At 42.4% G+C, this 71862-nt stretch overlaps 3 protein-coding genes across 7 annotated transcripts in view; 1 reads left to right on the plus strand and 2 right to left on the minus strand.

Moving 5' to 3' along the window:
- On the minus strand, window positions 9772-40678 carry LY96 (lymphocyte antigen 96). Of its 2 annotated transcripts, XM_021088438.1 has the most exons (6): window positions 40393-40678; window positions 30856-30945; window positions 29300-29428; window positions 18640-18692; window positions 16042-16150; window positions 9772-9790 (listed from the first exon to the last, which is right to left on the minus strand). In XM_021088438.1, exons 1-5 carry the CDS (start codon window positions 40502-40504, stop codon window positions 16052-16054), a joined length of 483 nt encoding a protein of 160 aa, XP_020944097.1. In that variant the 5' UTR covers window positions 40505-40678; the 3' UTR covers window positions 9772-9790; window positions 16042-16051.
- On the minus strand, window positions 48571-56007 carry TMEM70 (transmembrane protein 70). Of its 2 annotated transcripts, none has more exons than XM_005663024.3 (3): window positions 55699-56007; window positions 54099-54204; window positions 48571-49544 (listed from the first exon to the last, which is right to left on the minus strand). In XM_005663024.3, exons 1-3 carry the CDS (start codon window positions 55870-55872, stop codon window positions 49087-49089), a joined length of 738 nt encoding a protein of 245 aa, XP_005663081.2. In that variant the 5' UTR covers window positions 55873-56007; the 3' UTR covers window positions 48571-49086. The 2 variants fall into 2 exon arrangements, with proteins under 2 accessions (XP_005663081.2, XP_001927531.2); XM_001927496.4 differs by having other exon boundaries at window positions 48797-49544; window positions 55687-56006.
- The window catches only part of ELOC (elongin C), an 18290-nt gene continuing 7496 nt past the window's right edge, over window positions 61069-71862 (plus strand). The window contains exon 1 of one of the 3 annotated variants that reach the window (XM_001927321.6): window positions 61069-61294. The gene's annotated coding sequence lies outside the window, so the exon portion shown is untranslated. Of the gene's footprint in view, window positions 61295-61352; window positions 61471-61983; window positions 62003-71862 lie in introns of those variants that run through there. The other 2 variants (XM_003355032.4, XM_021089190.1) reach the window with 2 other exon arrangements.

Genomic DNA, 71862 nt, shown 5'->3' on the forward strand with positions numbered 1-71862 from the left:
AGCTCCTCCTCCAGGTTTAATTTGCTAGAGAGGCGCACAGAAATCCGGGAACCAGTCTACTTACTAGATCACCGGTTTATTATGCAGGATAGTAAAAGACGTGGATGAACAGCCAGATGAAGAGAAGCATAAGGCGAGCTCCTCAGTGCAGAGCTTCTGGCCCCATGGAGTTTGGGTCACCAGGGTGCGGATGGGTTCTACTTCACCAACCTGGATGCTCTAGAAAGCCCTTCCTTTGGCATTTTTTATGGAGGCTTGATTACACAAGCATGATTGATCAAACCATTGGCCATTGGCCAGCCCAGAGATTCAACTTCTGCCCCCTCCACTCCCCAGAGGGGAGGGGGTGGGACTGAAAGTTCCCCCCCTCCAATCACATGGTTGATTCCCCTGGCAACCAACCCTCAACCTTAGGTCCTTCCTAAAGGAACCTCATTGACATAAGCTCAGGTGTGGTTAAAGGGGCTTGTTACCAATATTAAGATCTCTTTATTGCTCTTAACATTTAGGACATTCCAAGAGTTTCTGTGCCAGAAACAAGAGGAAAACCAAATAATAGATTTTGCATTATAAATCATATCACACCAAGCTTCCAGATTCTAAACAGAGAAAGTACCTTTTAACTCTTTGCTTCTCAACTCTTGTGGAAAGTTCAGGTTTGAGAATTAGCATTTAGGTAGAACTGTGTGAAAGCCCTAATTCAAGCATTAGAATTTACTCCTCATCAAGCAAATGCCTGAGATGCTGCCTAACTGGGATCTTATTGCTATGACTAAAAACTGCTGAGTTTTTGTTGTTGTGTGTTTGTTTGTTTGTTTGTTTGTTTTTAGGGCAGCATTCATGGTGTAGGGTATATGGAAGTTCCCAGGCTAGGGGTGGAATTGGAGCTGCAGCTTCTAGCCTATACCACAGCCACAGCAGGCCAGATCCAAGCCTCATCTGTGACCTACACAGCAGCTCACAGCAACGCCAGGTCCCTAACACACTGAGTGAGGCCAGGGATCGAACCTGCGTCCTCGTGGATACTAGTGGGATTCGTTACCGCTGACCTACAACAGGGAATTCCTAAAATCTGCTGTGTCAAGCTGTTAGTGTACATCAAAGGATATTGTTAGAATGAGTCATATCAAATCCCAAAGCAAGAAGTGAAATGTATGTAATCTCAAAAATCAAAAAATTTTAAACAGTGCAATAACTACTTTGCTTACCAGATTATCAAAATACAGCTTTTTAAATAGATAATGAATTAAGGCAACCACAAGTGGTTCAGTCTGGCTGGAGCGTCCACCATGAGACTGGAAATAGCAAGACGGAGCCAGAGATCCAATCTATTCATTTATGCATGAATATTCACTATATAATGAATACTTATTAAGGTCTTACTATATATCAGGCAAGGGGATAGATGAAGGGGATACAATGGTGAGCAAAAATAGATATGGTCCCTGCTCTTGTAGAGATTACCACTGTCTAGTGGGATGGATAGACATCAATCAAACGATGGCACTAATTAATGTGTCATTGGATCCTGGGTTGAGTGTTGTGCCAAAGAGACCACTAGGTGTCCCCATATCCATTCGCTCTGGCAGCCAAAGCAAAGGCTACTTTTCCCAGCTCCTTTACAGCTAGGTGTGGCCACCTCATGACCCAGTTCTCAGTGAGAAGCGAGCAAAAGTAATCATTGCAACTCCTGAGTCATGCACTTAAAAGGAGTGAGAATGCTTCCCCTTTTCTTCCCTTCCACCTGCTGGAATGGGGAATGGTGGTGAATCATCTTAGAGCAGGCTGGCCGGCAACATCCTAGAGATGTCAACACAACAAGAGAGAAGGATCCGGAGCTCCCGACATCACAGAGCCTCCAGACAAGTCCTGGGCTACTTAGGCACACACTTCATTGTGAGTAAAAAATAAACTTCTGTCATATTAAGATCACCAGTGTCTCTGCAGCTAATACGTGTTTTAAACAGAAGAGTGTTCTCCGAGGAGACACAGGAGAGGGTCATGACTTATGCAGGGAGGGAGGAGGGCTCAGTTGAAGAATTGAGGTGAGAGCTTGCATTGAGGCATGGGCGAATTTAACCAGGCTGGAGAATGGGGCGGAGTGAGTAGGAGTGGCCTAGGGAGGCTAAAAAAACTGAAAGAAGACTACTGTAGCTGTTGAGCCTAGAAGAATATATAAAAATAATGATGGGGAGTTCCCGCCATGGTGCTATGGGTTAAGAACCTGACTATAGCAGCTCAGTTGCCAAAGAGGAAGTAGTTTAATCCTTGGCCAGGTGCAGTGGGTTAACAGATCTGGCATTGCCGCAGCTGCGATGTAGACTGCACCTGTGACTTGGATTCAATCCCTGGCCCAGGGTTGGGATTGAATTTTATGGCCGCAAATACAGCCATAAAATTAAAAAAAAAAAAAAAAAAAAAAAAAAAAGAATGATGGAAGTTGACACTGGATTTCAAGGGTATGAAAGCTGTATCAGAGATGTGGATCTTTAGCCTAAGAATATCAGGAAGCCATTAAAATGTTCTAAGCAGGAGCATAAAATGGTCAGATTTGTATTTCAAACATACTGCTTCAATTGGGATTAGGGTTAGGCTTGGTGTTTGGATTATATTGAATAGTCGAGAAAGAAACTGAACCCTGAGCTGGACCCTCTGGGATCCTCCTAGGAGCAAGCCTTTCCGTGTCCTCTGTTCCTTGTGTGTAGGAAATAGGCTTCCTTCAGGCTCCTTGACCTTCCCTGAGTTCCAAAGAGCAGATTCAAAGAGTTGCTAATCAGGGAAGGGAGGGGAGGCAGAGACCAGGGAGGAGCACTCAAGAGACAGGAGTGCAGGAATTCCCTGGTGGCCTGGTGGTTAGGGATCCAGCATTGTCACTGCTGTGGCTCAGGTCACTGCCATGGCAAGGATTCCATCCCTGGCTGGAGAATTTCCAGTAGTGCAGCCTTGGGGCAGGGTCCCAGTTCCTCCTCAAGGAATATACATAACAATACCTTTGAGTTCTTCTGCAGGAACTGAAGCTCCCACCCAGGTGGAGGATGGCAACTCTAGAACAAGATTCCTGGAGCACCGCCCTGTTACCTTAGCACCAACCAATCAGAAGGAAGCCACACATCAGGCAGCCCTCACCCCAAATTTTCCCTATAAATACCTTCCCCACAGCCATCAGGGAGTTCAGGGGTTTTGAGCACAAGCCACCCACTCTCCTTGCTTGGCCTCGCAATGACCCTTTCTCTGCCCCAAACTTCAACACATCTGATTGTTTGGCCTCCCTGTGCATGAGGTTCATGGACCTGTGTTTGGTAACAGAATGGTGGTAATTTTGCCTATGTTGTAGCCCCAGTGAGCGTTTCTTTAGAAAAGGAACTATCCAGTGAAGAAAGTAGAAAACAGTAACTATCCAATGAAGAAACTAGAAAACAGTAACTACACTTCTTTCTCTTCTTTTTTTTTTTTTTTCTTTTTGAGGCAAGCACTGTTATTTTTTTCCATTTTAGGGAGGAGCTATTGGCTAAGACCATACACTCCCAAACACCCACTAGTGCTTATATATTGTGGCTTAAACTAAATCTAGATGTATTAGTTGTAATTTACCCTTGTCTTCTTTACAAGGCTAAAGAGGCATGGCCAAGCCTACCCCTCACACTGTGCTTCTTGCCCCATGACTTATGAATGAGCAAGAGGCTGACCAGGAGCATTTCTCCAGCAGAAACAGGTAGAAAGACCCAGCATAGAGTGACTGAAGGATGGAAGAAGATCTCAAAGGGTCAAATTGCTTGTCTCATGTTGAAAGTTGGGCAAAAGCATAGTGCGCGGTAACACAATCTTTGTGCAAAGGACACAAGAGAAAAGCTATTCTGCTACCCGAGTCTGGTAACAGAGGACTGGTGCATCAATTCTGCCAGTACTGGTCAAATCTGGCTTTGCATCTTGGCTCAGCCACTAACTGACTTATGCCTCAGTTTCCATATAGCTGATGGAGTTCCCATGGTGGCTCAATGGTTAACGAATCTGACTAGGAACCATGAGTTTGACGGTTCAATCCCTGGCCTCGCTCAGTGGGTTAAGGATTCAGCGTTGCCATGAACTGTGGTGTAGATCGCAGATGGGGCTCGGATCTGGCATTGCTGTGGCTCTGGTGTAGACTGGCAGCAACAGATCCAATTAGACCCTAGCCTGGGAACCTCCATATGCCACAGGTGCGGCCCTAAAAAGACAGACAAATAAATAAATAAATTAAATTAAATAAAATATAGCTGGTAACATTGACCTGTTCAGGTAGGGTTCAAGATGAACATCCCTATGTGTGTTAAGTGCCAGTGTCAGAAATGCAGTCATCTCTCCATAAATGATGGCTATGAGGATGGTAATGATAACCAAGATAATGCAATCAACCCATGTGTGGAGTCAGATCCAAGTTCAGGTAATTTACTTTAATTAATTTCTTTTTTCCTTTTTGGCCACCCTGTGGCATATGGAGGTCCTAGACCAGGGATCTGATCCAAGCCACAGCTGTGACCTAAGCCATAGCTGCAACAACATCAGATCCTTAACCTACTAGGCCAGGCTGGGGATCAAACCTGCATTCCAGCGCCCCTAAGATGCTAATATCCCACTGTACCACAGCGGGAACTCTAAGTTCAGGCTTTTTTTTTTTTCCCAAAACATTTAAAAATTTTATTTTTTTATTTTTATGTATTTATTTTGGTCTTTTGTCTTTTTAGGGCTGCATTCACGGAACATGGAGGTTCCCATACTAGGGGTCTAATCGGAGCCACAGCAACACCAGATCCAAGCCGTGTTTGCAACCTACAGCACAGCTCATGGTAACGCCAGATCCCCGACCCACTGATCAAGGTCAGGAATTGAACCTGCACCCTAACGGACAACCAGTTGGTTTTATTACCGCTGAGCCATGAAAGGAACTTCGTAAAACACTTAGTTTCCTCACCTAGAAAATGAAGACAATAAAATCTACCTCTTGGAGGTTTTGTGAGAATTAAATGAGATATTACTTTGTATAGTGTTTAGCACTATATTCTACATCTGTGCTATATTCTATACTATAGATTCTCTAGGGAAATGGGTAACTAAACTGTGATATATGCTAAAATACTAATTTTTGCAGCCATCAAAAATAATGAGGTTGATCTATACGTTCTGACTTGGAAGTATTTCCCAGATTCAAATTTAAAAACAATATAAAGGGAGTTCCCTGGTGGCCTAGAGGTTAAGGACTTAGTATTGTCACTGTTGCACTTCTGGTCACTACTGTGGCTCAGGTTCAATCCCAGGCCCAAGAACTTCTACATGCCATAAGCATAGCCAAAAAATAAAAATTTTAAAAATGAAAATAATATATAGTAATTTCATATTTTAAATCTTCATGTTTATATACATGTGTATAAAAATAGCATGGGAGTTCCTGTCATAGTGCAGTGGAAACTAATCCAACTAGGAACCATGAGGTTGCGGGTTCAATCCCTGGCCTCACTCAGTGAGTTAAAAGATCCTGCTTTGCGTGAGCGGTGGTGTGGGTTGCAAACGGCTCAGATCCCATGTTGCTGTGGTTCTGGTGTAGGCCAGCAGCTGTGGCTCCAATTAGACCCCTAACCTGGGGACCTCCACATGCCATGGGTGTGGCCCTAAAAAAGGGAAAAAAATAGCTTGAATAGTGTGCTAAACATATGAAACCAAAGTCTGAAAAGTCACATACTAAACTGTAAAAATGGTTTTGGGGAAGCAGTGTAGAGAAAGAAATGAAAAGAGAAAATCTACTCGCTGCTCCTTGCACTTATGGCCTGTGTGAAATTGTTACAATAAGATGCATTGTTTTGTGATTAAGAAGCCAAAAGGGAATTCCCACTGTGGCACAGCAGAAAGGAATCTGACTAATATCCATGAGGATGCAGGTTCGATCCCTGGCCTCGCTCAGTGGGTGGGGGACCCGGCGTTGCTGTGAGCTGTGGGGTAGGTCGCAGACACAGCTCTGATCTCATATTACTGTGGCTGTGGCGTAGGCTGGCAGCTTTAGCTCCAATTAGACCCCAGCCTGGGAACTTCCTTATGTTGCAGGTGTAGGCCTAAAAATAAATAAAATAAATAAAAAGCCAACAGGAGTTCCTCTGTGGCTCAATAGGTTAAGGACATGGTGTTGTCACTGCTGCGGCTCAGGTTGCTGCTGTGGCACAGGTTTGATTCCTGTCCTGGGAACTTCTGCATGCCTTGGATATAGCCAAAAAAAATGAGGAGCCAACAAAGATTTGTTTTTAATATAAAAAGAAATTCTAATTTTAAAAAGAAAAATAAATTTTAACTGCAGAATCGCTTGCCAGAACCTTCCACCTGTTGTTTTTGGAAACTTAACAACGCCCTATGAGCAACAACTTTAAATTAAATATAGCAAATAGGTCTTCTAAAACCTTCCAGTTGTGCTCACCCTAAAGTAATACTGGAAAAGGTTTATATTAACACAGATCTGCAGGAGGACTTGTGAGGTTGACCTGAATCTTCTGACCTCAAGGGATGGACCTTGGATAGAATAACCACCTGCTAGATCTGTCCTGGCTTTTATTAATCTGGGTCTTTCGGCTCATTTGAAAGAGAGCCAACCCAGCTCTCTCCGTGAGGCACAGAAATCCATGCAAATCTCTTAACCTCAGCTGCCCCGGGCCACACAAGTAACCGAGAGGAAATCAATGGTGAGGAAAAGGCTACTTCCACAAATCTTGGAGTTTTCCGTAATACACTTATGATGCTGCCATAAGCTAATCAAATTCAAATAATTGCTATTCTCAGGATTTCCTTGAATTACATTTGTAGATCAAGAAGCAGCTTGTAAAAACAGTTATATTTATTCACTGGAGAAGAGATGGAAATTTGGAATTTCCTAATTCCTTTTAAAATAACTTCGGAAAGCTAGCCCAACACAATAGCTACACATTACTTCATAACTTCACACATGACATTTACTCTCCCATGGGCAACATAACCACTCTTATAAAGCTCAAATGAGGAATTCATCATAAAGTGAAACCAATTATTTGAAGGGGGCAGGGGAGAAGATTAGTAGGAAAAATATGAGATCATAAAATAGTTCAGGTGCAGGAAAAATTCATCTTCATACACTTTCCTTTTTCTTAATAGTGGGACATATGGGATGAATTGAAATCTGAGATCAACTAAGCCAGTTAGGAGAGGATAAAATACAGTGAAGAAATCCAAAGAGCTATCATGCTGAAAACCCTAAAATGACTCCAAGAGAAAGAATGAAAAGTCAATATCTGGGAGTTCCCGTCGCGACTCAGGGGAAATGAATCTGACTAGCACCCATGAGGATGCAGGTTCGATCCCTGGCCTCTCTCAGATCCAGCATTGCTGGGAGCCCTAGTCTTGGAACCTCCATATGCTGTGGGTGAGGCCCTAAAAAGACCAAAAAAAAAAAAAAAAGTCAATATCTAAGCAATATTTTTACAAGTCAGTTACTCTTTATAAGCAAGGAAAGAACAATAATAAGTAAGAATTAAAATGAGTGATGTCTGCCAACTTTATAAATTGTCTTTTAAATGGTTTTGTTAATGGAAAGGTGCAATCTGGGTTACAGATATACTGAAGAGCCATTTGGACCATTCAGACCAGAGCCAGCTAGATGGCTCCTGGTTCCTCCAGGTGACACATCAGCCTTGATGAGAGAAAAATAAGCTCATATCTGACTTGAGTCACTATTTTATGGGGTCTTTGTCCCAGGAGCCAAAATTGCATCCCAACTAATACTGATGAGGTCTGATTATACTGAAAAAACTGAGGGTGTTCTTTTCATCAGTGAAACAGAGGATTGTGCTGCCAGACCAGGGCACTCTCGCCAAGACATTACCACCCAATCAAGGGGACATTTCTCTCCAAAGTCATCACCCACACTGCAAGAAAGGCATGTAAATGAGCTGTCAGTGAAATTTGGGTGGCTCCCTAGCATTTACAAATGAAACTGAAAGACAGCTAATGAGAAATTATATATATATATATATGTATATGTATAAACACAAGCACAAACATGTGTGTATATGTATGTGTGTGTGTGTGTGTGTGTGTGTGTGTATCCCCTCACTAATCTGTTAAAATTATCTCCTCCACCAAATTGTCCTATTTATGTTTGGGGCATCATGATTCTCCCTTGTCACACGAGCTTGAAAACTCAGTTATATTTGAATTCTTCTCCTTATGTCCTGTAATGAGCAGTTGCTACATATGTTAGGACTGTGTTTGGTTGCATGTTAGAGGAACATACTAAGGTGGCTTAAGTAGGTTGAGGTAAATCTTTCCTCAAAACCAGAAGGCAAGAGTGAGCAGTCTAGAGCTGTTATGACGTCCAACTCCATAAAAATATCAGAAGCTCAGGCTCCTAATTTTCAGCTCCTCAATCTTAGCATGGGACTTTCATAGCGTTTGAAAGCTGGTGCCTCCTATCTGACACCCTTCCGTGTTTGTCTTAGCCTAGGAGACAATGAGTGGGCCAAGATAGAAGTGCTCCAGCTTTATTGGCCTTATAATCCCAGGGCATAGGATAATAAAAGTTCCTGCACTCAGAGAGTACATTTTAATCACAGAATCGGACAATAAAGAAATAAACAGGGAGTTCACGTTGTAGTTCAGTGGTAATGAATCCAACGAGTATGCATGAGGACATGCCTTAAGGATCAGGTGTTGCCGTGAGCTGCGGTGTGGGTCACAGACACGACTCGGATCCTGAGTTGCTGTGGCTGCGGCATAGGCCGGCAGCTCTAACTCTGATTCAAGCTCTAGCCTTGGAACTTCCATATGCCGTGGGTGCGGCCCTGAAAAGACAAAAAAAAAAAAAGAAAAGGAAAAAGAAAAAAGAAACAAATGTATATTGTGTAAGCTAGAGAAGGTGGCAGAAAGTAATGAGCTCTATTTTATATAGATGGGTCAGGGAAGAACTCTCTGAAGAAGTTATATTGGAGCAGAAAATTGAATGAAAAGAACGAATAAATTAGTACATGTCTGGAAGACATTCCATGCTCTGGGAGGGAAGATTCCAAAGATCTGGGATAAGAACGTGTTAAACATTTTGGAGGAGGAGGGAGGAGATTGTGTGGCCAGAACCAAATGAAAGAAGCCTAGAGAAAGAGGCCATGGAGTTAAAGGATGGACTGTGAAGACCAGAAGATGTCAGGTGTTAGGGGCCAGATAGAAGGGTTTCATTCCAAGGATGATTAGATGGGCTGTGAAGGTTTGGAAAGTGAGAGACAAGAGTAGAAGAGTAGGTGTCAGTTAAGAGGGTGACTACAGTGGTCTAGGAGAGAGGATGTGATGGACGTGGTGAGATAAACATGGTGGTCAAGAAGCAGGGCTCACACTCAGAGCTGGGGGTCAGGAGTAGGACCACCCGCCAAGCAGCGCTGTCTCCTGTCTCACCTCCAACAACTCTCTCTCACCTTCTACCTCCCAGTTATACCTGAAAAGGAGATGAGAAACCTCAGCCTGGCTTCCCAATGTGGTGCAGCTTGTTAAGGATCTAGTATTGCCATAGCTATGGCATAGGTCAATCTGTGAATTGAATCATAGCTATGGCTCAGATTCAATCCCTGCCCTGGGAACTTTCATATGCCATGGGTGCGGCCAAAAAAAAGAAAAAAAAAAAAAAGAAAGAAAGAAAGAAATATAAGCCCGGAGCCAATCTGTTATCTATTAGGACTTGACCGGAGCTCTGCCACTTACCAGGTATACAAACTTGAAGAAGTGACTTTGATTTTCTGTGCTTCTCTATCTCCTTCATCTGTGAAGTGGGGATAATATTAATATCTATCTCTTAGATCGCCATGAGGCTTAAAATGCTTTTATGCTTGCAATATATCTAGAAAAGTGCCTGCCATCTGGCATGATGAGCATCAGTACCTGTTAGCAAGTCATACTGTTAGATTTTCTCAACATCTTGAACGTGCTGTGTCTCTCTCACCTCTATTTTATTTATTTTTATTTATTTATTATTTTTTGTCTTTTTGCCTTTTCTAGGGCCGCTCCCTCGGCATATGGAGGTTCCCAGGCTAGGGGTTGAATCGGAGCCATAGCCACCGGCCTACGCCAGAGCCACAGCAACACGGGATCCAAGCCGCGTCTGCACCCTACACCACAGCTCACGGCAATGCCGGATCTTTAACCCACTGAGCAAGGCCGGGATCAAACCCGCAACCTCATGGTTCCTAGTGGGATTCATTAACCACTGAGCCACAACGGAAACTCCTCTCACCTCTAAATGCTGGCACCTGCTCTTTCCTATGCCTGGAATATAGCACTTTGTTTAATTCCTAGTCCCCCCCAGTGCTCAGCCCCCATGTTCCTACCTCCTGCATCTGATCCTCTAGACTAGATTGAATTCTCCTCTTGTCTCTTGCCCCACCCCCATATATTCCCCTCCAACAAGGACGCCCCCATCCTATTTTACAATAATCACTTGTTTTGTTGTTTGATTTCCCTACTAGATCAAAAAATCTATGAAGGGAGGAACTATTCTTGTTTATCATGCACAACCCTGTACCTTCAAGGCCTAGCACAGTGCTGGGAAAACAACAGTCATTAAATAAATGCTAAAAAACTCTATTCACCTAGCAAACTTCTAATATTAGCAAAAGTTCCCAAAGCAGAGAATGTCGTAACCAAGCACTCAGGGCCACATTATGACTTTCTTGGGTCCTGGTGCTTTTGCTTTCATGGGCTACGTTCCACATTTTTTAAAAAATGCATATATTGGAGTTCCCATGGTGGCACAGTGGAAATGAATTCGACTAGGAACCATGAGGTTGCTGGTTCGATCCCTCACCTCGCTCAGTGGGTTAAGGATCCAGCATTGCCGTGATCTGTGGTATAGGTCACAGACTTGACTCGGATCTGGCGATGCTGTGGCTCTGGCATAGGCAGGCAGCAACAGCTCTGATTAGACCCCTAGCCTGGAAACCTCCATATGCCGCAGCTGCGGCCCTAAAAAGACAGACAAGACAAAAAAAAAAAAAAAAAAAGCACATATTGAAAAGTACATTTTATACCTGCCTTAGCATAAACATGAATATAACCCAGAGTACAGTCAGTATTATTGTTCATTGTTATATTCATTTTTTAAATTCTGATTTTAAGAAAAATTAAAACATTTTTGAGGGCCCTAAGCCCTGTGTCCATTAGACCTAATAAATAAGTTGGCCCCACAAGTATCAGCAATGGAAGTGTTAAAAGCCATGGAAAAAACAATAATACATAGCTTTGGAGAACAGAGTGGTGGTTAGCAGAGGGGAGGGGTTGGCGGAGGGTGAAATGGTAAAGGGGACCAACCACATGGAGAGAGATGGAAACTGAATCTTTAGGGGTGAGCAGGCTGCAGGGTTTCCAGAAGTAGAAATATAATGTTGTACACATGAAATATATAACATAAATGTCGCTTCGATTTTTAAAACTTAATTTAAAAATCAAAGTTTTTAAAAAAGCAATGTTGGCATTATTTTGCAGCATAGCCAGTTAAGGATCTGGCATTGTCACTACAGCAGTTTGGGTCACTGCTGTGGCACAGGTTCAATCACTGTCATAGAACTTCCACATGCTATAGGCACGGCCAAAAAAAAAAAAAAAAAAGACAATGGAAAAAGTCAGAAGGGAATAAAGGATCAAAGGAGGGCTAGAATCTGAAATTAGCCTGACTTCTGGGATGAGTCAGACAATGTAACTGTAAATCAACCATAAGGCTTTCAGCAGCAAGTAAGAAAGTCCTGAACTCCAACACACTAAACCAATAACAAAACCATCCAAGGTATGGCAGGGTCTGGCTTAGTTGATTCAATGACTCAGCAGTGTCTGCAGTTTCGGCTTCTAATTCTCCATGTTTCCGTCCACAGCACTGGCTTCATCCCAAGTCTATTTCCCCTTACGGTCACCAGATGATGCTCAGCAGGAATGGAGGCGACATCCTCCTTACTTACATCCTGTGAGACAGCCAAGGAAGTGTGGTTCTTCCCTGCAGCCTGAGCCAACTTCAGTCATGTGCCCAAATGGACCAGTCATTCCCCAGAGAGTACCCCACACTGGCTGATCCGGCAAATCAGGACCCATCCTTGGAGCTAAGGCTGCAGCATACACCAGAACATCAGGGAAGAGGAAATGTCTGATAACCCATTCCACAGCTCCTGAACCCCTTCAGGAGTTACAGAATGAGCTATCAACATGAGGTATGTAAAAAATAGTTACATCAAGTACATACAGTATTTACATCAAGTAGTAAAAAGTATTTACATCAGGTATTTAAAAAGGTCCAGCAACCTTTTATCCAAGGGAGGATCTTTAAGGAGAAGATCTGTGGACCTGTTTTTAGACAAAATTGTCTTGTGATCCCCACCTCCAAACCCCTTTGCTTAAGGGATGAAATGGATGTAGGTAAGAATCTGCCCCCCTACCTCAAACCTTAGTGAGTGGGGATGGCCGGGGCATCCAGAGAGCTTAACATATGACTCCCACATTTGGGTGGCATGTGGTTGGAATTGACCGTTGCAAAAATCAGAGGACTGTCATTATCATATCACAGACCTCCACATTGCAAAATCCAAAGGTCAATACTCCGTCTTCATCCTATTTAACAGATCAGCAGATGAAAATCATTGAGTGTTTCTTCGCCTGACTTCCAATAGGCCAGCATTCCAGGTTTTCCTCCTACCTCCACAGCCACTCCCTCTCCTTTGCTGGCTCCTGCTAAGCCTCTCACCCCTAATGAGGGAGAACCCCAGGGCTCAATCCTTGGACCCCTTATTTCTTCTTTACTGACACTCCTGTCTACATGCTGCCAACTTCCCAGTGTTGATCTCCAGCCCAGAACTCTCTTCTGAACTTCAAATTCAGTTCTCCACTGCCCTTGCAAAATCTCCACTTGGATGTCGAATAGATTCTCAACACGTCTAAAACCAAGTTCTTGACTTTCTCCCCTAAAACTTGCTCTTCCATGACTTCCCATCTCAAGTAATGACAACTGCATCCTTCCATTTGCTCAAGCAAAAAAGTTGGAATCATCCCTCACTCCTCTGTCTCATAGCCTACACCCAACCCATTGACAAAAGTATTTTTAAAGTTGTCCCTACTTTCGGAATATATCCAGCATAGATCACTCCTCACCACTTCCTCCATCATCTTTTATCTGGATTGCTCAAAAGCCTCCCAACTGCCTCCTTCCTTCCCTACCTAGATGATCACAAACTGTCCCCAGTTTTTTCCCACGTTTAAGTGGATGGCTGCCTGAATAAGCCTTTTCTCAATGTGAGCTTATGTCCTGGGAGCTTTCCATCTCATTCAGAGCAACAGCCAAAGTCCTGACAGCCTATCCAACTTGAAAGCATGTGCCTACCCACCCCCAATGACCCCACCGCTCTGACTCATCTCCTCTTACTCACTCCATTTAAACAGCTCCCTGTTCGTCCTCAAACACACCAGACACACTCCAACTGCTGAGTGTTGACATCAGCTATTCTCTCAACTACACTGCCTTTACCAAAGAAAGCCACATGGCTGGCTCCCTCACACATCTCATCTTCTCAGCAGCAGCTTTCCTGACCACCCTATCTGAAAGTGCAACCATGACCAGCTCTCCCCCTGGTCTCTACCCTGTTAGGTTTGCGGAGGGAAGAACGGGCAAGGCCTAGTTGGTAAAGCAAAAGAGATTTATGAAGGCATCAGAGGAGGATGGGCTGAGCTCAAGATGGTGCCGGCTCTGACTGTGAGGAGGTGCTGAGCTTATAAAGGCTCTGCGGGGGAATCTGGGGAGGAAGTTCATGGTGGAAACGTGTGACAGGAATGATGAAAGAGGAGGGGAAGGTCAAGGGAGGAGTAGGTGGTCGAGTCCCATGACAGAGGGCAGTGAATCCTTGTAGGTGGTTAATCTATGCTCCACATTCCAGGAAAGTGCTGGGTTGTACCCTTGTTGGCAGCAGGCCTCCAAGATCAACAGTCACATTTAGGGAGGGGGTGGGTCTGTATCCATCCTCCTGGGAACTTATCATAGCCCTTCCCTGCTTTATCGTTTTTCAAAGCACATACACAGCATGCTTGCTTCTTAAAAAGTCTGTCATTTAGTTGTCAGTCTCTTCCCACAAAAATATCAACTCCATGAGGACAGGGATATTTCTTGCCTGGGTGGCTAAATGCTGTGTGCCCACCATCTAGAGCAGGATCTAACATATAGCAGGTGCTCAATAAGTATTAAGTGATGATCACATGAATATTTCTTGCTGTGGTTAATGTATTATTTGAATATTTTATAAGAAGAAAATATTCGTTTATCCATTCAAGAAACATGGATGCAGAGCAAATTCACGCCTCAGTACTAGGCTAGGTACTAGGTCAAAACTGTTAAGCAAAACTGAGCTGACTACGCTGCCTGGGCTCATGGAGCTCAGTCTGGTGATGGGTGATCCATATAATGACAAAATGAGTGCTAAGTACTGAAAGAAAGAGACCCAGGCCTACGGGAGTATGTCACAAAGAAAGCTGGCCCTGCTTGGGTGAGGTTAAAGGCGGGTGGGTGAGGGAAGGGATATGAGGACAAGAAAGCCACGGAGACCGGAAGTCTGGCTCCGTGTTATATAGTTTCTACAGGGTTTTACTCAGGCCTGCCTCTGCCCAGTATCAAAAGTGTAAGAAGTGTGCTGCATGCTACCTAATGATAATTCCCTGAGAAAGTAGCACCTGAGCCAGGGAAGAGCCACACTTGTTACAAAGATGAAGGGATAAGGGTCAGGAAGCGAGGAGGCGTGGAGCCGAGGCAGAGGGGACCGTGTGGACGAAGGTTTTGGAGGAGGGTCCAGAACACGGAGAGCAAGGGGAGGGATGGGAGAAGGAGCTGGAGAAGGAAAGGGGGGCAGACCCTCCATAAGATTCCAACTTTATCATGAAAGGAATCAAAAGCCACAAGAAGGGCCTTATTTGTTCTTGTTTTGTTTTGTTTCATTTGCACTCTGACAAGATCAAATGCATATTTTGAAAGTATTATTGAAACTGCCTTTGTAGAGATGCCTTTACCTGAGGCACCTGGCCAGGTGCAGGAAGATGAGTCAGGAGGCTGTGGAGTCATCCAGGGGAGCAATGCCGGCAGCCTGCCCCAGAGGCAGGGCCTGGAGAGTGATGTCGACCAAGTGAAGAGATTGTATTCCCTGTGTGTTATGGGCTGCAGTATGTACTGTCAAAATTCACAGGTGGAAACACTAACCCTGAGTACCTCCAAATGTGACTGGATTTGGAGACAGGTTCTTTTTGTTGTTGTTGTCTTTTTAGGTTCACACCTGAGGCATATGGAGGTTCCCGGGCTGGGGGTCAAATCGGAGCTATGGCTGCCAGCCTACACCACAGCCACAGCAATGTGGGATCCAAGTTGCATCTGCGACCTACACCACAGTTCAGGACAACTCCGGATCCTTAACCCACTGAGCGAGGCCAGGGATCGAACCTGTGTCCTCATGGGTGCCAGTCAGATTCGTTTCCACTGAGCCACAACGGGAACTCCGAGACAGGGTCTTTAAAGAGGTAATTAAGGTCAAATAATGCCACCCAGGTGAGCCCTAAACCAACATGACTGGTGCCCTTAGATGAGGAGGTTAGGACACATGCACAGAGGGAGGATGGCATGAAGACAGTGGGAGAAGGTGGCCATCTACACACCAAGGAAAGAGGCCTCAAGGAATCAAATCTACTGACACTCTGATCTTGGATTTCTAGCCTCCAGACCTGTGAAAGATAAATTTGTTGTCTAGGCAACTGGTCTGTGATATTTGCTATGTGCAAAAAAAAAAAATGAAGAATAAAAACTTTGAGCTGTGTAGCGCTGGGAATAATGTCCGGTCACTTATGATGGAGCATGATAATGTGAGAAAAAAGAACGTATACATGTATGTGTACCTGGGTCACCATGCTGTACAGTAGAACATTGACAGAACACTGTAAACCAGCTACAATGGAATAAAAATCATATGTAAAAAAAGAATAAAACCTTTGAAAAATAAAAGCACATACTTGATTTATTCTAATTTAAACTGGAGTAATGTATGATGGTGAAGTTCAGGCAAAACAGCATTTCTTCACTATTCCCAGAGATGGCTTCTACAACACAATGGTATTGTCCCTGAAACAAGTAATAAGAAATACAATACAGGAGTTCCCGTCGTGGCGCAGTGGTTAACGAATCCGACTAGGAACCATGAGGTTGCGGGTTCGGTCCCTGCCCTTGCTCAATGGGTTAACGATCCGGCGTTGCCGTGAGCTGTGGTGTAGGTCACAGACGTGGCTCGGATCCCGCGTTGCTGTGGCTCTGGCGTAGGCCAGTGGCTAGAGCTCCGATTCAACCCCTAGCCTGGGAACCTCCATATGCCGCGGGAGCGGCCCAAGAAATAGCAACAACAACAACAAAAGACAAAAAGACAAAAGACTAAAAAAAAAAAAAAAAAAAAAAAAAAAAAAAAAGAAATACAATACAAAATGTTAGATGCTTTCCTTTTGTAAGTCTTTTTTTTTTTTTTATTTTTTTTATTTTTGTTTTGTTTTGTTTTTTAGGGCCGCACTCGCGGCATATAGTGGTTCCCAGGCTAGGGTTGAATTGGAGCTGTTGCCGCCAGCCTACACCAGAGCCACAGCAACGCTAATTTTTCTTTTTTTTTTTTTTTTCTTTCTTTTTTTCTTTTTTTGTCTTTTTGCTATTTCTTGGGCCGCTCCCGTGGCATATGGAGGTTCCCAGGCTAGGGGTCTAATCGGAGCTGTGGCCACTGGCCTACGCCAGAGCCACAGCAACGCGGGATCCAAGCCACGTCTGCAACCTACACCACAGCTCACGGCAACGCCGGATCATTAACCCACTGAGCAGGGGCAGGGACCGAACCCGCAACCTCATGGTTCCTAGTCGGATTCGTTAACCACTGCGCCACGACAGGAACTCCTGTAAGTCTTTTATAAGAATTTTGTCCTACTAGGAGGAAGCCATTTAAACTGAATTGGCTATGGAGTTCCCACTGTGGTGCAGTGGGCTAAGAATCCGACTGCATGGGTTTGGGTCACTTCGGAGGTGCAGGTTCGACTCCCAGGCCAGTGCAGTGGGTTAAAAGGATCCAGCATTGCCACAGCTATGGCATAAACTTGGATTCAGTCCCTAGTCCAGGAACTTCCATATGCTGGGGTGCTGCCATAAAAAAATTTAAAAATTAAAAAAAAATTGAATTATCATTTTCTCAGTTTTCTAATGAGATGAAATGTTGTATGCTCTAAAATTCAGCGAGCATGAAACTTATTTAGGTCCCAATTTTTTTTTCTTTTTGGCCACACCTGCAGCATATGGGAGCTCCCAGGCCAGGGACTGAATCCCAGCCACAGCTATGACCTACACCACAGCTTCAGCAGCACCAGGTCCTTAACCCACTGTGTCATAGCAGGAACTCCCATGAGAGGATTTTTCAATTTTTTGAAACTAGCTTATGAGATTTTCTTTCTTTCTTTCTTTCTTTCTTTCTTTCTTTCTTTCTTTCTTTCCTTTATTTTAGGGCCACACCTGCAGCATATGGAGGTTCCCAGGCTAGGAGTCGAACTGAAGCTACAGTTGCTGGCCTACACCACAGCCACAGTGACATGGGATCCAAGCTGCATCTGCAGTCTACACCACAGCTCGTGGCAATGCCAGATCCCCCACCCACTGAGCAAGGCCAGGGATAGAACCCGCATCCTCATGGATACTAGTCGGATTTGCTTCCCCTACACCACAGTGGGAACTCATAGATTTTTCAAATACTAGATATAATCTGTGACAAAATAGATAAAGAATATGCATTATTAATGTTTATTTTAAAATAGTCCCCAAAAGTGAAATGTGTAAAATTTCATTGCTAGATATCTAGAATTACACATATCTAAAATTATATCATTATCATTCATGGTGGCAGTTACTTAGTTAAACACAGTGTTATATAATGTCTTTCACCCAAAGATCATTCAACATTTAACCAACTGAGCATTTGCATTACTTTTTTTTTTGGCCATGCCCACCACATATGAAAGTTCCCACAAGAGAACTCCAATTTTGCATTAATGTATGTTGGAAGAAAAAAATAAAATAAAAAAGGGTTTTTTTGGCGTTCCCATTGACTCAGCAGATTAAGAACCCAACTAGTATCCATGAGGATGGGGGTTTGATCCCTGACCTTGATCAGTGGGTTAAGGATCGGCGTTGCCATGAGCTGCGGTGTAGCTCAAAGATTGTGGCTTGGATCTAGCATTGCTGTGGCTGCGGTGTAGGTCACAGACACGGTTTGGATCCTATGTTGCTGTGGTTGTGGCTTAGGCTGGCAGCTGTAGTTCAGATTTGACAGTAGCCTGGGAACTTTCATATGCTGCAGGTGTGGCCCTAAGAGGAAAAAAAGGGGGGGGGGCTTTCTTTTGTACAAGTTTTCTATTTTTCCGTATTTTACAGAAAGGAAAAATAGCAAAATATCCAAAGCCAAAAGAATCAAAAAAAATTTATATCTTAATCTTGAATCAATATTTTTAGAAGTTGTGAATTGCTTGTTTCAAATTCTTAGCACATCTGTTACTGCCAAAGGTTAAGAAAGTACAAAATGACTTGAACAATACCGGAGAAAATCGTATTCCCTGGAAGGAGAATGGTATTGTTGTATTCACAGTCTCTGCAACAAAAACACAAAGTACAAAAAAATTATTAGCCAACGTTAGGGGAATTTTTTTTCTTTTTTCTTTTACTTTTGGTAGCATGGAATGAACCCTTTATAATTTTACTGCCAGCAGAAGCAATCCCAAGCAAAATTGAAGAGAAATAATGAATCTTATACCCTGGTCACCATTCTCCTGTGGCTTCTTCAGCCAGCCCTTCTCAGCACAAGGTTACATCTCATCCTTTCATGGATACAAACTTGCAAGGCCCCCTGAATTCAATAATGAATGAATGATGAACAAGCTAGTGCAAAAGGTAGAGGAGAGATTGAGGAGGCAGCCAAGATAGCAAAGCTCCTTCCAATCCCCCCACAGAGAAGCCTAGGGAGATAGTCACTGTTGAAAGGCACGGCCGTGGGCCTGGCCCTGCAGAAGCGGTGGAGCACAGAGTCAAGTGCAGAACAAAACCACACTCCACTGATCCAGTCAGAAACAACAAAGGCATGAACTTACAGGGTCAGGGATACAAAGAAATGTTTTCCATCTCTAGTAAAAGCAACAGAGACCAAAATCATTTTTAAAGGTATATAAATAGTCAAATGCCAAACTAGAATGGTTATTGTTCTCCAGACTGGCTAAAGATGATCCTAGCAAATGATCAGACTGTGTCTGTATGCATACCTTCTTTTCTCACAAATATGCATTTCCTTATTTCCTGCTGGGTACATTCTTATTAGGAGCGCCAATACACTGACATGTTCATTCTTGACCTTAGTAAAGTGATCATATGCTCATGATCTTAGGATCTTTTGATAGGGACAGAGTAAAGGGCCAAAGTAGGTGATTAAAGAGTTAATCCCACTAGAGGACTGTAAGTAGAAAAGAAAATGGGAGACCCCTGTGAGCTGAGGCTCACTCAAGAGAGCAGACTTGCTTGGAGTTTCCATTGTGGCTCACCAGGCTACGAACCCAACTAGTATCCATGAGGATGTGGGTTGGACCCCTGGCCTTGCTCAGTGGGTCGGGGATCCGGCATTGCCGTGAGCTGTGGTGTAGGGTCGCAGATGAGGTTCAGATTCCAAGTAGCTGTGGCTGTGGTGTAGGCAAGTAGCTGTAGCTCCGATTCAACTCTTAGCCTAGGGACTTCCATATGCCTCAGGTTTGGCCCTAAAAAGCAAAAAAAAAAAAAAAAAAAAAAAAAAAAAAAAAAAAAAAAAAGAAAGAAAGAAAGAAAGAAAGCAGGCTTGCTTAGCAACAAAACCAAGCAACAGAAGCGTAAGACATGTTCTGAGCCATAAAACAATGGTGGAATAAGACCCACATCATGCCTAGCGAGGTTAATAAGTTAATGATCCCTAGGACATACCAAAGGCAAAAAATATAAGAAAAGGTGACATTATACTAAAATCTGAGATGATGTACCATATTTTAGTATATGTTACCGCCCTTTTGCTCATTTCCATTGTGCAATGACGGTCCCAGTTTGACCATGTAGGGACAAGAAAACTCCCTGCCTGACATGAAGGAGGAGCTGATGAGGGATGAGGAAGAAGGGGGTCTTCTCCTCCTCCCCACTTTTCCTTTAATAAAAAAACTGTAACTCACTAAGTTCTCAGGGCACAGCACTCCCCACCCACCTGCTTGTATTTTTCCCAAGCATCCTACCTAATAAACTCCTTCCTTACCTGTCACTCTGCCTCTTGTTGAATTCTTTCTGCACCAAGAAGAACCTACACTTTACTAAAACCTAAGATGTGTTCTGTCAGGTTCACTTTCATTCAAAGCTAATCCAATTCAAACTTAACAGTTCAACAAATATTTCCTGAAAGCTTACTAAATGTACCAGAGGCTGGGGAGACAAGGTTTGGTAGAACATCCTTTCCCTGGGCATATAGACATGCAAAAAACAAAACAAAACAAAAATTCCAAATAAAATGTGCAATGAAAAGATACAGTAAAGATAAGGACAATGGAGTTTCCATAGTGGCGCAGTGGAAACGAATCCGACCAGGAACCATGAGGTTACAGGTTCGATCCCTGGCCTTGCTCAGTGGGTTAAGGATCCAGCGTTGCCGTGAGCTGTGGTGTAGGTTGCAGGTGCAGCTCAGATCTGGTGTTGCTGTGGCTCTGGCGTAGGCTGGCAGCTAGAACTCTGATTCAACCCCTAGCCTGGGAACCTCCATATGCTGCAGGTGCGGCCCTAAAAAAAATAGAAAAGAGGGAAATGAAGGCCCAGGATATACAGGAGTTTTTTGCAAAAAACACCAGGTAGTTGGAACATCCAAAGACGGCTGTTCATTAAAAAAAAAAACAGACATCTCAAGGTAATGAAATTGGCACTTTTCTCTGTATAGGAAGATGCAAGAGTTTGGATTCATTGAAATCATTTCTTTGATATACACCTTAATTATCCTGGGCCAGTATTCTGTTTTCTCCACCCTGAATCCTCTCAGGCAGGGAGGGGTAGGGACGGGGGATGCAGTGGCTGATGGCTTGCTCGTCACAACATCCTCTTTTACTGGTATGGCAGGTGACCTACTTTGTCCACAAGGGCTATGTAAGTTAATTCATGTAAGTGCTCAGAACAACGCCTTGGAACAGAGCACTCGTTAGCCATTATTAACATTAAAACACTATTTATTATAACATTAAATGTTATTCCTTTCCAGACCTCCCTCCATTGGCATCTTGTGAGTAATAAAGATAATGTGATTAATAGTATCATTGGCATTAACGCCATTTTTATTTTGACCATGGGAACTATCATAAAGGAAGGGAAGGAGGGCAGGTGGCAAGGGCCGGAGACAGGGGTTGGGGGGACATTCTAGGTGGCTGGAAAAAGAGGAGCAAAGGCAGAACATCAATGTGCCTTCTGCACATGCCTGCAAGGGATTCAATGTTCTTAGAGCAATAGGAGTGCTAAGAAGTAAGTTTGGGAGTTTGGGAGTTCCTGTCATGGCTCAGTGGTTAACGAATCCGACTGGGAACCATGAGGTTGCGGGTTCAATCCCTGGCCTTGCTCAGTGGGCTAAGGATCCGGCGTTGCCATGAGCTGTGCTGTAGGTTGCAGATGTGGATCGGATCTGTCTTGCTGTGGCTCTGGCATAGGCTGGCGGCTACACTCCGATTCAACCCCTAGCCTGGGAACCTCCATATGCCATGGGAGCAGCCCAAGAAAAGGCAAAAAGACAAAAAAAAAAAAAAAAAAAAAAAAAAGTAAGTTCGAAGAAGTAAATGTGAATTGGCTCAGGTTCCACATGTAAGAGGATGGAGGTGATAGGAAGATATCCAAGGATGTAAAATGGTTGGGTTTTGTTTAGAGAGATGAGTCACATGACTGTACTGTAGCTGGGTTTAAGGGGGGCACTGAAAGTCAAGGAGACCAGTTAGAGCCCGGGAGGCAGTGATAGAAGCGGAGAAAAGAGGAAGGAAAGGCTTCTCGGGATCTGCATCTCAGGGACCCTCCCCCGTCATGCTCTAGTCTCATTATCCTGCTGCTGTCCCTGAGAGCACTCATCATAAGCTGAATCTTATTTCATTTCACCTTCCTCTTATTTCAAGACTTAACTCTCTTGTTTCCTCGACTCCTCTACAAGCTCCATGAGAATAGGGCCCTCGCTTTGGTTGCTTCTGAATTTCCAGCTCCTGGTACCACCTGGTGCCTGCACACCTTGGCTCTAAGAACTGTAATTTGCAAGGCCAAGCACAAAATGAAAATGGGGGACCACTTATTCAAAAAGTAGGGGAAATATCCAGTAGAGAACTAAAATATAAAGTTTTTTCCTTTCTCTCTCTCATAGTCTCTCCTCCCACCCCACCTCTCTCTCTGGACTTGCTATATTTTTAAAACGTTCTTTCTTTCAATTTTATTGAGATATAAATTGACATATAGGAGCTCCCATGGTGGCTCAGTGGAAACAAATCTGACTAGTACCCATGAGGACACGGGTTCAATCCCTGGCCTTGCTCAGTGAGTTAAGGATCCAGCGTTGCCGTGAGCTGTGGTGTAGGCCAACAGCTAGAGCTCCAATTTGACCCCCTAGCCTGGGAACCTCCATATACTGCTGGTATAGCCCTAAAAAGACAAAAAAAAAAAAAAAAAAGAACTTTTAGGATCTATTCTCTTAGCAACTTTCAAATATACCACACAGCAGCGCTAACTACAATCACTACCATGCTTTTTATTTGATATTTAACATATTCAAAATAAAACAGAAATTTTAATTATTAGCATGAATTTCACCATTCTTTTTTCCATGGTACAATGCCAGTTTTAAACACAAATGTCAGGGCATTTAACTCTGAGGTAGAATCACTGAAGTTTCACAGTTTATATTTTGTGGCTCGTCCCCAGAAGGTACCTGAAGCTGGTCAGAGGAAACTGACACAGCCAGACTAGGAAGGAGGAAGAGTAGGTCCCCCCAAGTGTGGAACAACCTGAGGGAATGTTCCCTGCCATAGGGCACAAGGTGAGCCTGGAAGTTCACAGGTACCAAGGGGCTGCTCCACAATGGCAAGGTACACCTGTGCAAAGTTTGGGCCTGACAGGGTCCCCCTCTCACATGCTATCAGATGCCCCAGAGGGGGTCAGAGAAGTCAAATCTGGCATCTTTCTTTCCCACAGGACTGCAGACCCACGAGTGACCCTCAAAGGTTTTGCAACCTCCATGCAATACCTCCACAAGCTACTTGTTGTGTGGGAGGCCATCTTGCCCCCACTTAGTCACACACTGAACAGTACCATGCTGCTGCCAGCCCAGGTGGGCTGGTCACTGCATACCCCACACCTGACACTGCAGGATGCCCAGACCTGACCCTGACCCTCCCTGCTGCAGATGTCCACCAGGGGCAGAGGGCAGCAGGTTTCACTGGATGGGACTAGAGGGGAGAATGCCCCCCAGGACCCAAGATGCCAGCAGGAGAGTGAGCAGTAGGAAGCTAAGAACCTGTCCAGGGGAGGCGGGCACATGTCCTACTATCCCATCACACTCTGTGTACAAAACACACACTCAAAGATAAAATAACTAAGAATCTCAAGGCTGTGATCCCAGAATATTCACCCCCAAATGTGAAGCCCTTCTGAGTATGGGGCCCTGCTTGTGAAGCCAAAGCTGTCAACTTTTAGGAGGGAGGGAGGGAGATGGATGGGACTTGGGTTTGAAGAAGAAATCAAGAGTAACACCTAGATTTCTATTTGGGGAAGCTGTCCCAATGTTTCCCAGGTCAGGTGAGAAGAAACAGCTCTCAGCTTTTCTGCGGGATAGCCCTCTTTTTCAACTGTTTTGACTCTCTTTTCTCTCTCTCTCTCTTTTTTTTTTTTCCTTTTTTCCTTTTTTTTTTTTTTTTTTTTTTTTTTTTTTGGTCTTTTTAGGGCCTCCAGCCTATGCCACAGCCACAGCCACATGAGATCCAAGATGCGTCTGCAACCTACACCACAGCTCACAGCAACACCAGATCCTTCACTGAGCAAGGCCAGGGATTGAACCCGTACCTTCATGGATACTAGTTGGGTTCGTTACCGCTGAGCCACAACAGGAACTCCCTGTTTTGACTTTCTTGGAAAGCTCATGTTTTGCTAATATCTCCCATTCTCCCCTTATAGGAAGTTCACCTGAAGCCTCTTGAAGAAGCCAAGAGAGACACAAGGCAGAGTCAGGAAAGGAAGACAGAACCTCTGCTTAAGCCCTTCTCTGCTCTTCCCAAAAGGTATCCATGCAGCTCCCAGTGGTCCAGTCCAGTTCTCCTGGCAACTACACAGGATGCATAAACCAAGTCTCAGGGGGTGCTACCGGTTGCATAGTGTCCCAGTACCTGTGAACATGGCCTTATTTGGAAATGGGATCTTTGCAGATGAGGTGATTAAAGTGGGCCCTAATTGCATATAACTGCGTCCTTATAAAAGGGGAAATGGGACATGAGAAGGCGCAGGAAGAAGTGGCCATCTACGCAACAGACTCCTGGGGCCCCCAAAGGCTACAGGAGAGGCCTGGAGCCTTCAGAGAGGGCACAGCTGGATCTTGGACTTCCAGCTTCCAGAACTGTTAGACAACAAATTTCTGTTGTTGTTGTTTTTTGTTTGTTTGTTTGTTTTGCTTTTTGGGGCTATACTCATGGCATATGGCAGTTCCCAGGCTACGGGTTGAATCAGAGCTGTAGCTGCCAGCCTACACCACAGCCATAGCAAGTCAGATCCGAGCTGTGTCTGCAAACTACTCTGGCAGGTCACAGCAATGCCAGGTCCTTAACCCAATGAGTGAGGCCAGGGATCGAACCTGCGTCCTCATGGATGCTAGTTATGTTCTTAACCCACTGAGCCACGATGGGAATTCCAATTTCTGTTGTCCTAAGCCACCCAGTTGGTGGTACTTTGTCACAGCAACCCTAGAACAAACCTGAAAACAGAACTAACAGACTTAATAAGTTTAAAATATTTTGGAAATATCCATTTATTATTCATAAGTGTGTTTTTGAAAGAAAAGAAGGGGTGTGTGTATGTAAGAAGTAGTACAATTATGGGCAATTTTTTTAATTTTTAAAAAATTTTTAAACTTTTTTTTCATTTTGTCAATTTTTGTTGAATGGGTAATTTAAATTTTATCTTTACTTTTCCATATTTTCTAAATATCATCTCCTAAAAATGTATGACCTGTGTAACAATAAACAGGAAAATTATTTTAAATGAGTATGTTCCTTACTCATTTGATTCCCAAATTTTCAGGGGTCCATCGATAGTTTCAAAGCTTCTTAAATCAGAATGTCCTGACCTCTGGGCCCTGATGGACATGCTTATTGGAATGTTCCAAAATTGCCTTGGGGAGTTCCCATCGTGGCTCAGTGGTAATGAACCCAACTAGTATCCAGGAGGACTCAGGATTGATCCCTGGCCTTGCTCAGTGGGTTAAGGATCCTGAGTTGCCATGAGCTGTGGTGTAGGATGCAGACAAGGCTCAGATCCCATGTTGCTATGGCTCTGGCATAGGCCAGCAGCTACAGCTCCAACTGGACCCCTAACCTGGAAACGTCCATATGCCACGGTTCTGGCCCTAGAAAGACAAAAAATAAAATAAAAATCTACTCCTTCTTTTGGCACACCTCATTTCAGATAACAGCACTTCCATCCATCCCAGTCGACGGCCCCTGAGAAGTTCCTGATTTATCTAATATCTGCCTGACACATCGAATCAGTCAGCATGTCTGGCCAGTTCTGTCTCCCAAGACATTCGCTTCCATCTCCTCTTTACTCCCAGGGCCATCATCTTTGTTCAGCCCTCATGGCCTCTCACTCAGCCTCCTTTCTATCCAAGTTTCTTGCCTCAGCCAACCCCCACCTCCGTCCGTAGGGACACTAGTTATCTGCAGAAATGGACATCTCAGTGGGTCATCCCTACCCACGAATGACAAGATGCAGGCCAATGTTTTATGCATGACTCAAATGTTGGCTCCTGCCCCCTTCTGTAGGCTCATCTCTAGCAATTCCTCACAAGCACATTCTGCTCCCGCCACAAAAAAAAAAAAAAAAAAAAAAAACCTGTTCTCCAAATAAACCATACTCTTTCATGGCTAGGTATGTTTGCCTATGCTGTTTATTCTCTAGCGAGGGTCCTTTTTCCCTTGTTCTCTTATGTTCTAAGATTCAAGACTCTAATAAAATGCTCTCTGAAGCCTTATCAGAATTCTCCTGTCCCAGTAAGTTGATAACTATGCAATGAAAACTAAGAACATATAATCTATTTGCATTTGTGACATTTCACGGTAACATTTCTTCCCATGACTCTCTCTCCCAGAACCTTCTGAAGAGGGAGACCCTATCATTCAGCTTGGGATCACCACAAGCTAAATCATGATTTGTTCAAATTAAGTTCCACAGATGTTTACGGAAGGAAGGGCAAGAAGGAGGGTGGGAAGAAACAGGCAGGCTGGGTTGAGTCTGATACAACTCGAGAAACTAAAACTTGGAAAATTCACATAAATCTCAACATAATACCACAGAAAGTAAGTGCAATAATTGTTAAAACAGTTGTATGAGAGAAATGGACACTTTTTAAACAAGAGCAATCTGCCAAGAGGATTTCTTTCAAAGAGAAAGAAAACAGGATACAGCGGAGGAGGAGTTCTTAGGAGACAGGTGACTACTCTGTAACCAGATCTCCAAATAACCAAGGGCTCATTACTGAACCACGGCAGGTATTTGTTTCCTTGAGTATAAAAAATGACAGCACTGTCAAGTTAGGAACAAAAGAAGGGGCCTAATAGCCACATGAATATTTAATGTCTATTCACCATAACTCACAAATTCTTATGCTGAGTACCAAGCTTTTTCACACACATTCTTTAATTTAATCCTGAAGACCATGTGAAGCAGGTTTCACTGTTCCCATTTCACAGAAGAGGAAAATGAGGTTGATGAAGTTTAAATAACACGCCAAAGTCACACTGCTGGTCAGTGGAAAAACTGGGACACGGATTCAGGTCTTATGACTCTGAGCGTAGACTCTAAGGCAATGCCAGCTCCATGACTAGTAGGGGATGGCGGGCAAGTTTGAGATGAAAGATGGTAGGCTGGGAGACACATCTTGAAGTTTCCTTTGCAGAGCAAGCACACTGATTTACTTTAGAAACTATTTTTTAATGACTGCTAGAAAATGTATAATCAAATTGATGCACCTGTCAAAGTATAAGCCTTTCTGTTATGAATTTTCATATTACTCTCATTCCATTAATTCTTGACCCTTATTTTCAAATTGTGTCTCATCTATTTCTGTTAAGTTGCTTAAATTAACGAATACATATAAACTACCTGAAATCTTTTTTAAAACAAGAGAGGGCACTGATTAATGGTAAATAATTATATGGGAAAACATTCAACTTCAATAGTAATAAAAAATATTAATAAAAAAACAATTAGGGAGGAGTTCCCATTGTGGTGCAGTGGAAACAAATCTGATTAGTATCCATGAGCATGTGGGTTTGATCCCCGATCCCTGGCCTTGCTCAATGGGTCAGGGATTCAGCGTTGCCATGAGCTGTAGTGTAGGTCACAGACATGGCTCGGATCCCGTGTTGCTGTGGCTGTGGCGTAGGCTGGCAGCTGTAGCTCTGATTCAAACCCTTGCCTGGGAACTTCTGTATGCTGTGGGTGTGGCCCTAAAATAAAAAAATAAAAAAATAAATTAGGGAAATTCCCTTGTGGCATAGCCGTTAAGGATCCAGTATTGTCACTGCAGTGGCCTAGGTTGCTGCAGTAGCATGGGTTCAATCTTTGGCCCAGGAGTTTCTATATGCCACGAAAGTGGCCGAAAAAAATTAGGCATAAGTTTTTTACCCAGTAAAGTCTTTTTGGGTTTTTTTTGGCCATGCTCCCTGCATGTGGAAGTCCTTGGGCCAGGGATGGAACCTGCACCACAGCAGTGACCTCAGCCACTGCAATGACAATGCTGGAGCCTTGACTTGCTGCCATATGAGGAAACTCCCTTACAAAGTCTTTTTTTAGTCCTTTTTTTTAAAATGAAAATGCCCAGTGTTAACAGGACAGAGATTAAACTACTATACATATGCACTGCTGGTGGTACAATGTATAAATTGATACAATCCTTTAGAAAAGCAATTTGGCTTTATGTAAACAAAACCACAAATATTCAAACCATTTAAGCTCAGAAATCTCCCTGGGAGTTATATGCACTCCTTCTTCCAAATATAGGATTCTTCAAATCTAAAATATGATAAAATATGTATAATACTACTTATAATAGTAAATACATCAGAAGGAAACTGTCCAATAAGAGAATGAAACCAGAGCACCCCACTAGGGACGACATTTCATTATGGAACGTCTATACTCTGATTTTCAAATCACATGGATTATTGGTCAAGGAATTAAATTAATTAATTTTTAAAAAGAAAGTAATTGTATAGTATACTTACAACTATAGTCATTATATACTATGTAGACTACAGTATATGTATATGTAAGTATACTATATTATATACCATGAAGAGTATAGTATACTTACAACTACTAAACAATATGTACAAGTTTTAAAATGAGACAAAAATACTCCAAAATATCCTTAGAAGTATGATTCTGTGACTTTTTCATTTTATATTTTCCAATTTTTGGTAATGTGACAATATGATACATAGAATTTTCTAACTATTTAAAATGTTAGCTTAAAATTATTAAGGAAAAATTCATAGGTTTGCAATAAATGACCTTTAAGTCCCTAAACTTTGAAATTTTATGAGGCTATGAATAATTCTAGGGTGGAAAAAAAGGAGAGAAAAGAATTGAAGGAATCAATGTAGCTGCAAAGAAAATCTACTGAGTTTTTATGAAAAATAATAAATGCAATGTTTATAAAGAGGGAACCATAACCAAGGATAAACATATGCTATTAATCTGAACAAGGTAAAATGCTAATATCCCTTCAAACTTACCCAAATGTCATCTTACTAATAACCCAGTAACATAAGCAAAAAATGTTTAAGCTGCTAAAAGAAAAACTTTGGATGGAAATAAAGAATTACATCAGAAAAGGAACTTCACATTTTCAATGTATTTAATTTTCAGAGCATTCTCATAAGGTATTACACTTGATTCTGAGAGTAATTTGACTTGAAGGCTTACCTCCCTTCAGAGCTCCGCAAAAAGAATAATCACCACCATATTCTCGGCAAATAACTTCTTTGCGCATTGGTAAAGTCATGGACTTAATAGATATATGGAGGTTGAGATATAATTTTTGTATGTCTCTTCCTTTAAAAGAAAAAAATTTTATTAGCTCTACAAACAAGATACTCTTTTATAAATAACCAGTAACATTTAGTGTATACTTAAAATATGCCCTGTGCTTTTCCTATGTTAATTCATTTAATCATCACAACTACCTTTAATTGAGGATATTGTTATTCTTGTTTTGCAGATGAGAAAACTGAAGTTCTGAGAGGGCTTGCTGGTTGATTGCAATCAAATAGCAGATTCTGGAGTTCCCATTGTGGCTCAGTGGTTAACAATTCCGACGAGCAATCATGAGGGTTCGATCCCTGGCCTTGCTCAGTGGGTTAAGGATCCGGTGTTGCCTTCAGCTGTGGTGTAGGTTGCAGACGTGGCTTGGATCCTGCATTGCTGTAGCTCTGGTGAAGGCCGGTGGCTACAGCTCTGATTAGACCTCTAGCCTGGGAACCTCCATCTATAGGTGCGGCCCTAGAAAAGACAAAAATAAAATAAAATAAAATAAAATAAAATAAAATAAAATAAAATAAAATAAAATAAAGTAAAGTAAAGTAAAATAAAATAAAATAAAATAAAATAAAATAAAATAAAATAAAATAAAATAGTAAAATAAAATAAATAGCAGGTTCCACAGTGAGAATTATGAGTGCTACGCCTAAAATACAGGAACCTGTATTTTTGTGAAAACTATCAAGTGAAGATGTGAAGTGTAGTGTCAGTTCCACTAGGAAATTCAAAAGAAAGGGAAGGGAAAGGAAGTGATGATAACCAACTCATGCCCACTTTTTATAGTTTTGATGAATGATGTCTTAGAGAATGACATTGAACCCTTCGACTAAAAATAAAGTAAATGAACTATTTATTATTTCCTCATGATCTCCCTATTATCAGTGAACATGGAAAATACCAGGAAGAAATGCATTTTGCTCAACTCTTTTAAGTAATTCTGTTGGCCCAGCTGGAAAAGACACATGATCTTTTTTATAATGAAAACAATTATTGTAACTACTAATTTACAGAAACTGTTTTCCTAATATGATCACTAAGACTCTCTGTAGCCATAATAAAAAGAAAAAAAAATGTTTTTCCATGTTTCCCTTGAACTTGGCTATACTTAACAAAACTGCTACTCCTTCCTCAAAATCCTGTCCTTCCTTTGGTATCGGTGTACCACTAAAGAAAGAAAGAAAGAAAAAGAAGAATCTGAAAGAGAATGGACATATGTCCATGTATAACTGAATCACTTTGTGGTACAGCAGAAATTATCACAAACTTGTAAATCAATTATACTTCGATAAAATTTAAATTGAAAAATTATAAGCAGCAAAAAAAGACTGTGATGTTACATAGCAGCAGAAAACGAATATGCATACATTTAGAACACCATCATTTATCATGGAGATTTCTGTAACCCTTTTAATTGATCTACAAAAACAAAACTTTGGACTTACGTGCAATGTAGTAAAGATGCAATTTCCCCTTGGTTCCCTTTATTGTTACACAGGGCTCAACCTTTACTGAAATAGGGAATTTCATGTCATCTAAAGAGAATAAAGAAAATGTCAATAAAATTATTATAAATCATTTACAATAAGTAAGAGTATTCTTAACATTAGCCCTTCCCCAAAAAACCTACCTTTGGCACTAAAATTTTATAACGAGAAAAATTGAGGGTAGTTAAAAATATCTCCCTTCCAGAGATGCAAAATACAATAACTGAAATAAAAAATTCACTTGAAGCAGCTAACAGCAGAATACAGGAGGCAGAAGAACAAATAAGCAAGGTGGAGGACAGATTAGTGGAAATTACGGATGCAGAACAGAAAAGAGAAAGAAGATTGAAAACAAATGAAGAGAGTCTCAGAGAACTCTGGAACAACATGAAATGCAACAACATCTGTATTATAGGGGTGCTAGAAGGAGCAGAGAGAGAGAATGGGACAGAAAAAATATTCCAAGAGATAATAGCCGAAAATTTCCCTAACATGGGAAAGGAACCACTCGCTCAAATCCAGGAAGCACAATGAGTACCATATAAAATAAACCCAAGGAGGAATACACTGAGACACATATTAGTCAAACTAACCAAAATTAAAGACAAAGAGAAAATCTTGAAAGCAGGTAGGGAAAAGAAACAAGTAACATACAAGGGAACCCCAATAAGGTTATTGGCAGATTTTTCAGCAGAAACTCTGCAGGCAAGAAGGGAGTGGCATGATAAACTTAACGTGATGAAAGGAAAAAACCTCCAACCAAGATTACTCTACCCAGCAGGCTCTCATTCAGATTTGAAGGAGAAAGCAAAACCTTCACAAATAAGCAAAAGTTGAGAGAATTCAGCAACACTAAACCAGCCTTACAACAAATACTAAAGGAACTTCTCTAGGCAGAAAAGAAAAGACAACAACAGGAAACAAAAATTCCACAAATGACAAGGCTCACCAGTAAAGGTATATATACAGTAAAGATATGATATCATCCATGCACAATTATACCACCAAAATCAGAAATCATGAGAAGAGGTGGGTACAAATGGAGGACACTGGAGATGAACTTGCAATTAAGAGAACAACAGCTTAAAACAATCTCATATACATATAGACTCATATCGAAATTTCAGAATGACTGCAAACCAAAAATCTACAATTGGATACACAATCAAGGAATCTCTGAAGAAAAATATACCTCATAGTAAATAAGTGCATAATCCACCATGAAGGGGGTCATTTGACATCATTCTTGGAATGCTGAAGTCTTCTTAGAACTGATTCTGATTTCCTCTCCATCAAAGAATTTGTGATAATTATAATTAAATAATGCAACTGTACAATTAAATAATACAGTTCTACAATTGTATTATTAATAACCATTTCTCTCCATGGTACAATGTAAAGTCTATAATGTCTTGTTTATCACATCACCTAGAATGGTGTAATGCCTACATTGAAGAATCAATAAGATGTAACAAATTGTGAGGACATATTTATACAGTTACACTGTTTTTTAACAAATTTATGCATTTTATATTTTACTTATTTTCAGAGGGTGTATTATTTTTGTTATTCTTACCAGTTAAGTTATTCTTTTTATTATGCTATATAAAATATTTAATGGTATATAAGGCTTTCTTCTTTATAAATTTTAGTTGCATAATATACACAATTTTAATATAATGCTAATTTTTAAAGAAAAATTGAAATGTAATAGATAATACTAAATAGTAAAGATGAAAGCCACACAAAATGGGATAAAGTATAGAATAAATTTCCTATTTGTCTCAGCATATTTTCCATTCCACTTCTCCAGAGGGAGCCACTTAATCTGTTTCTTAAGATCCATGATATAATAATCTATGTGAATGTAATTGTGTTTAAATATATGTATTTTATTTTGTAAAAAAAATAAAAATTAAAAAAAATATATCTCCCTCCCAGGAGTTCCCTGTTGGTCTAGTGGTTAAGGACTCAGCATTTTCACTGCTGTGGCTTGGATCACTGCTGTGGTGAAGGTTCGATTCCTCACCTGGGAACTTCCGCACGCAGTGGGGTGTGGCCAAGAAAGAAAATCTCCCTCCCCAGGGGAGTGAAATCAGCCAAGTGGCAGAATAGGAGGCCCATTGGAATCCAAACAAAAGTTTCCTGCATCCAAGAGAATGTAAAACCTGACTCACAGAGTCAGTAAGGAGATTCAGAACACTCTCTCACTAGAGACACTGCTCCTGGCTTGGCTTAATTTGGAAGAGAGACCCTACACCTCAACTTCATTTAAAAGGGAAGAGATTGATCCAGGCATGCAAAGCCTCAAATTTTCCAACGGGATCCCCAAAGGATTAAAGAAATGGTCTAAACAGTCCTATAATTAGTAAGGGGATAGAATCAGTAATCAAAATTTTCCCAAAGAAGGGAGTTACGGCTCAGAAGTAACAAATCCGACTAGTATCTATGAGAAGGCAGGTTCAATCCCTGGCTTCACTTGGCAGGTTAAGGATCCGGCATTGCTGTGAGCTGCGGTGTTGGTAGCAGACACAGCTTAGATCTGGCCTTGCCGTGGCTGTGGTGTAGGCCAGCAGTTACATCTCCAATTAGACCCCTAGCCTGGGAATTTCCATATGCCATGGGTGTAGCCCTAAAAAGACAAAAAAACAAAAAACAAAAACAATTCCCAAAGAAAAGTCCAGGACCACATAGCTTCACAGATGAATTCTACCAAAGACTTAAATAAGAATTAACACCAATCCTTCTCAAACTCTTCCAAAAAAATGAAGAGGAGAACACACTTCCAAACATCTTATTAGGGTAGTATTACCCTGATACTAAAGCCAGACAAAGACACTACAAGAAAAGAAAACTATAGGCCAATATCCCTGATGAATTTAGATGCAAAAATCCTCATAAAATATTAGGAAACTGAATTTTTTTTTCTTTTTGCGACCTCACCTGTGGCATGTGGAAGTTCCTGGGCTAGGGGTCCATTTGGAGCTGCAGCTGCCGGCCTACACCACAACCACGGCAACGCCGGAACTGAGCCACATGTGGGACCCACACCACAGACTGCAGCAATGCCAGGTCCTTAATTTGCTGAGTGAGACCAGGGATCAAAACCCACATCCTCATGGAGACTCTGTTGGGTTCCTAACCTGCTGAGTCACAGTGGGAAATCTCAGAATCCTTCTTTGTTTTTTTTTTTTTTTGTCTTTTTTTTTGGGGGGGGGTGTCCACACCTGAGGCATGTGGAGGTTCCCAGGCTATGCGTCTAATCAGAGCTATAGCCACTGGCCTATGCTAGAGCCACAGCAACTCGGGATCCAAGCCGCGTTGGCGACCTACACCACAGCTCAGGGCAACGCCAGATCCTTAACCCACTGAGCAAGGCCAGGGACCGAACCCGCAACCTCATGGTTCCTAGTCAGGTTCGTTAACCACTGAGCCATGATGGGAACTCCTCCCAGAATCCTTCATAACCCAGCATTCCAGACAACTGCAGTTGGCACTGGAAATGAAACCAGTGCTACTCTAAGTACTGGCCTTTAGTGCTCTTGGCGGTTAACGGAGGAAGCCCTGGCTGGAGTTGAACCACCTCAGCTCTTTGTTTTGTCTCTTCGACAGAATTTCCATTTCGTAAATAGGCAGTTCCATCTAACAAGAATGCCCTTGTCCTCCTCAGTCTAGAAACTCCTTTTCTGCCTTCAAACTGTACCAATATATCAACAATTCTGTTAAACCTTCTTTGATTCCTCCATGCCTCCCCACCCCCACAACCATAAATACACCATCATTCATAGTTCTTTTTTTTTTTTTTTTTTTTGTCTTTTTGCCATTTCTTGGGCTGCTCCCGCGGCATATGGAGGTTCCCAAGCTAGGGGTCCAATCGGAGCTGTAGCCGCCAGCCTCCGCCAGAACCACCGCAACGCGGGATCCGAGCCCCGTCTGCAACCTACACCACAGCTCACGGCAATGCCGGATCCTTAACCCACTGAGCAAGGCCAGGGATCGAACCCGCAACCTCATGGTTCCTAATCGGATTCGTTAACCACTGGGCCACGACGGGAACTCCCATTCATAGTTCTTGATCACCCTTCAGTGTTCATTCAAAATGTGCACTGCGATGCTTTGCTTACATGTCAGGCTTCACACAAACAGCACAAGCCTTGAGGGTAGGAAGCAGGTCTCATTCATTTTTCGCGTCTCTGGCACACAGTACACTGTAGATAACAAATGTGTGTTTATTCACTCCTACTTAGCACCAAATATGTGCCAAACGTTGCTCTAGGCAGTAGAGAAACAATGAACAGGGCAGTCAATGGCCCTGCTCTTGGTAAACGTACACCCAGGTAAAGAAATCAAACAAGGTCATGAGAGACAGAGGGAGTGTACAGTGGGGATGGAGGAGTGGGGTATGGCAGTGGGTAGACATAGCTTGACTGGGAGTTCCTGTCGTGGTTCAGTGGTTAACGAACCCGACCAACATCCATGAGGGGGTAGGTTCGATCCCTGGCCTCACTCAGTGGGTTAAGGATCTGGCGTTGCCTCGAGCTGTGATGTAGGTCGCAGATGTGACTTGGATCCCGCGTTGCTGTGGCTGTGGTGTAGGCCAGCAGCTATAGCTCCAAACAGACCCCTAGCCTGGGAACCTCCATATGCCGTGGGAGCAGCCCTAAAAAAGGCAAAAAGACAAAAAAAAAAGATTTTTCAGGAATACCCATTGTAGCTCAGCGATAACAAACCCAACTAGTATCTATGAGGATGCAGTTTAGATTCTTGGCCTCGCTCAGTGGGTTAAGGATCCAGTGTTGCCCATGAGCTTCAGCATAGATTGCAGACGTGCCTTGGATCTGGCGTTGACTGTGGCTGTGGTGTAGCCCCGCAGCTGCAGCTCTGATTCGACCCCTAGCCTGAGAATTTGCATATGCTGTCGGTTCGGCCCTAAAAAGCAAACAAAACAAAACAAATTTCTCTGGTCTCTATGGCGAGAACAGATTGTATGGGGGCAAGAAGTGAAGTGGAACAAGGACAATTTAAGAGGATACTGCAGAGGCCAGAGACCAGATGAGGGTGACATGAGCAGTAAGCAGAGGACAGTGAGAAGTATTTGGCTTTAGAATATATTCTGGGATTAATGAAAGCAGAATCATCCATAAGGTGATTGTGGGAGATCAGAGAAAGAGATAATTAAGGATACCCCTAGTTTGGGGGCTAAGGAATTAGATGAATGATAAGATAGAGAAGATTTAGGAAGAAATAGATTTGGAAAGGAGTCTAAGGCAAGAGCTCTGGCTTCAAATGGCCATTAGACTTCCCAGTGGCCATGCTGAATTTGTAGAATAAACAACTGAATCCTGGTGTTATATCATTGTCCTTCCTACTACACATGCATGAGACAAAAGTCAGATGTTCCTTGAGGATTCCACTCTATCTCATGTAACGATTGCATTCTCAGTATTTCTCAACATAACTAAACCTAAAGAAAGACTTATTAAACTGAATTAAATTCAACTGACTCAACTAGGTTCCGGAGGGCAGGTAGGCCTTTGAATGGACGGCAAAAGGTTTGCATAAAACAGGAAGATGGACAAGAATATTTCAGAGAAGAGTAAGACTCTAAAGGCTGGTAAAGAGGCTGGTCTACTTGGCGTTGGGGGGACATTCCAGATGCCAAGACAAACACACTTAGCCAGGAAGACCACACTGCAACCACCCATCCAATCAATCAACAAGTTCTGTCAACTCCATCTTCAGAACACTTCCGGAGTCTGACCCCTCTCACCACCTCACTGCCACCCACCCCGGTCCAGGTCACCATTCTCTCGATCACCTGGATTGTTGCAACAGCCTCCCAAAATGTTGCCCACTTCCACCTTTGCCACAGCCTTACAGATTATCATCAACAAGGGAGCCAGACAGAGCTTTTTTTTTTTCTTTTTGTACTTTTAGGGCCACACCCACGGCATATGGAGGTTCCCAGGGTAGGGGTCTAATCAGAGCTATAGCTGCTGGCTTACACCACAGCCACAGTAATGCAGGATCCAAGCTGCACCTGCGATCTACACCACAGCTCACAGCAACGCCGGATCCTTAACCCACTGAGCGAGGCCAGGGATCAAACCCGCAACTTCATGGTTCCTAATCGGATTCATTTCCACTGAAAAAACTCCTTTTTTTTAAATAATGATTTTTATTTTTTCCATTATAGCTGGTTTATAGTGTTCTGTCAATGTTCTACTGTGTGGCAAGGTGACCCAGTTACACATATGTGTACACATTCTTTTTTCTCACATTATCACACTCCATCATAAGTGACTAGACATAGTTCCCAGTGCTACACAGCAGGACGAGCTTTGCTCACAGTAAAAGATAGGTCCTCCTGAACCCCATCCCCTCCCCACTTCCTTCTATGATGTCGTCTTCTACCACGTCCCCTGCACTCACTCCATGGCAGCCATACGGGCCTCCTTGCCATCTCTCCATCACCAGCCATGTTCCCACCTCAAGGCCATCGTGTTTGCTCTTTCCTCCACCCCTTCCCTTGGCTGTCAGCGAGGCTCACTCCCTCAACTCTTCTGGTCCTTGCTAAATGTCACCTTCTCAGAGAGGGCTTCCTTGACCATCCTGGTTTTTTGTTTAGGGCCACAGATGCAGCATATGGAAGTTCCCAGGAAACCAAACCAGCTTGATCTTGGACCTCCAGCCTCCAGAACGATGAGAAATAAATTCCTATTGTTTAAGTCGCCTAGTCTGTAGTGTTTTGTTATGGCAGCCCTAGCACATGACTGTTCTGTATGTGCCCGGTAGCCTGTCCAAATGGAAATCATCCTCACAGAAAGGACTGGAGCACCAACATCCTGACAGTAATATGGAGAGGAGTCAATGCTTCCCCACATGGTGTGTTTCCATCTCAGCCAGGATGGGTTTTATTTTACTTTATTTTGTTGTTTAGGGACACATCCACGACACATAGATGACCAGGCTAGGGGTCAAATTGGAGCTGCAGCTGCCAGTCACAGCTAGAGCCACAGCAATGCCAGATCCAAGCCATGACTTTGAACTACACCACAGCTCACGGCTGCTGGATCCTTAACCCACTGAGCAAGGCCAGGGATCAAACCCACATCCTCATGGATACTAGTTGGGTTCATAACTGCTGAGCCACAAAGGAAACCCCCAGGATGGATTCTTGAAGGCAGGGAAGGGATGCCTTGGCGGGGGGTGGGGGTAGGGGGGTGGATGGCAGCAAACAGAGTCTCGCTGTAGCTCTGCACCCTACTTGCTCCCCATGGTCCCTACATCCATGGAGCAGCTGGAAAGGACCACAGAATTTCTCAGCATTTCAGAGAAACAAGTAAGATCCCTCCTCAATGATCATATCAAAAGACAAATTGGATTACTGTTACTAGAAGATTAAAAGCTAAATAATAATAGGGAGTGTTATATAAGTCAAAGCCAGAGGAGACACAGCACAGGGAAGGTGTGTGGGGAAAAAGACCTAGGGCAGGAGAGAAGAGGGCCAAGGGCACCAGAGCCTGGAAACGGGGAAAGGAACCTGACGTTGGGGATGGAGAATCCTCAGGGGTAAGCTGAGAGGGAATTCAGCACAACCACATACAGGAAAAAGCCACCAGCACGAGTCTGGCCATACACCTAAGTCTTGTTTCACATCTGGCAGTTACCCTACTTTCCCGGAAGTAACTTCATATTAACATTTGCCACAGTTTGCAGGACTGTAAACACACACTCAAAAAATAAAATGAAATAAAACAGGAGCTCCCTTCATGGCTCAGGGGAAACAAATCTGACTCGCATCCATGAGGACCCAGGTTCGATCCCTGGCCTCACAGAGTGGGTTAAGTGCCATGAGCTGTGGTGTAGGTCGCAGATGCAGCTGTGCGTAGGACAGCGGCTACAGCTCCAATTCGACCCCTAGCCTGGGAACCTCCATATGTCACGGGTGCAGACCTAAAAAGACAAAAATAAATAAGTGAGTAAATAAATAAATAAATAAATAAATAAATAAATCTGAAAATTGGGAGATGAAATGGGTTTCTTTATCACAGAACTTCTCAGAACACAAAGTACATTTGTAAATCTCCCCCAAACGATTAGACCATAAATCCTTGTTCCCCAGAGAGTCTCAAAGAACTAGTATTTTCCAAAGGATTCCATTAAACCTTCTTGATATCACTAGTGGATAGAAAAGACCAACCAATCCATGGAGAGCACCAAACCAAACAGGCAACCCCCAAGCAAATATTTGTAGAGAAAGAGGGCAACACAAAACAAGACAAAAGAAAATAATAGTGATCCAACCAGTTAATAGCATTAGAATGTGGCTGATTTTTCTTTTTTTTTTTTTTGGCTGCATGCAAGGCATGTGGAAGTTCCCAGGCCAGGGATCAAACTCATGTCACAGCAGTCACTCAAGCCACTGCAGTGACAAACCAGGATCCTAAACTCATTGCACCAAAGGGAAGTCTTGATTTTTTTAAAAATTTATTTTATTTTATTTATTTACTTATTTATTTATTTATTTATTGTCTTTTTGCCATTTCTTGGGCCGCTCCTGCAGCATATGGAGGTTCCCAGGCTAGGAGTCCAATCGGAGCTGTAGCTGCCAGCCTAAGCCAGAGCCACTGCAGCGCAGTATCCGATCTGCGTCTGCGAACTACACCACAGCTCACGGCAACACCGGATCGTTAACCCACTGAGCAAGGGCAGGGATTGAACCCGCAACCTCATGGTTCCTAGTCAGATTCGTCAATCACCGTGCCACAACGGGAACTCCGATTTTTTTTTTTTTTAAATAATCAGTATTAGTATTTCTATGTGGCTCTGTGCCACATAGAGAGAAAAATCTGCTTCAAAACAATCCACATAAAAAAGGTTCAGAAACCACTTTCAGGAGTTCCCGTCTTGGCTCAGCAGAAATGAATCTGACTAGTATCCACTAGGACACAGATTTGATCCCTGGCCTCGCTCAGTGGTTAAGGATCTAACTGACAGAATCAGGCTTACATCTAATCAGGGAGGCAATTCCAAGAGTCTTCAAAAACCACAGGCTGAAACACTTACAGAGCCCCTGTTACATGCCCAACATTGTGCTGGGAAAAAAACCCAAAAACCAAAAAACAAACAAACAAAAAAACACAGCCCGGAGCAATAATCAATTCTGGGAAGCAGCTAGGACCCTTCTACCTTCTCAAGAAGAACCAGTCAGCCTTACAGCTGAGGCAAAATGAGTCCGAAGCAGGCAGTTCTAGCAAAACTGCAAAGAATCTGAAACAGACGCACTTGGAGGTCAAGTACAACGAAGTTCAGACTCGTGAGGTCTGTAAAGGATCAAGAAAATCCACCCGGGGCAGTAACTAGACATCATTTTTGCTGCCAGCAGCTGGTACAGGCAGTCATTTCCTGTGTCCCGCCCAGCAACAGCAGAAGGTTTTTGTGAAAACGTACCCTGAAAACAGTTGTTCGTCCCTGCTTTGCCCTTTTACTTACCACAGTAGTTGTACCAAAGACTTGCATCAGAGGAATTGCAGATCCACATTTTCTCCCTAGGTTCAGTAAATATGGAAGAAAACAAGGTGGAAAACAGCATAAATGGAAACATGCTTCAATATCTCCAAAATGTTAAAAATGTAAGGAGAATCAGTAACTAATCATCAGACTCTTCCCTTTTAATAAGCAGAAAAGATTTAACTTAGTCATCAGTCACATGATTTCTGAGTCGCTACCCGACTGTTCCTCTTTTGAGTGTGTGTGCATGTGTGTGTTGAATATTTGAGCACTTCCTGCAAGAGGAGAGGAAAATGATTTGTAATGTACTCTTCAAACACGTGATACAAAGGCGAGCACAGCGCTTTAAAAACAAAACCAGGTACTTCCCAGTCACTACTAACAAAACCAGTCTGTGGGTCTTTTTTAGAAGCTTAAAAAACCAGCATGCCCTGCAGCAGCTTGGATGGACCTAGAGAAATCATAAGATATCAGTTATATGTGGAATCTCATTTTTAAAATGATACAAATGAACCTATTTACAAAAAAGAAACAGATTTCAAAAATCAATTTATGGTTACCAAAGGGGAAATGTGGGTGGGAGGGGGATAAATTAGGAGTTTGGGATTAACAGATACACACTACTATATTCAAAATAGATAACCAACAAGGACCTACTGCATAGCTCAGGAAACTCTACTCACTATCCTGTAATAAGCTATATGGGAGAAAGAATGAATATATCCATATATATAACTAAATCACTTTGCTATACCCCTGAAACTAACACAACATTGTAAAACAACTATATTCCAAAAAAAAATCCCCAAAAACATTAGCACTCTTTATCCCTCTGCATTGCTGTTCTCTCCCACAAGTTTTTTTTGTTTGTTTGTTTTTTCGTCTGTTTAGGATTGCACCTACAGTGTATGGAAGTTCCCAGGCTAGGGGTCAAATCAGAGCTGCAGTTGCCAACCTATGCCACAGCCACAGCCAACACCAGATCTCAGCCGAGTCTGCAACCTACACCACAGCTCGTGGCAACACTGGATCCTTAACTCACTGAGCAGGGCCAGGGATCAAACTTGTATCCTCATGGATACGAGTTGGGTTCATTACCACTGAGCCACAACGGGAACTTTCTCTTCCACAAGTTTGTTATACAACAATTCTCTGGACCCAGAGAGCAGGACCTGTAGATCTGAACTGAACAGTCTCATGCTGTTTCTGCTCAGAGAAAGTTTCAGCCAAAGGATGGAGCTCAGCTGGAGGAGACTCTAAGCACAGGACACTAGCTGTGGTTCTGTAATTGCGGGCAGGGGTCCCACCAGGCGTGAGATTCACTCACTTTAGCAAACTACAGGTCCAGGGGCTACTTTGAGCTCTAGTAATGAAATGGTCATTATTTTGTGAGTGGAAATATTTCACTGTTATTTCACTCTGTTCTAGAAAAACAGATAGCCCTTTAGATGCTTTGCTACCTGAAATCCTTTATAGGACGAGGTTTGGGATTTGTAGCCAAAAATGGCATGGAGTTCAAGCTCTAAACATCTACAAGTTTAGAGGAAAATAATATTTGTAAAAGGTTTGACTGAAGATCTGTACTACTTCACCATTTTTTTAAAAGGTGAAAATCTATCAGGGGGTGGGAGAATCTGGGGAAATGGGGGGTTTCTCGATGGGAGTGAGTTTCAGCAAAATGAAAAACTTTTAGAGAGCTGTTGCATACCAATGTAAATATAATTAACAGTCCCGAACTGTACATTTGGTTAAGATGGTAAATTTTATGTTATATATTTTTACCACAATTTAAAAAAATATTTTAGGAGAGTTCTTGATGTGGCTCAACAAGTTACGAACTAGACCAGTATCCATGAGAACGCAAGTTCAATCCCTGGCCTCCTTCAGTGAGTTACGGATCCAGTGTTGCCTGAGCTGTGGTCTAGGTTGCAGGTACAGCTTGGACCCCATGTTGCTGTGGCTGTGGGGTAGGCCGGCAGCTGCAGCTTATATTAGGCCACTAGCCTGGGAACTTCCACAGGTACGGCCTTAAAAATATATATATATATATATATATATATATATATATATATATATATATTTAGGAGTGACTGCTGTGGCCCAGTGGTTTAAGAATCTGATGCAACAACAACAACGACCAAAAGACAAAAAAAAAAAAAAAAGAAAAAAAAAGAAAAGGAGTTCCCGTCGTGGCGCAGTGGTTAACGAATCCGACTAGGAACCATGAGGTTGAGGGTTTGGTCCCTGCCCTTGCTCAGTGGGTTAACGATCCAGCGTTGCCGTGAGCTGTGGTGTAGGTTGCAGACGCGGCTCGGATCCTGCGTTGCTGTGGCTCTGGCGTAGGCCGGTGGCTACAGCTCCGATCCAACCCCTAGCCTGGGAATCTCCATATGCCGCGGGAGCGGCCCAAGAAATAGCAACAACAACAACAACGACCAAAAGACAAAAAAAAAAAAAGAATCTGATGCAACAGTTTGGGTCACTGCAGAGGTGTGGATTTAATTCCCAGACCAGTGCTTTGGGTTAAAAGATCCAGCCTTGCCACAGCTGTAGCACAGATTACAGCTGTAGCTCAAATTCAATCCCTTCCATATGGGGGACTTCCATATGCTGTGGGTGTAGCCATTATATATATATATATATATATATATATATATATATATATATTACGGCAAAAAAAAGAGGAAAACTCCATGAGTGCTCCTAGTAGTCTCAAAATACCAATTCTCACTAAAAGGAGCAAAGACTCTAGAGAAATTGCTGCTTCCAGGTTGGAGGCAGAAAAGATGAGCCTAGAACATCTGCTCACATTGAATTACCAATCTGAAGACAGTCCCATTGACCAAAGGTGGGTTTCCTACTGCTGCTTTAACAGATAACCACAAACTTAGTGCCTTAAGACAATACAAATGTAAGATACAGTTCTGGAGGTCAGAAATCTGAAATCAGTTTCAATGGGCTAAAATCAAGCACAGCTGGGTTTTCCAGAGACTCTAGGGGAAGAATCCATTGCCCTTTTCATTCCTTTATCTTCAAGGTCCAGCACTCCAATCTCTGCTTCCATTATCACACCCTCTCCTCTGATCTCCTGCCTCCCTCTTATAAGGATCCTGTGATTACACTGGAACCATTTAGATAATACAGAATAATCTCCCTCTAATTCAAGATCTGCCTGTAAAATCCCTTTTGCCATTTAATGTGACATTCACAGATTTCAGACATGAACATTCCAGGAAACCATTATTCAGCCTACACGTAGACTATTCTGAACATTTATAAGAGAGTAACTGCAATGAATTGAAATACATCAAATATATTCCAATCCATGAGCTGATATTTTTTTTAACTTGAAGGAGCCTAGGTTTATTTTTTTTACTCAATGAATTTTATTACACTGATAGTTGTACAACAATCATCACAACCCAGTTTTATTCATAGTATTTTTAAAGTCTAATCATCAGATAACGCTAGGAAACCAACTCTGTTTTGAAAACTGTTAAAGGGAAAGAATCAAGCATTCATCACGACTTTTCTATAGAAACTGAACTAGTGGTAACCAAATAGTACTAGTAAAGTTCCCCTTGCCTTCCTGTACTCTTTTCTCTACTTTTGGAAATATTTCGACTAATATATGAAAAAAGAATAATAGAACATAACCATTTTTTTGTTGTTGTCTTTTGTCTTTTTAGGGCCGCACCTGCGGCATATGGAGGTTCCCAGGCTAGGGGTCCATTCAGAGCCGTAGCTGCCGGCCTACACCACAGCCACAGCAATGCAGGATCCGAGCCACGTTTGCGACCTACACCCCAGCGCATGGCAACGCCGGATCCTTAACCCACTGAGCGAGGCCAGGGATCGAACCCGCAACCTCATGGTTCCTAGTCGGATTCGTTTCTGCTTCGCCACAACAGGAACTCCAGACATAGCCATTTTTCAATACCTAATGAATTAGTGGACTGAGATGCTAACAACAGTTGCTAACATCATAAAGTGAGACAGGTGCTTCTTGATGGATGAACACTGGAGTAGCCGCCCTCTAGGGTGACTTTCAATGGTCCTTACTTCTTGGTATACAAATCCCTGCATAGTGCCTTCCAAAATCGAATAAAGGTCACTGTGTCACTAAGAAAATATTGCAAATGACAAAATGAAATTTCCAAGGTAGATCATAAATGACATTGTGCCCTCTACCTTGCTCTCCTGGATCAATTGTTTTGGGGAAAACAAGCAGCTCTAAAAAAAAAAAAAAAAAAAAAAAAAAAAAAAAAAAAAAAAAAAAAGATTCATGTGGTAAGAAATCAAGACTCCTCCTGAAAGGCCAGAACCACTGGTCCCTTTACACCATCCCATGGAAATGTAAGTGGTGGGGCAGCAGGAAATCAAGGCAGAGCCCTGGCAGGGAAGAAGATGAGATTCAGAGTCAGATCTATACATTCAAATCCTGGTGTTGCTGTTTGTGACCTGAGACTCTGGTGATTGAATTAAGCTTCCTGAGCCTCATTTTTTTCCCCTTGGCACCTTGCAAAGTGACTGGTAGCTCAATGAAACAGTACACATATCTTGAGTATTTCTGAGCAGGAAGGAAACTTACCGCCATTGGAAGAAACACATTCAGTTCCAGTGGGTTCAGTTAGAGGTTGATGGTCTGGAGTTCCCATCGTGGCTCAGGGGAAAGGAATCTGACTAGTATTCATGAGGATGTAGGTTTGACCCCTGGCCTTGCTCAGTGGGTTAAGGATCCAGTGCTACTGTGAGCTGTGGTGTAGTTCACAGACAAGGGCTGGATCTGGCATTGCTGTGGCTGTGGTGTAGGCCGACAGCTGCAGCTCTGATTCTACCCCTAGCCTAGGAATTTCCATATGCTACAGGTGCAGCCATTTAAAAAAAAAAAAGAGTAAAAAAAGAAGTCAATGGTCCTACTATATAGCACAGCAAACTGTATCCAGTCTCTTGGGATAGACTGTGATGGAAGACAATATAAGTATCATATAAGTTTTATATATATATATATATATATATAACTGGGTCGCTTTGCTGTACAGCAGAAATTGGCACATTATAAATTAACTATCCTTTAATAAAAAATTTTTTAAAAGAACCAAGGCCAGCACCAAGTTGTCAGTCGCGTAAGTGACCCATCTTGGAAGCAGTTCCTCCTTGGAAGTCCAGCCTTCAAGGGACTGGAGCACCAGAGAACCTATGCCAGACCCACTCAGCTAAGCCATTCCCAAACACCTGACCAACAGACACTGTGCAACATGATGTTTGTTGATATTTTAAACCTCTAAGTTTTAGGGGTAGTTTGTCATGCAACAATAGATAACTGATACAAACAGCATCAACTATGAATCAGTCTAGTCCAAAATACTCAAACCTCAATCTGATGAAGCCTCAAGCCCCACTACCAATTTATAGGAACTACAGTAGACAGAGAAGCACGTTAAACTACTCCTTGGGGATACGATCAGAAAATTGAGACAATGAAAACATGCATAGGACAAAAAAACTCAGTTTCTTCAACAGATAATTGCGGGAGGAAAAAAACGAAAGTGAAAGAAATAGAGAGGCCCAAGATTAGAAAAGTCTTAAAAGAGATTTCAAAAATAGGTGTAAATAAGGTGGGAACTTAGATCTTCATCCAAACAAAATGTGTTGAGGGGAGGACATTATGAAACAATTGGAGATTTGAACAAACTGGATATTTGATAACACTGGGGGTGGGGCAGCTTAGGTAGTATAATGACATTGCTATTTTTTTTAAGTCTTTATCTTACAGAATCACAAAATTAAATATTTAAGAAAGAAATGTCATGACTGGGATTTGCTTCCAAATAAAAGTAGAGGGGAAGCGGCTGGGGTCTAGATGAAAACAATATTGACCACAAATTGGTGAGTGTTGAATCTGGAGAATGGTCATGTTGTTCCGAAAAAATCAGATGTTAACAAATGCATCCAAACTAAGGCTGTCATTCAAACCTAAGGACCCTTTTCTTACTTTTGCTTCCAAAAGATGCAGTCTCTCAGTATCATGAAATCTGCACTGAAGGAAAGGATTGCAACGTATCGACGCAGGGCATATTATTTCATGTAACCCAGATGTCATGCAGGATCATTCTGCCTTTTGAGATGCAAATAAAACAGACTCAATATCCTCCCCATAGATAGTGCCCAGTCTGTCCAGTGTCCACTCTGCCCAGGGAGAGGGTAGTGAAATGCTGTGGAGGGGCATACATGTATTTCTCCTTACCTTGGTCTGAGTTGTCTGCAGACTTATTTCAGTGACGAATCGTCATGGTATTCTATGCATGTTGATCCTTTTCTACATCTTGGTCTCACTCCAGATCATGCCCTTGAGAAGCCATCTTTGTCAGTGTTTTACGCCTTTTTTTCCTTTTCCCTATACGTTGTCTTCTGACGAACATTTCTGAGACTAATAAAAAAATATGTTTTTCACTCCACTACACAGGTAACAAAATGGTTACATGGACACAGGACGTTTAAAGAAAGATACGATGTACCCAAAGCAAGTTATGAAAAAAATAGACTCTGAGAGAAATCTTTAAAATCATCACCTATCATTAGTGAATATTTGATAATGAGTATTTGATTATAGCACAACCTTTTAATAGAAAGACGTCTCATTAACTGCTAAGATAGCAGCAGGTATATATCCAGGTGACAGAGGACAGAAGAGCAGGCAGGCAGAGGCCCAAGATGAGTTCAGAGGTGGCACCAGCTTCTTTATCTGAGAATAGAGCCCATCCTTTACTAGGACCATAAGCTGGCTGGTACCAGCATAGGGCAGGCTCTAGGACTAGAAAGATGAACACTTTCCTACCGTAAGCTGTCTCCTATAAGCTTCTAGGAGCTTCGGACTTACATGATCTTTTACCCCAAGACTTAGTGATGACTGTGCTGCTTCCTAACTCACCTCCCTTATACACGTAATTTTTACCTCATGGTAAAAATTGGATTTACCCTGAGGGTAGGTGGTAGGAAATCTCAGGCAGCTCCATACAGACTGGATGTTTTGTTTGACTGGCAAACTAACACAGTAACTGGCACAGTACGGGCACTTAATCACTATATACTTATCTAAACAGCATGATCCGAGGCTTTTTGCTCCTGGCTGAAAATCCTGCATAAGGATCGACTTTCTTTCTACAAACGAGGTAGAAAAAATCTTTAGGAGTTCCCATCGTGGTGCAGTGGTTAACGAATCTGACTAGTGTCTTCAGTGGCTCCTTTTGTACCTCCATGTGCACTCCTTTGATAGATACCCTGTCACAGTAGAACTGCATGTGCTAAATAGAAGGTAATGCCTTTTATTAAAAAAAAGCTGTCTCCGGAGTTCTGTTGTGGCACAGCAGAAACAAATCCAACTAGGAACGGTGAGGTTGCAGGTTCGATCCCTGGCCTTGCTCAGTGGATTAAGGATCTGGTGTTGCTGTGGCCGTGGTGTAGGCCGGTGGCTACAGCTCCCATTAGACCCCTAGCCTGGGAACCTCCACATCCTGTGGGAGCGGCCCTAGAAAAGGTAGAAAGACCAAAAAAAAAAAAAAAAAAAAAAAGAGCTAAAAATCTTTAAATGCCAACACTTGATAGTTAGCATGGAGACAGCTTTTTTTTTTTTTTTTTTTTTTTTTTAGGGCCACACCCATGGAGGTTCCCAGGCTAGGGGTCGAATTGGAGCTACAGCTGCCAGCCTACACCACAGCCACGCAACATCAGATCTGAGCCACATCTGTGACCTACACCACAGATCACAGCAACGCCAGATCCTTAATCCACTGAGCAAGGCCAGGGATCGAACCTGCAACCTCACCGTTCCTAGTTGGATTTGTTTCTGCTGTGCCACAACAGAACTCCGGAGACAGCTTTTTTTTAATAAAAGGCATTACCTTCTATTTAGCACATGCAGTTCTACTGTGACAGGGTATCTATCAAAGGAGTGCACATGGAGGTACAAAAGGAGCCACTGAAGACACTACCTAGGTCACCATTGCCCCTGTAGCTAACCACACTCCACTGGACCTAGAGATCCTGGATGCTAGTCAGATTCATTTCCACCGAGCCACAATGGGAACTCCTGGACCTGGAGATCCTTATCATGGGCAACCACAGCAGAGAAGATAGGCATTCTAAACCAAAAACAGATGAACACTGCTTCCCAGAATTTATGAATTTTTAAAGAGCTTTTCATGTGGGAAAAGGTAGTACTACATCCTTAGAAAAGTCCAAATAGACAGGAAAAATAGCTCTTCCATTTGCTTCTGACATCCAATCCCCAGCTGAGAGGCAGTAACACTTATACATAAAAGTATCCATGCACATGGCAGCATAAAAATCCATCTTCATACTTTAACACAAATGGTAGAATATCACATTTTTTTTTCAAATATTTTATTATAAAGGAAGATAATTCTTTGAAAATTAAAAGTTGTTTGATAAAGTTCCAAACTATTATTTCTGGCTGTGCCTGTGGCATGTGGAAGCTCCCAGGCCAGGGATCAAACCCGAGTTGCTGAACTGACATCACCGGATCATGAGCCCACTGCACCACAAGAGCATGCCCAAGTTATTTTTAACAGTCACTAACAGAAATCAAAAGTAAAAGCAATGTAATTACACATTGAACATAAATAACATCTGAGTATATACACAAAAACAACAGATTCATTTGTCTTCTTTAAGCTGTTTCTTTTCACTGTCTTCTTCCATATCAAAAGTGAATGGTTTGTCATAGCCCATTAGATGGTCATAGTCTTTAGGGTTTGGAAAGAGCGCTGGATTAACTAACAGTGATTTTGTTTTAGCGTAAAATGTGGTAAACACATGTGTGCTGTTCGGAACCTTCACATCGTTCTGGTGAAACACTGTACTTTTTTCTGAAAGGACAACACTGTAAGTGATGGCTTTGTAAGTGTCTGTTGTGGCCTCATGGTACAACCGAATGACATAGCCTTTTGTCAGAAAGTGAAGCAGTGCTGGAGTGATCACTGTAAAGCTTCCTATGATGCCATAAAATAAGATCTGCAAAGGCAGATTTCCAAACAGCATATTATTTTGTGCAAAAATGTATGGAAGAAACACAAGGCTGATCACACTGGTAGAGTAAGAGAAACACTTCACACCTAAATGGGAAAAAAAAATGGGAGACGATTAACACTTTTAATGTTTACAAAAGATTCAATCTATCCAATTAATTCTTCCACCTTTCTTCCTACCATATCATCATTAAAACAATAAAACTGAACACACACATAGTGCTTATTATACTCCAGGCTCTATTTTAAGAACTTTACATGTTTTATTCATGAAATCTACAAAAAAGACCTATGAGATAGATGTGTAATTATCATCCCCATCACCCCCATTTAAAAGATGAGAAAATATAAGGCACCTGCTCAGTGTCACGTAGTTACCAAGTAGCTGTGTTGGGATTCAAATCTGGGCAATCTGACTCTAGAGTCCAGGCTGTTGGCCATTACAATGCACTGCTTGCCTCTCTGGGTAGGAAATCTACTTTAGGGTTAGCTGGCTTTATTTATTTATTTATTTATTTATTTTTGTCTTTTTGCCTTTTCTAGGGCCGCTTCCATGGCATGTGGAGGTTCCCAGGCTAGGGGTCTAATCGGAGCTGCAGCCATCGGCCTACGCCAGAGCCACAGCAATGCGGGATCCGGGTCGAGTCAGCAACCTACACCACAGCTCACAGCAACGCTGGATTCTTAACCCAACGAGCAAGGCCAGGGACGGAACCCACAACCTCATGGTTCCTAGTCAGATTCGTTAACCACTGCGCCACAACGGAACTCCAGGGTTAGCTGGCTTCTACTTCAGTTCCCAGTAAGATTTAATATTACTTAAAAATCCTTATGGATTCTATAAAAGTTAATTCAGCCAGAAGATAATCAAATAAAACTTTCCATTAACAAATACTTCCACGTGTCTAACATAAATCGCCCAAATATAGGACTAACTTTATCAGAATAAGTGTGAATTAAAAAATAAGAGCACTGCAGCCTGAGTTCAGTCACTGAGATCTCACATCAAGCTGCTACAAAATAACACCAGCGGTTAAGAAAAATATGGGAAAGGTAATTGACTTCTTTTCCAAGGAAAGACATTCAATCAAGTTAAAATCGGGAGATATTTTTACTTATCACATTAAATGATTAAAACTCAGTGACTTCTGAACTGCATACTTAAAAATGGTCAAAATGAGAGTTCCCATTGTGGCTCAGCAGAAATGAACCCAACGAACCCAATAGAATCCATGAGGATGTGGGTCAATTCCTTGTCCCTCTCCATGGGTTAGGGATTAGGCATTGCCACAAGCTGTGGTGTAGGTCCCAGACACGGCTCAAATCCTGAGTTGCTGTGGCTGTGGTATAGGCCAGCAGCTGCAGCTCTGATTCAATCCCTGGCCTAGGAACTTTCATATGCTGCAGGTGCCGCCCGCAAAAGAAAACAACAACAACAAAAAAGATAAATTTTGTTGTCTATTTTACCACAACAAATAAATGACTTAAAATGGAAACTTTCTTCATTTGAATGTATAATTTTAAAATGATCAAATACCATCTGTTTGGAAAACAGACAAGATCCTAGATGAGTTGATTACAAAGTTAATTTGGAAAAATAGATGAGAGGAAAAAAGTCAGGGGGAGAGGGAATTAAATACTAAAACAAGACTCTTAATTAAAATAGTGTGGTACTGATTCACAAATAAACAGATCAATGGAACAAAATGGAAAATCTAGAAACAAACCTAATTGCATATGAAAATGTAGTACAGACTAAAGATGTAATCTTTTTTTTTTTTTTTGCTTTTTAGGGCTGCACCCACAGCATATGGAGGTTCCCAGGCTAGGGGTCGAATCGTAGCTACAGCTGCTGGCTACACCGCAGCTCATGGCAACACTAGATCCTTAACCTACTGGGCGAGGCCAGGGATCAAACCCAAAACCTCATGGTTCCTAGTCGGATTCCTTCCCACTGCGCCACAAAGGGAACTCCTAAAGATGTAATCTAAAACAAGTAGTGCTGGGACAACTATCTTACACCAGGGAAATTTCAAATAATCCTAAATTTAAATGTATAAAATAAGATATAAGAAAATATCAGTGAAGTTCCTGTATAATCTAAAAATAGGGAAACTTTTCTACTTATGACTCCAAATACAGAGGCACTCAAGGGGAAAGTCAATAAATTTGATCACATTGTTAAAATGCACCATAAATACCATAAACAAAGAGACAAGGAAAATATTTGCATCTTCTGCCACAAAGGTTATTATATAAAAGGTTTCTAATATACGAGAAGAAAAAGACCAAAAACCCAATAAACAAGCATGCAAGAAATATAAGCAGACAGTTCAATGAAACAAAAATGCACCATGGTCCCTTTAACAGAAGACGCTAAACTCAATAAGAAACATGCAATTAAAACCACAGTGAGATACTATTTTTCCCCAAATTGGAAAGAACCAAAAATCTGACATCCTACACTGTTGGTGAGGCTGTAACAAAGCACTCTCATACACTGCTGTTGGTTGAAGGCTTAATTATCTTGCATCAGTAATTTAAAAATAATTCCTTCTTCCCACAGGTAGTTACTATGACATCGGTACACGTGGGAGTCAATGGGGACCAAGCTGCTTTCTATACAAAAGCCTCCTTAGCCCTTCCAACTACCTCTTTGTTCTCCATTACTCTTTGCACACTAGAGTAGGCTGAATAATGCCCCTCCCAAAAATTCATGTCAACCCAGAACTTCAGAACGTGACCTTATTTGGAAACAGGGTCTTTGCAGGCAGTGAAAGTTGAAATGAGATCGTGCTGGATTAGGGTGGGCCCTACATCCAAAGAGAGTGTCCTTAAAAGGACACCACGGAACAAGTAGAAACACAGAAAAGGCCGTGTGAAGCAAGAGGCAGGGAGTGGAGTTATGCAGTTACAAGCCAAGGAACACAAAGGACTTCTGGAGCCACCAGAAGCTGATGCCTAAAGCCTCAATTTCAGACTTCTAGCCTTCAGAACTGTGAGAAGAAATTTTTGTTGTTTTAAGCCACCAAATTTGTGGGAACATATTGCAAGAGCCCTAGGAAACTAATACAAATAATTCACTTTGCCTGGATTGAAGTAATTGCTATTTTCTAAACATATTCTGGGCTTCCTCAGCTTCAGGCCTTTGCTTGCACTACTTCCATGCCAGGGACACCCTTCTTTCACACCTCTTCATGTTCAAACTCCACTTCATCGTAAAATGAGAACGCTATGACATCATAAATTATTGTTGCTGAATTAACAAGAACTGTCACCTAGAAGTCCTTTCAAACGTCTTTTTTAATTACTATTTATTTTTATTTTTTATTTTTGTCTTTTTGCCATTTCTAGGGCCGCTTCTGCGGCATATGGAGGTTCCCAGGCCAGAGGTCTAATCGGAGCTGTTGCCACTGGCCTATGCCAGAGGCACAGCAACTCGGGATCCCAGCCATGTCTGTGACCTACACCACAGCTCACGGCAATGCCGGATCGTTAACCCACTGAGCAAGGCCAGGGATCGAACCCGCAACCTCATGGTTCCTAGTCAGACTCCTAACCACTGAGCCACGACAGGAACTCCCTAAACTTGTAGCTTTTAATACACTGTCTTTTCCTTCTCCATGATTAACTATCACTTGGAAAAGCCACTATGTAAAGGTGTTTGTTGAAAATTCTAAGATGACTTTAAAAATATAAGATTAATATACCTTTGAATTATAAAAGTATTACATAATCATTTTAACTGCCAAATCTAAAAACATATAGAGTAAATGTCTACTTACCCAAAGTACTAAGAGATATTAGTCCACGATTTTCTCTGCTTTTTTTTTTTTTTTTTTTTTTTTTTTTTTTGCTGCTTTTTAGGGCAGCATATCAAAGTTCCCAAGCTAGGGGTTGAATCAGAGCTACAACTGCCAGCCTATACCACAGCCACAGCAACACAGGAGCCAAGCCGAATCTGTGACCTACAGCTACACCAGATCCTCAACCCACTGAGTGAGGCCAGGGATCAAACTTGCACCCTCATGGATACTAGTCAGATTAGTTTCTACTGCGCCACGATAGGAACTCCTGCATATTTAAACGTTACATAAATATACACTTTTTGTTCTAGTGTCTTGTTAAACATCCCAAGAGGTGACCAAAGAATGGAATCTGGAGTGCCCAGCCATAGCATCACAAAGTCATTCCAAAACCTTTTGGAGAGCTCTATCATGACTCAGTGGAAACAATTAGACTAGTATCCATGAGGATGCAGGTTTGATTCCTGGCCTCACTCAGTGGGTTGAGGATCCAGCGCTGCGGTGAGCTGTGCCGTAGGTCACAGACTCGGCTTGGATCTGGCATTGCTGTGGCTGTGGTGTAGGCTGACAACTGCAGCTCCCGTCTAACCCTAGCTCGGGAATCTCCATGTGCCGCGGGTGTGGCCCTACAAAGCAAAAACAAATGAACAAAGAAAAAAAACTTTTAGAAATCTCCTAAATGTGCAAAAGTCTCAACCTCTAAATCTTTCAGCAACAAGCCACAAGAAAAAAATTATAACTTTTCTTGCAGTTACAAGGTGCTAAAAACTTACGTTAAGAGCCTTTTTTACAATTAAGGGGGAGGTGGGGAATATCCTCACTTGTGATTACCCACCAAACACTGTTCGGGCCAGATTCCCAGTATAAATCAGCCTTCCATCTTCTGGGTTTTCAAGCTGTGTGTGTAAACATCGAACACATCTTTCCCAACAAACAGGTATCTATTGAAACAGACCACAATAATGTAAGTACATAATAAATTGTATTTTAGACCAACTTTTAATTTTTTAAGCTTATTTTTGTTAAATATAATAAAGAGTAAAAGAGAACTTATCATATGAGGTGACTTAGGAATTTCTCCAACTAATTCAGACCTAAAGAAATCAAACTGAGTAATAACTGCTTTCCTTAATTCCATTCACAAGTAGACACTAGAATGTAAAGACCTAGGTTTGCATCTCAGCTAGAAGCTTTTTAGATAAAGTGTGAACTTAAACAAATATAAGGTTAACGGAACAGTTTCTTCTATTCCTCATCACTCTTGTTCTACTGTCACAAGATTTAAATGCATTAGCTTTTTCAAAAAAATAATTTTAATTACCTAAGTCAAACACTGCAAATTTAGATTGTTTAAAGTCCAGATCGGAGTTCCCGTCATGATGCAGTAGAATGAATCTGACTAGGAACTGTGAGGTTGTGGGTTCGATCCCTGGCCTCACTCAGTGGGTTGAGGATCTGGCGTTGCTGTGAGCTGTGGTGTAGGTCACAGATGCAGCTTCGATCTGATGTTGCTGTAGCTCTTGCCTAGGCCGGTGGCTTAGACTCCTAGCCCGGGAACTTCCATATGCTGCGGGTGTGGCCCTAAAAAAGCAAAAAAAAAAAAAAAAAAAGTCCAGTTCATTTTTAATACTTCTATTTATACTAGAGATATTTTTTAAATGACTTCTTCCCAAAGACCTTGTATCCATTCCTTGTTTCTTGAAAGTATTTTACTTGAAATCCTTTACTTGAAATATTTTACTTGAAAATCAAATTTCACGGGAACAAAGAGTTCCCTGAACCTCTGAAAATGACTTTCACAACATATACTCTTCAAATGTTAAAGCCATGCCTAATTCCTTTACGTTTAAATGTAATTAGATTCCAATTCCTATGTTGGCCTTTCCTCCATGTTTCAATCATGTTTGCTAATCCCCTAATGTTTTACAGGGCAGGATTAGGAGACGATTTACCCAGATTAAAATGAGGATATCGTCTCCATTCCTTTTTTTCCAGGTGGCAAAAAAATTCCTTAAAAAGGGAACCACCTAATTAAAAAAAAAACGAAAAACAAAAACAAAAAAAACAGAACAAACTCCAAGTCAGAATCTCCAAATTTTTTCAGTTCAGTCTGCCACGCTCACGGTTAGAAAGAAACAGTCCTACAAACCCATTGTATTTGCAACCACCTAGAAAGTGAATGTTAACAGCCCAAAAAATAACCACTCTCCAACAAACACTGCAGACTCGGGGTGTCGTGAACCCCGAGACCACCACCTGTGCCCGAGGCCCAAGCCTGCTACTGTCGGACAGGAGCCACGGCGCAGGCCCGGCAGAAGCTGTGGGAGAGCTGTGATCCCCAGGTCCGATGCTACTCCCACGCTACTCCCACCCCACCCCCACCCCCACTCCCACTCTGGTCCGCAAGCCCTCGGACCGCCGACCTGCGCTCGCACCCGACACGGCAGAAGCGACGCGGCTCCCCACAGCCCCGAGGAGCGGCTGCAGGAGGCCGCCCGCGAGACGGCCGCCCTGGGGCTTCGGAGCATGGTGGCCGCCCACGGCACCGTCCTCTTCCCGCCGAGGCGCAATCCGGCAGCCCACGGGCCGCCCAACGCCAGAAACAGCATCCCGTAAGTGATAAGATACTGCGGACCACACTGCTGCGGCAACCGGGTACCCCGGTGCGCGGTTCCTCACACGACCAAGGCCTGGACGAGCCGCGCAGCAGCCCGCGCATGCGCAGAATGTGCGGCCCGCCTGCAGCCACCCGGTCTCTCGCACTACCTCTCCGAGTGAACCCGCCCCCCGCACAGCAGGAATTAGCAAACGCCCAGCCTGCGCGCCGCTTCCCTAGTAAGAGTCTGGCGCTCTTTTTAACTGGAAGGACTGAGGGCTGAGCCACGCGCGAAAGACAAAGCCTGGAAGCCAGGGTTAAATCTTTCCTTTTCGTGGGCCTCATTTTCTAAAAAAAACTATTTCCTTTACGGAAAGTGATTCTAATCTATTGGCACAGAGGAATAATATATCATTCATTTGAACGAAAATCAATGGTAATTTAATCCAAGCAATGGTTTAGTAGAAAATAAGTGGAACTCGTTCATGTAATGTTGATACTTGTCAAATTTGTCATCGGAAATCATTTTCATCCATATATACATTCGTTCGTCATTTGTTATAAAGGCATTGGACCCCTCGCCTATTGTCAGGATTAAACTGGAAGCAGAGGATACAAAGACACTGGATAATATTGGGAATCCAATATTACACAGTGCTTACATAGTGAAGGAAACACCTAAAAATAAGCTAAAATATAATGCTGTAATATAATTAAAATATACCAATTCAAAATGCTGCAGAAGCCCAAAAGATAAAATGATTAAGTTGGCCTCAACGTCCAAAGGCTTCAGGTTCAGCTGAATCTTGAGAGATGAGCATCCAGCTTGTAAATACAGTTTACTATTACTGATTACTATTTAAGAACAGTTTTTGACTCAAAATATTATTTGCATAGGAGAGAAACAAATAGTCCAAAATAATATCAACTTTGCAAATCTAAATCCTGTTTTTTTCTTAGTATCCAGAAGGGTAAAATTACACCACTTCTTTATGGATAACTTCTCTTTCAAGTTATCACCCTCTTACTTTTTAAAAATTCGTTTTAGTGTTACTCATGTTACAAACAACATCAATTATCCTTTACTGTATGGATATGAATTGAAATTGGTCTGTTCATATAAACGGGTTTTTTTTTTAATTAGTTTTAAAAAGATAAACAGGAGTTCCCGTTGTGGCTCAGCAGTAGCAAAACCTACTAGTAATCATGAGGATGCAGGTTTGATCTCTGGCCTTGCTCAGTGGGTTAAGGATCCAGCGTTGCCATGAGCTGTGGTGTAGGTCACAGACAAGGCTCAGACCCTGCTCAGATCCTGTGAAATAAATAAATAAATGTCAAAAAAATAAATAAATAAACTGAATTATGTTAAAATTGAGTTTATTTAAGCAAAAATTTATTTGAATCAGGCAACACCAAACTGGAAGTGATGAGGAGTACTCCATGGACAGATGCAAGGTTTTTGCAGAGAAGATGAACATGAATCGCAAGGAAATTATTTGACTAGTTATAGCTTATACTGTTGCATTATTTGAGAAAATCTAGTTGGCTCTTTGTGACTGGTTGTCCCTATCTTTGAGGCATTTGTAAGAATTGACTTTGAGAGTTCTGTTATAGCTCAGCGGTTAACGAACCCGACTAGTATCCATGAGGATGCGGGTTTGACCCCTGGCCTTGCTCAGTGGGTTAAGGATCTGGCGTTGCCATAAGCTGTGGTGTAGGTCAAGGATGCGGCTCAGATCCCACATTGCTGTGGCTGTGGCACAGGCTGGCAGCTACAGCTCCAATTCAACCCCTAGCCTGGGCACCTCCATGTGCCACAGGTGCAGCCCTAAAAAAAAAAAAAGAAGAAAGAAAAAAAAATACAAAAAGAATTGACTTTGGCTTAGGTTTCATTTGCTCACTAAACTATGAAGGCATCAGAGCCATCTCAGTCTAATGGCCTCGTATGAATACGCAAAAATATGCTATGAAAGCAATTTTTTTTTTGGGGGGTCTTTTCTAGGGCCGCTCCCGTGGCATATGGAGGTTCCCAGGCAGGGGTCTAATCGGGAGCCACGGCTCACGGCAACGCCGGATCCTTAACCCACTGAGCAAGGCCAGGGATCGAACCTAAAACCTCATGGTTCCTAGTTGGATTTGCTAACCACTGCGCCATGACAGGAACTCTGAAAGCCTGAATTTTTATCTTCTATTAAGCTTAGTTTCTTCCTACACAAACTGTAAGCAAATGAAAATAATAACATTTGGTCTACCTGTCAAGGTTACTAAATAGCTAAAATGAGATCATATTCTGAGAACTGTGCTATTGAATTACATGGAATTGTTACTCATGCTTATTAAATAATTTCCTAATTCTAGTAATTTAGAGACCTTTATTGAATAGAAACTATTGCATGGTATTTTGTAATGATACTAAGGTTGTTAGAAGCCTTCCTTGATTCCCCATTCACATCATCTGACAGGTTCCCTTGAAAAATAGAGGGTGGGCCCTAAAAAGAAAAAGAAAAAGAAAATAAAAATGGAGGGTGGGAGCTCCTGCTGTGGCCCACTGGGTTTAAAATCCAACTGCAACGGCTTGCATAGTTGCTTTGGAGGTGCAGGTTTGATCCCCTGCTCGCTGCAGTGGTTTTTAAGATCTGGCATTCCCACAGCTGCGGCATAGTTCACAGCTGTGTCTCAGATTCAATCCCTGGCCCAGGGACTTCCATATGCCTTGGGTGTGGCCATAAAAAAATACAATAAATAAAATAAAATAAAAATAAAAATGGAGGTTGATGACAGTTTCCTCGTAGCTCAGCAGGTTAAGGATCCTGTGTTGTCACTGCTGTGTCTCAGGTTTGAAACCTGGCCCAGAAACTTCTGCCAAAAAAAAGAAAAAATGGAGACTGGTGGAAAAATTGAGAATGGGTATCACTTCCAGAAACAGACCCACAGACATAGAAAAGAAACTTATGGTTACCAAAGGGGAAGGAGGAAAGGAGGGATAAATTAGGAGTTTAGGATTAACACATATACCCTACTATATAAAAAACAGGTAAACAACAGCGACCTACTCTATTGCACATGGAACTATATTCGAAATCCTGTAATAATCTACAATGGAAAAGAATGTGAAAAAGAATATATATACACACATAGCTGAATCACTCTGGTATACAACCCGAAACTAACACAACATTGTAAATCAACTATAATTAACAAGAGTTCCCACTGTGGCTAGCAGGTTAAGGATCCAGGCTTGTCTCTGCACTAGCCTGGCCCAGTGGGTTAAAGATGTGGTTGAAGCTGCAGTTTGGATTCCTTGGCCCAGGAATTTCCATAGCCTCAGGTATGGCCAAAATTTTTGGTCATAGCAAAAAAATCATCTAGACTACATTCTAACCCTAAATCTGGGATTAGCTAGCCTCAGTATCCTCACCTGGAAAATTCTATCATTAAGCAATTACTATAGAGATCTTTTAAGAAGGCAATAATGCAGAGAAGAAAAGGGGAAGTTATAAGGAGAGAAAACAACACTTCTGAATAAAGGAGTAAAGGTATAATTGAAAAAGAGCCCAAAGGAGTTCCCCTCGTGGTGCAGTGGAAATGAATCCGACTAGGAACCATGAGGTTGTGGCTTCACTCAGTGGGTTAAGGATTTGGTGTTGCCGTGAGCTGTGGTGTAGGTCACAGACGTGGCCCAGATCTGGTGTTGCTATGGCTGTGGCATAGGCTGGCAGGTGCAGCTCTGATTGGAACCCTAGCCTGAGAACCTCCACAGGCAGTGAGTGCAGCCTTAAAAAAAGACAAAAGACAAAAAAAAAAAGAAAAAAGAAAATGAGCCCACAGCCTCCTCTTCTCCCCACCAAACTCTATTCTGAGCTACTATCATAATCTAAAAAACTGTTTAATAATTTTTACAAAAGCTTTGAATACTTTTTATCTGCCCAATCAACTAAAAATGTCTTTCAGGCCCAAAGCGTTAATTGGGTCAATAAACTTTGGATTGCCTATATCTGTTTTCCTTTTGCGGACACTGTTACACAACAGTCCTAGTTGAGCAACTTGTAATGGTGAGAGTCTTGGCCCTACATTCCTTTCGTGCCACTGTCTGGTAAACAGAGGGTGAACTTTATTTAGCTGTTTCACCCTTCCTGGAAGGGTGCCTGAATTTCACCACGGGAAAGCAAGTAGAGACGGCTCTGACTTAAAGTGGTTCAACCTACGATTTTTCGACTTGATGATGGTATGAAAACTACACATACTTAGTAGGAACCACACATAGTTTTGAATTTTCATCTTTTCTTGGGTTACCCATATGCAGTATGATACTCTCTCCCTCCATGTTGAAGGTCCTAATCGGCCACCCAGTCAAGAGGGTAAAAAATACCTTTACAACCCTTCTGTTTTTCCTTTTCAGTACAATAATCAATAAATTACATGAGATAATCAACACTGTTATAAAAAAGCTTTGCATTAGATGATTTTTGCCTAACTGTAAATTAATGTAAGCATTCTAACCACGTTTTAAGGTAGGCTAGGCTGAACTATGTTGGGTATGTTAGGCCTGTTAAATGCATTTTCCACTTACAATATTTTCAACTTCCCATGGGTTTATCAAGACATAATCCCATCTGAAGTGGAGGTAAAATCTGTAAAGAGAATAGGCGAATGGGTGTTGAGGGGAGAGCGCACCGCCCAGAGAGCTCGAGGAAGGAGAAGCAGAGGGGGCGTGGAGTGACAAAGCTGGTGTCAGAGTAACTTCAGAATCCAGAAGCTGAGCACCCCGGTGGCTGGGAGGTGGACAGGGGGTGGGGGAAAGGCCCCAGAGCGGGGGTGGAGGGCGTGGTTAGTTTTCGGTAAACACTGAAAGATACCGGGAAGAGAGGAAATGAGGCCAGCGATTTCGCGAGCTGAGATGCTCTTCAACAAGCTCTACAACTTTTCAGAAAAGAGCGAAGCTGTTCCATAAAGAACACGTTCTTGTTAGGAAAGAAACTACACTCCCACTCTGCAACCTTTCCTCTAAAGGTAGTCTCCGACCTCCAGGCGCAGCCCCAATGAGAAGCTGGGACAACCTCCAAAATAACTAAGAGCAAAACTCAGCGTGAGGAACTACAAGTCCCAGGATGCAGTGCTGCCTCGGCCAATCACGACAGTACCCTCCAGGGAAACTACAAATCCCGAGATGCAGTGCTGCCTCAGGCCCCCCCCCTCCACCCTCCACCCCCCTCCCCTCTCCTCTCCCACCACCTTCTTGAGGATGCTCTAACCCTCCGCAATCAGATCGGGGTCGGTGCTGCATGCTGGGAATCAGAATACCCAGAATAGGATTGGTTGAGACTTGCCGAGGACCGCCGTCCTTCCAGGCTGGCCTGGGGGTGAAGGGAGGGGGCGCTGCACACTTCCTGTGGACGCCGGCAAGCGACGGACTCAGCGCGTCCCTGCCTCGCCAGGTACTAATCTCCCGCGCGTCGTAGAAAGCGTCCGTGACCCAGCGGAAGTGATTCCTCTAACTGCCCCGGAACCCACGGCGGCAGGCGGCTGGGGGTGGGGGGGTGGCCCTGGTGTAGGGGCTGTGGCGGTGCGCGGGGACCCGGTGCGGTGGCTGCGGTGGCTGCGGGGCTGACGAGTGAGTCTCGGGCTGGGGTGGGACCGGAGCTCCGGGTTCGCGTGGGGGACAAGGGAAGCTCGTACTGGGCTCGCTTGCAACCTCACTTCCCACCTCTTCCCATTTGGGCGGGGAAGGAACGGAAGCTCTTAACCTCCCCCTGGCGTCTTCAGCTCCTGGTTTGGGGGAGGGGAGAGGAGGGCGGCGGGACCTTTCCTGGCGCAGATCCGTGGGCTTGGAAAAGAGGGAAAAGGAGGGGCGGCGGCCGGCGAGACTGGGCCTCCTCGGGGTTGTGAGCGGGGAGGGTGGAGTGAGTAGCATGGCAGCCCTGTCGCTTTTCCTTTTTGCTTTCCCCGGGTGCACTCAAGATTTCGTCCTTTTCTTGGAGTCAGCTCCTAGTCACAGGAGAGGGTCCTTCACTCTTTGCAGCTGCGGGACCCGGAGAAGTTCATCTTTTGGGCAACTTGTCGGGTGATCTCAGCCTGACGTGGTGATTTGGGGCTGTCGTGCATCTGCCTCCCAGGCTCATCTGAAAGGCGGTATCTCGTGTAAAGTACAGTGGCCATTAAGTTACTCTGATGGAACTAGTTCGAGTTTTCAGTGCGAGCATTTCTACTCTGCATCGCCTTCAGTATAAGAAACAACCGAAATCCTTTTAGGGTTTTAAAACCTAATTTTCACACTGCCAAATTTGCTTTTTGATCCCCGACTAATTTCCTTTTTCGTTTAGCGGACTAAAATGATACATCTCTAATCTCGTTTATGTTATAAATGTAATATAATTCATAATACAATCCACGGTTCACACGTTGGTTCATTCATTGTGGAGACACAGTGGCAAGGAGACAACTATGGTTCCTTGTCACCTTGGTTATTAATTACTTATTGCCAGTGATAGTTTGGGATTCATGTTTAATTTTTAAATGACTGTTCTTTTTTCCGTTAAGTATGAGATAACATAGTAACTCTCTACCATTCCAAAATATACATGGATAAATTTATTTTAAATGGAGGATGCTGATTTCATTACCTTATGGTAATTCTGTAATGTAATTAGGCAATTGTTTGTAGTCAGAAGTTACAGTCAGTCCTATGTATCAGGTTCTAAAGTAATAGTTTTAAAATTTATTGAAGTATAGTTGATTTACGATGTGTTAATTTCTGCTCTACGGCAAAGTGATTCAGTTATAGTGTGCCTCTGCTAATCCCAAACTCCCAACCCCTCCACCTTGGCAACCGCAAGTCTGTTCTCTATGTCTGTGAGTCTGTTTAGTTCTAAAGTAATATTTATACTTTATAAATTGCTTGTTTGTGATTTTTTGGTAGATTTTTCAGTACTTGAAAATAATCTGGGAAATCTTTGTATTTACATTGATATGCATTAATGCATTTTAGCTAGCCCGTCCTAAATGTTTACTGTTTCATTATTAAATAAGATCAGAAAAAGCCCACCCAGTAATGCTTGAAATTTCAAGGCTTGGTGACTAAGAAAACAATAGTGCCATTCACTCAAATATTTACTGAGCATCTTATATGTGCTAGGCACTCTATGCGCCTACCCTCATGGAGCTTGAAGAAACAGGCTATATGTTAAGTAAGAAAATATTTAGTTTCAGGTGGCGTAAATGTGAAATGACTGTAGCAAGATTAGAGTTAGATTAAGTTAGAGTGACTAGGGTGGGGGTGTCGAATTCTGAAAGGGAGAGGGAGGGAGACCTACCTCTTTGAGGAGTTGATATTTTGCCCGGAGACCAAAATAATGAAGATCTGAAGGAAGAGCTTTTAAGAGAGCAGTAACCGCAAATGCCTAGACCTTAAGGGGGAATGAACCTAACCTATTAGAATACTTAGAAGGCCAGTGTGGCTAAAGCATAATGAAAGAAGAGTGATGGGAGATGAGATCAGAGTGGGTAGCAAAGACTAAATAAGATAGTTCTTGTTCTGTCCCGTAATGAGAAGCCATTAGAGGATTTTGTGCAAGGGAGTAACATTTGGTTTATGCTTTTGATGACTAGCTGCTGAGTGGCCAATTGACTGATTTGGAGGAAAGTGGAAAAACCAGCTCCTGAGGAACCTTGTAGTTCACTTGAGATGGTGGCTTGAACTAGAGCTGTAGAGTTGGAACTTAGTGAGACGTGGTCTGAGCTAGAATGTCATTTGAAGACTGAGCCAAATAGGTCTTCTTACTTTCACTCCAGCACAGAAGAATTTGGAGGACTCAACTGTTTTGCTGGGGAGCATCTGCCTGGACAGTAGTATCATTTCCTGAAATGAGGAAGACTGGAAGGAGCACACTGGTTTCTGAGGAATAAAGCAGGCGTTCTGCATAGAGTGTACTGAGTTGGATGGCTTTTACAGCTCAGAAAATGTACAGTAGGCAAGTGGGATATCCACTACTGTTGCTCAGGGGAGAAGTCGGGCCAGAGACAGTCATATTTTGTAGGTGATATTTAAAACTATGGACCAGAGGACATCAAGGAAAGAGTATTAATGCAGAAGAGGGCAGGTAGCTAGGAGCATTCTAGTCAGAAGAGGAGCAAAGATGGGTGGAAGCAGAAGAGCCAGGAGGGTGTGGCGCCTAATGTGAAGGAAAGAGGGTGGGTGGGGTCAACTGTAAAACCCTAAGAGTAAGATGAAGATTAAAAATTGACCCAGTGACGGAGTAAAGTAGTTGAAATTTGACAAGAGGGCTTTGAATGGACTAGTGAGCTAAAAAGCCTGGGTTACGGAGAAGTGGATCACAATGATGATTTCCAGCATTTTGATGCATTGATGGGAATAGTGGCAGGACAAAGTGCTTAAGTGGGAACGTTGGCCTTAGATAGGAAGGATGATTTTTCTTCAACTTTTGAAACAGGACGGTGGACAGAGTATCTGGTATATGGATGCAGGTAGGAAGAAGATGGAAACAAGGCAGTTGAGGTGCTTTACTTCTGTTTTATCGGTAAAATGAAGGGTAGGGAGGAGAGGGGTGTTGGATGTTTAGGAGAAACTGTACATTTTCTAAGAGTAGGAAGGCCAGTTCGCTAGGTAGGTAAGAGGGTCACTAAGGCATCAAGTGCCTGTTTAAAGTATGTAGCCACAATTTTAAAATTGAGACCAGTCACAATGGTTGTGACTTTGCTTCACCCGATTCAGCTCGGTCGAGGCCTGAGTGGAGAATCGGGTTTGGCCAGGATTGGGGTTGGGGTGGGTAGCTCCCCAGAGGTGAGGGCAGGGAGTTCAGGGTCTGAGGGCTGTGAGGCATGCATGTGCCAATCCTGAGGAACTCTTCACAGTGGGATGAAGCAAGGGCAGAATTTGTTATTTGTAGCCCATCATTTAAAGGTTCTTTTTATTATATAGCGGATAGAATCCATAATTAGATACACACTGTATAGTGAAGTATTTCTTCATTCTTTTTAAACCACAACAAAGGAGTTTGGAGATCATTGTACAGGGGTGAGGGAGAGAAGACAGATGCAGTGGGAACCTAGCACTCTGGTGCTCCAAGTTTTGTACTGTGTGGGAGTGACTGCTTGATGAAGAGGGAAATTGGGAGTTAGGGCATTTGTTGTAGAGGAAGGTGCATTTCAAATGGGTTTGATCATGGCATGATAAAGCTGGAAGGGACTTGAGACACAATGTAGTCCAGTTTCCTCATTTGGGAGATAAAGAACAAAAGTCTTATCACTTAACCTATCTGGGTCTCAAGATAGAAATGCAGAGAGTAGAAATTAAAATATGGACTTCCAGTGATGCTGAGTTACTTTGCTAAAAGAATTAAGACTGCCCACACAAGAGTGAAGTACTATAGGAACATTCTTCTTCTAAGTTGATGAGCCAGAATGAGATGTGTGTGTGTGTGTGTGTGTGTGTGTGTGTGTGTGTGTGTGTGTGTGTGTGTGTGAGTGTGTTTGTTTTAGGGCCCCACCTTCAGCATATGAAGGTTCCCAGGCCAGGGGTCGAGTCCATTCAAAATGGTGTGACCTACGCCACAGCCATAGCACAGCTGGATCCTTAAACCACTGAGTGAGGCCAAGGATCCAACCTGTGTCCTCACGGATGCTAGTCAGATTCGTTTCCACGATGGAATATTTTGATGGCTTATTGCAAATAGGAATTGTGTGACTTTTGTCAATTTGTTATTCAATGGCCAGTGCTTCTCTTCTTGCCTGTTCAGATAGGCCTGAACATTAGATAATTTTTGGTTAATATAATTCACTTTGTTTTCCAAATTAATCATATTCTTACATATAATTAAATAATCAGGCTGACTGACCATCGTCTCCTTCATGAGCAGTTTGGTTCCACACACTTACTTGTTTATTTTATTTTATTTTATTTTATTTTATTTTATTTTATTTTATTTTATTTTTATTTTATTTGTCTTTTTTAGGGCCACACTCACGGCATATGGAGGTTCCCAGGCTAGGGGTCTAATTAGAGCTGTTGCTGCTAGCCTATGCCAGAGCCACAGCAACACCACCAAGCCATGTCTGCAACCTATACCACAGCTCACGGCAACGCCGGATCCTTAACCCACTGAGCAAGGCCAGGGATTGAACCCACAACCTCACGGTTCCTATTTGGATTCGTTTCCACTGGACCAAGACGGGAACTCCCATTACTTATTTATTTTTAAAAATCAGTTTTAGGAGTTCCCTCATGGCTCTGCAGGTTAAGATCCAGCATTGTTCTTGCTGTGGCTCTGGTTATAGCTTTGGCGCAGGTTCAGTCCCTAGCCAGGGAACTTCCACATACCGTAGGTAAGCTCCCCACCCTTGCAAATTCGAAATCATTTTTAAATCACAGCTTTCCAGGAGTTCCTGTTGGTGGCACAGTGGTAACCAACCCAAGTAGTATCCATGAGGATGTGGGTATAATCCCTGGCCTCACTTGGTGGTTAAGGATCAGGCATTGCTGTGAGCTGTGCTGTAGGTTGCAGACACAGCTCAGATCCCATGTGGCTGTGGCCGAGGCCATGGCTGTGGCCTAGGCCAGCAGCTGCATCTTCGATTCGACCCCTAGCCTGGAAATTTCCGTGTGCTGTGGGGGCAGCCCTAAAAAAAAAAGCTTCTGGTCATGTATACTTTCAAACATTTTTGTGCTTTTTTAATATAAATTTTATTGGAATATAGGTGACTTAGGATGTTGTGATGGTTTCTGGTATACAGCAAAGTGAATTAGGCTTACGTGTACATTTATATTTATATATACATACATTCTTTTTCAGATTCTTTCCCCATTTAGGCCTTCATAGACAATTGAATAGACTTTCCCCCAAGCTATATAGTAGGTCCTTGTCACCGAATGCCTTTTTAATTCATTTATTTATTTTGCTTTTTAGGTCCACACCTGCGGCATATGGAGGTTCCCAGGCCAGGGGTCAAATTGGAGCTGCAACTGCCAGCCTACACCACAGCTACAGCAACGTGGGATCCGAGCCGTGTCTGCAACCTACACCACAGCTCACGGCAACGCTGGATCCTAAATGCCCTGAGCAAGGCCAGAGATCGAACCCGCAACCTCATGGTTCCTAGTCGGATTTGTTAACCACTGAGCCATGACGGGAACTCCTAAATGCATTTTTTTTTAATTGAAGTATAATTGACCTGAAACACTATGTTAGTTTCAGGTGCATAGCACAGTGATTCAGTACTTGTATATATTACAAAATGATCACTGCAGTAAGTTTGGTACCATCTGTTACTGTACAAAGATAGTAAAATATTGACTCTACTCCCCATGCTTTACATTGATCCCCATGATTCATTTGTTTTGTAACTGGAAGTTTGTGCCTCCTAATCTCCCTTGCCTGTGTTGCTCATTCCCCGCCCCCCTCCCCTGTGGCAACCACTGGTTTGTTCTGTATCTGTGAATCTGGTTCTCTTTTGTCATGTTTGCTCATTTATCTTTTTTAGATTCCACATATAAGTGAAATCATGTGGTATTTTTTTTTCACTGTCTGATTTATTTCACTTCCATAATACCCATGCTGTCACAAATGGCAAGATTTTGTTCTTTTTTATGGCTGAGTAATATTCTGTTATATAAGTGACAGTGTGTGTGTGTGTTACATCATTATCCATTCATCTATTGATAGGCATTTAGGTTGTTTCTATCTCTCTCTCTCTCTCTCTTTTTTTTTTTTTTGGCCACACTGTGGCATGTGGAAGTTCCTGAGCCAGGGATCAGATCCGACCTGCAACTGCAACTTGTGCCACAGCTGCTGTGGCAACACCAGATCCTTAACCCACTGCAGCCAGCTGAGGATCAAACCCACACCTCAGCAGCGACCTGTGCTGCTATGCAGAAACAACACCCCATCCCTAACCCTCTGTGCCACAGCAAGAACTCCCTAACTTATCTTGACTATTATAAATAATACCTCCATGAACTTAGGGGTGCTTGTATCTTTCTGAATTAGTGTTTTTGTTTTCTTCAGAAAAAGTATGCACAAGTGGAATGCTACATCTGTAATAGTGCTATTTTCAATTTTTGAGGAACTTCCATGCTATTTTCCATAGTGGCTGCAACAATTTACAGTCCCACCAACAGTGCATAAGAGTTCCCTTTTCTCTACATCCTCAGGGATCTGAGCCAGAGCTGTGACCTATGCCACAGCTGCAGCAACACTGGATCCTTAATCTACTGCACCTGGCTGGGGTTAAACCAGTGCCTCCACAGAGACAAGCCAAATCATTAACCTACTACACCACCGTGGGAACTCTCTCTCTCTCTCTCTCTACTACACCACCGTGGGAACTCTCTCTCTCTCTCTCTCTCTCTCTTTTTTTTAAGGGCCGCATCTGTGGCATATGGAAGTTCCCAGGTTAGGGGTCAAATCTGAGGTGTAGCTGCCGGCCTACTCCAGAGCCACAGCAACACTGGAAATGAGCTGCATCTGCAACCTACACCATAGCTCACAGCAATGCTGGGTCCTTAACCCACTGAGCGAGGCCAGGGATCCAACCCACATCCTCAGGGATACTAGTCCAGTTCGTTTCCACTGAGCCACAACGGGAACTCCTATTTGTTGTCTTTTTGACAGTAGCCATTCTGACAGTCTGAGGTGTATCTCGTTTCAGTTTGCGTTTTCCTGGTGATTGGTGATGTTGAGCATCTTTTCATGTATCTGTTGGCCATCTGTGTGTCCTGGGGAAAATGTCTGTTCAGGTCCTCTACTTATTCTTTAATTGGGTTTGGGTTTTTTTAGTGTTATATATTTAGGGTTCTAACCCCTTACCGTACATATTGTTTACAGGCATTTCCTAGCATTCACTAATTTTGTTGATAGTTTCATTTGCTATGCAAAGGCTTTTTATTTAGTTTGAGATAGTCCCATTTGTTCCATTGCCTGAGGAGACATGACCCAAAAATACTGCTAAGAATATCAGAGAATGTACTGCCTATGTTTTCTTCAAGGAGTTTTATGATTTCAGGTATTACATTTAAATCTTTGATCCTTTTTTTTTGAGTTTATTTTTGTATCAGGTGTAAGAAAGTAGTTCCATTTGATTCTTTTGCATGTAGCTGTCCAGTTTTCCCAACAGCATTTATTGAAGAGGCTTTTTCCTACTGGATGCTTTTTTTTTATTTTTATTTTTTACACTTTTTTTTTTACTTTTGTCTTTTTAGGGCCGCACTGGTGGCATATGGAGGTTCCCAGGCTAGAGGTCTAATCAGAGGGTAGCTACTGGCCTACACCACAGCCACAGCCACACGGGATCCGAGCTGCATCTGCGACCTACACCACAGCTCACGGCAACACTGGATCCTTAACCCACTGAGCGTGGCCAGGGATCGAACCCGCAACCTCATGGTTCCTAGTCAGATTCATTCCTGCTGTGCCGCAATGGAAACTACCCCATTGGATATTCTTGCCTCTTGTATCATAGGCCATGTAAGTGTGGGCCAATTTCTGGGCTCTCTGTTCTGTGCCATTGATCTATGTGACTGTTTTTACATGCTGTTTGGATTAGTGTAGCTTGTAGTATAGTTTGAGATCAGGGAACATGACACCTTCAGGTCTGGCCTTTCTCAGAATTGTTTTGGCTCTTCAAGGTTATTTTTATCCTTTTTTTCCTGCAGAAATCATGAGATGAATGTCAGAAGCCCCTTATTTTACATTAATGGCATCAGACTGTACCTACTTTCCTAATCTACTTTTTAAAAAATTAACAGTCTAGGGGAGTTCTCCTCATGGTGCCTTGGAAACGAATCCGACTAGCATCCATGAGAACGCAGGTTCCATCCCTGGCCTCACTCGGTGGATTAAGGATCTGGTGTTGCTGTGAGCTGTGGTGTAGGTCGCAGACACGGTTCAGATCTGGCATTGTTGTAGCTGTGGCATAGGCCAGCAGCTACAGCTCTGATTGGACCCATACCCTGGGAACCCCCATGTGCCAAGGGTGCAGCCCTAAAAAAAAGGGGGGAGGGGGAAGAAATAGTAAAAAATTAACAGTTTATCTGGGTGGTATTTCCATGTTATTGCATGCATAGATTTTACTTATTCCTCTTCGCTGCCTTACATTATTTTCTAAGTATAAATATACAGGGTTTTTTTTGTTGAGTATCATCCATTTCCCCTCTCCTCCAGCACTTGATTCTTAGCAGGTGTTAATGTTTTAGTTTTTGTTTTCAGTATTACCATTAGATTAAGCATTTTTTTACAGGTCTGTGAGCTATTTGTGTTTTTTCTTCTATTTTTTCAGAATTCACTGGGGGTTTTTACATTTGGTTCTTTAATCTGTAGTGTTGTGAGTGATGTCAGTTAGACATCGAACCTGATTTTTTCTGGGTAAATAGCCAATGTAAAAAAGGCAAAAAGATAGAAAAAATAGATTTGCAGCTGTTGCTCTCATCTGCTTAGATCATCCAAGTAAGTCAACTGAAAAACTACTAGAAAACTAGTAAGAGAGATCTGTGAAGATGATGGAATACAAGATCAACTTACCTAATTTAAAAGGTTTAAAACACCAGCAATAACCTTTCCGAAAGTGTAATAGGAAAACAGATCCCGTTCATAATCTGTGAAGTACCTAAAAGTAAACCCAACAAGAAATGTGTAATAAAAAAGTAGGGACTTAACCAACCTTTAGCAAAAACATATTTGTCACACAGTCGTAATGAAAACTGGGGATGTTGGTCAGGTATAAACAGATGGAACAGAGTACAGTCTAGAAGCCCAGGTAATGATACAATGTATGATAAAGGTGGCATTTCAAATCAAAAGGGATGGGTTGTTCAAAGATCTTTTCAGTGTTAATGATACTAGGTTAAAAACTGATTTCAGTGTAGACACTAGGCTTCCCTTGAATTTCTAACTATTTGTTACCAAAAAATTATAAAAGAATAATGTTTATATATAACACTGTGAAAGCACGATGACATTGGGCCTTGTTCATGTCTTCTGCCTAGAACTGTTCTAACCAACTGTTCAATCACTGCCTAGTTCATATTTCCAGAACCCAGCTCAATTATGGAATAGATGTTCAAATGTTTACACTGAGGTGTTTGGTTTTTTATTGTTTTTTGTTTGTTTGTTTGTTTGTTTTTGCTTTTTTAGGGCGGAACCTGCAGCATGTGGAAGTTCCCAGGCCAGGGCTTGAATTGGAGCCACAGCTGCTGCCAGCCACAGCCACAGCAACATGGGATCTAAGCCACATCTGTGACCTACACCGCATCTCAGGGCAACACCAGATCCTTAACCCACTGAGCAAGGCTGGGGATTGAACCTGCATCCTCCTGGATACCTGTTGGTTTCATTTCTGCTGAGCCACAACGAGAACTCCTACACTGAGATTATTGCATAACCCCAAACTTAGATTGGTGTAAATTATTTGAGAGTTAAGACCAAATTTAACCTTATTTTTAACTTCTCCCTAAGAATCAGGATTTACTCTTAACAGTTAATGTTGACTTACTCTTTCTTTTGTTAGTGGTGGGGCGTTCCCTCCCCCACCCAACCCTTTAACCCTTGTATAAATGATACAATTGATTTACTATATTAAGAAGTCAGTAGAAAAACCGTTGCTACCCAAAGGGCTTCTAAGGTGTGACTTTTCATGGTTGCTTAGTTACTGCTAGTTAAATAAACATCCTAGATGTTTTGCTCTGGACATTTTCCAGAGCAGTTAGCATTTGAAATTCTTCTTCTGGCTTTTCTAGCATTTTTCCTTTTTTTTGTTTTTTAGAAGAATGAGTACAAAACAGTAAGAACAGAAGAAAATAATAATGACTGATGCTTATTTTTGCTTTTTTTTTAATAATGACTGATACATTTTTTAATTGCCTACTATTATTACCATAAAATGAAATAGTACTGTTTTTAAATCTTAGATAACTGTCTTAAGGAGTTATATCAGCACCTCTCAGTGGTAGTGAAAAGAAGTTTTTACAGGAGCCAGATTATTACCATGCTGGTGTGGA

Source organism: Sus scrofa, chromosome 4, assembly GCF_000003025.6.
Source record: "Sus scrofa isolate TJ Tabasco breed Duroc chromosome 4, Sscrofa11.1, whole genome shotgun sequence".
Taxonomy (NCBI): domain Eukaryota; kingdom Metazoa; phylum Chordata; class Mammalia; order Artiodactyla; family Suidae; genus Sus; species Sus scrofa.

What these genes read in the sequence shown, in the direction of transcription:
- TMEM70 (XM_001927496.4), bottom strand. Translation starts at nt 55,872, where the DNA reads ATGCTGTTTCTGGCGTTGGGCGGCCCGTGGGCTGCCGGATTGCGCCTC. An exon ending in CGTGTCGGGTGCGAGCGCAG is followed by an intron (nt 54,205 to 55,686) that starts GTCGGCGGTCCG and finishes CTGTTTCAATAG; the next exon opens with ATACCTGTTTGTTGGGAAAG. An exon ending in TCTGGCCCGAACAGTGTTTG is followed by an intron (nt 49,545 to 54,098) that starts GTGGGTAATCAC and finishes TTTCCCATTTAG; the next exon opens with GTGTGAAGTGTTTCTCTTAC.
- LY96 (XM_021088438.1), bottom strand. Translation starts at nt 40,504, where the DNA reads ATGTTTCCATTTATGCTGTTTTCCACCTTGTTTTCTTCCATATTTACT. An exon ending in TCTTTGGTACAACTACTGTG is followed by an intron (nt 30,946 to 40,392) that starts GTAAGTAAAAGG and finishes TATTCTCTTTAG; the next exon opens with ATGACATGAAATTCCCTATT. An exon ending in GCATCTTTACTACATTGCAC is followed by an intron (nt 29,429 to 30,855) that starts GTAAGTCCAAAG and finishes TTTCTTTTAAAG; the next exon opens with GAAGAGACATACAAAAATTA.